This window comes from Papaver somniferum, unplaced genomic scaffold (genome assembly GCF_003573695.1).
Source record: "Papaver somniferum cultivar HN1 unplaced genomic scaffold, ASM357369v1 unplaced-scaffold_135, whole genome shotgun sequence".
Taxonomy (NCBI): domain Eukaryota; kingdom Viridiplantae; phylum Streptophyta; class Magnoliopsida; order Ranunculales; family Papaveraceae; genus Papaver; species Papaver somniferum.
This window is the reverse complement of record NW_020622713.1, coordinates 4,484,712-4,556,800: the sequence shown is the minus strand read 5'-3', so window position 1 is coordinate 4,556,800 and position 72,089 is coordinate 4,484,712. Positions and strand designations below refer to the sequence as shown.

At 36.7% G+C, this 72,089-nt stretch overlaps 3 protein-coding genes and 2 long non-coding RNA genes across 5 annotated transcripts; 2 read left to right on the top strand and 3 right to left on the bottom strand.

The window, feature by feature from the left end:
* Positions 1-15,558: 15,558 nt before the first annotated feature.
* On the top strand, positions 15,559-24,475 carry LOC113334017 (peroxidase 41-like). Its single transcript, XM_026580369.1, has 7 exons — positions 15,559-15,633; positions 19,366-19,558; positions 20,275-20,339; positions 20,786-20,807; positions 21,527-21,663; positions 23,518-23,712; positions 23,858-24,475. The coding sequence occupies exons 1-7, from the start codon at positions 15,559-15,561 to the stop codon at positions 24,419-24,421; spliced, it is 1,251 nt and encodes a 416-aa protein (XP_026436154.1). The 3' UTR covers positions 24,422-24,475.
* A 537-nt stretch (positions 24,476-25,012) lies between these two features.
* LOC113334201 lies at positions 25,013-33,200 on the bottom strand. The gene is made up of 3 exons (XR_003352634.1): positions 32,979-33,200; positions 26,233-26,394; positions 25,013-26,140 (listed from the first exon to the last, which is right to left on the bottom strand). It is a non-coding gene; the product is annotated as an uncharacterized LOC113334201 (long non-coding RNA).
* A 621-nt stretch (positions 33,201-33,821) lies between these two features.
* Positions 33,822-34,385, bottom strand: LOC113334016. Its single transcript, XM_026580368.1, has one exon. The coding sequence runs from the start codon at positions 34,383-34,385 to the stop codon at positions 33,822-33,824; it is 564 nt and encodes a 187-aa protein (XP_026436153.1).
* Positions 34,386-49,235: 14,850 nt separating this feature from the next.
* On the top strand, positions 49,236-53,006 carry LOC113334137 (mannose-1-phosphate guanyltransferase alpha-B-like). Its single transcript, XM_026580487.1, has 15 exons — positions 49,236-49,669; positions 49,758-49,855; positions 49,928-50,028; positions 50,120-50,198; positions 50,402-50,462; positions 50,564-50,610; positions 50,713-50,805; positions 50,931-51,021; positions 51,283-51,331; positions 51,508-51,624; positions 51,732-51,879; positions 52,025-52,117; positions 52,204-52,272; positions 52,544-52,586; positions 52,697-53,006. Exons 1-15 carry the CDS (start codon positions 49,612-49,614, stop codon positions 52,795-52,797), a joined length of 1,248 nt encoding a protein of 415 aa, XP_026436272.1. The 5' UTR covers positions 49,236-49,611; the 3' UTR covers positions 52,798-53,006.
* A 2,181-nt stretch (positions 53,007-55,187) lies between these two features.
* On the bottom strand, positions 55,188-56,105 carry LOC113333938. Its single transcript, XR_003352450.1, has 2 exons — positions 55,805-56,105; positions 55,188-55,525 (listed from the first exon to the last, which is right to left on the bottom strand). It is a non-coding gene; the product is annotated as an uncharacterized LOC113333938 (long non-coding RNA).
* Between the last annotated feature and the right edge of the window lie 15,984 nt (positions 56,106-72,089).

Sequence of the window (72,089 nt, the reverse complement as noted above, 5' to 3'; positions counted from 1 at the left end):
AAATGATTACCAATTATTCATGCGTAAATAGCTTCCTCACTGCCTTGGTTGTGGGAGAAATTAGCCTCTCATCATGTTGGAAACACACTCAAAAGTTGATTTCATTTATGCTCAAAGATGGGTTTACAAATGATAAAAAGGGAGAAATAATTCAAAACCGGGTTTGTAACAATTATATTTGTTACAAACCAGAGAATTACGCCCTCGGGTGTCACTGTAACAAATAAGATTGTTCCTCACAGTCGCTGAAACTGTAGCTCTTAAGACTGTCCTGTAACAGTCGCAATAACTGTAGCATAAACGACTGCTTGTGTGGGTCAATGTTCTTCGTGTTCTTCAGCATCAGCAGAAAAATGGCAGCTCTGTAACTTGATTTTTTCGACTTTCTGGTTCTCTAAAACTCTCCCAAACTATCCGTCCGCTTCTCTGCTACCCCAGGATGATATTTATACTCAACAAGCGAAGAAACTCCTGCGTAATAACTCACAGTAATCTCTCTTTATTCGGCAGTGAAGGGTAATATTCTCGGAATATTTTCTTTCCAAAAATCCTTCTCCTACACGTCTGCTGCTGTTGAATCTACCTTATTTAACTCTGACACGCTCCAAACTATTGCTCGAATCAACAAACATGCTCAGAAATCGTTCAGACTCATGCAATCCCGTGAAATAACTCTCCCATGCACGTACTGCCCTGTTTTGCTTCTCGCGGAATATCCAGACAAATTGGATCGAACCAAAGGCCCATACAAATCCTTTTAGGCTATATCACGTCCACCCATGAAGTTTCAGCGATTTAGTCTACCTCTAACCCATCCAAAATCCGATCGAGAAAACTGCCAGGAGTGAACTCTTCTTCCCGCCAAAAAATGAATTTGAAATGAAGAAGAAGGGTTGCCCCCTATCCGGTTCTGGGGTGCGGTTAGCAGCTGTCTAGAAATGGGGTTCCCCTTAGTAATTAGGTTACCCCTTATCCAAAGTGAGGGTCCGTATAGAAAATGTCCTCCTGGGGTGCTCCGAGCAACTTTTCGAGCCGAATTTTCCAATAATATTTATTTCCTAAAAATACATAAAAACACAATATTAGTACAAAAATCGAGTTCCAACAAAACAGACATTGAGGACAATTTAGACACAAAAATGTGTCTATCAAACCCAAACTTATTATTTGCTAGTCCTCGAGCAAAACCAATAAAAAAACAAAACCGAGTTAATCTCGAGAGGGTTTACCAGAGGTGTACCCACAAAACCATGACTTCTAATTGGTCACAAGTACCCAAAGAGCTATGAGGACATACAAATTCTCAACCTATCTCCAAGTAACTAGAATGCCAGAGAAATTAAAGGTGTCAGCTCTAAAGATGACTGAAGAAAAGGGAAGACACATCCGCAACACTGCTAGATAAAGAGATATCCGCTACACAGCTAGATAAACATTGTAAGATGCGTCCGCTGCTTTACAGCTGGATAATATTAGGAGAGAGATAAAGATGAGAGGGACATCTCCTACACAGCTGGACTAATTACGTGTGATGGGTTAAACCAGTATTAGAAAGATCTTGTGCCAGATTGAAAGCGGACTAACAAAGCAACCAAATGTATCTTTCTTCGACTCTCTCATAGTGCTCAGTAGAAACAACGTCTTCTTCGGGCTTCAACTGTTGATGATAAACTATCGAACCTCATAGAACCTTGACAATTAACTCTTCTCTTCGATTTCTTGCTTGACTTAAAAATTTCTACTTCCCTATGGCCTTATTAAATAGAGACATAATTAGAGACATATTTTTTCTCAAAATTTCTATCATTGAGGACTAATTAGTCACCATAAATAGAGACATAATTTTTCTCTAATGTCTCAAAAGGTTGTTATCCCTAGCATTCCAATTTCTATCTTTTCGGTGAGAAACAATATGTAAACTTAGCTAACCGGATACCATGTGACGCTAGAAGTTTCAAAACAGTATGTAAACTTAGCTAAATTTTTATTAAGTCTAAAATTCATTACTTTCACAAGTCTTAAAACAACCCTTTTATACTATCTACAACAACTTTGAAAATACATCAAATTTTTGGCGCCGCCGACGCGGACTTGTCTTTAGGCTAGAGTTTTTAGATATTTTTTTTAGGTTTTTATTTGTTTTTATTTTATTTGTTCTTCTTTACATTTTTGGTTTTTGTATTTTCCTTACAGATTTTGGAATTGGGAGCGAAAGAAAATTTTGCCAAAGCTTTGGTGAATACTTAAAGACTTGGAGTAAAAGACAAAGCGAAAGGAGCGAAAGAAGATTTTTTTTTTGTTTTTATTAAAAAAAAGAGAGAAAAAAAAAGAGAGAATTTTTTGTTTTATTATTATATTTTTTTTAGACTTTCCTTTCTTTTGTACTTTGGACTTGGACATTTGGACATTCTTTTATTTTTAAACCCTACGGAAGGGTAGTATTAAATATTAAACTGTTTGCAGAGAAGGACAGTGATTACGGTATCACCTCGGCCTCTCGGGTTCGTACACGACATTGGAGTTGTGGCCCGAGTCGACTTCAGGGGTTCATCCCCCGTCTGGAACGGGAGGTGAGTTTGTCGAAACACTCGCGAATCCCCTGTCAGCGAGTTACTGTATTCCTTCGTTTGCATATATGCTGAGGACTTGAAAACGGCTGCTTTAATTTCCTAGTAAAGGGCAAGGACTGGCCATACAAGATAAGGGTTCGGATTTCATCACCGTTCTCTTCTTTCCCGCCTTAGGAAAACAAAACCAAACGCGAACCTAAACCTAAAATTTGGAATAGAACGAGACCTATAGGGTAACGAGCTTAATAGGAAAGTCGTTCGAAAAATATTGGTTACTCTTTTGAGCATACTTCGAAGTTCTTGATGGTTTCTGTGAGTTGAATGCGTGACTGCGCCGCCTTGGAATGCGGTGAGGCCTTGGGTATCAAAGCTCTACGCAGCTTCCCTCGCCTCTATACAACTTACTTTGACTCGGATTGATTCCAGAGGGGTTTGCTCAAATTGTAACGAATTTCCATTCGAAGGATTATAAGATGGTCTAGAAACAATCTAAGTGGAGTCATCATGCTTTTTGTTTGCTAGAAGTCAGTAGGTTTGTTGTGGTGGAGTCAGCCTTGTTTGTGTTTGCATAGAACTTCCCTTCCTTTTAGGACTTTTCTTTTTCTTTTGTTTTTCTAGTGTATGCCCGAAAGGGCTTGGAAAAGAAATACTTTTGGCCGTTTGATTAGTGACGGGCCTAGAAGTTCTTCTTGTAAAAGCGGGGAGCTCGAAGACTCTTATTTTGAGAGCCCCGTTGTTGGAAACTTTAGTTTTGAGAATTTGTCTCTTCATGAGGAAGGTACCCCTAGTACTTCAGCGGTGCCAGCGATGGCAACTTTGAAAGATTACATGTTCCCAACTAGGACCAACCGAGCTTCGTGCATTAAATTGCCAGCCAGTACGGCTAATTTCGAGATAAAACCTAGTATTATTCAGATGATCCCTATGTTCTTAGGAAAAGATGATGAGAACCCTTATTTTCATATTAGGGACTTTGAGGAAATCTGTGGGACAGTTAGAATAAAAGACCTCACTGATGAAGTTTTGAAACTTAAGATGTTTCCCTTTTCCTTAAAAGATAAAGCCAAGACCTGGATGAACAACCTACCACCTGAGTCCATTGAAACATGACATGAACTTGTTGCTGCTTTCTATATAAATTCTACCCTAAGCATAAAACTGCAGCTGTTAGGCAGAAAATTAGTGCTAGTGTGCAGCAAGAGAGAGAGTCTCTTTATAGGTTTTTGGAGAGATTCAATGATCTCCTATCCCAGTGTCCTCACCATGGATTTGATAAGATGAAACTTTATGAGATTATTTATAATGGTTTAGACTATTCGACCAAAGCCATGGTCGAGTCTATGTGCGCTGGTGAGTTCACCAGTAAAAATGCTGATGATGCTTTTACCTTCTTAGGATCTATTGCTAAAAAATCCCAACAGTGGGAGTCTTTTGTTGAACCCCCTAAAAGAATCTTGGTCAATAGAAGTAGCACCAATGTGGTAGATACAAGCTTCGAGTCAGATGTTAAGTTTGTTGCTTTGTTTAGAAGGTTAAAAGCTTTGGAATTGAATCATCATAATTATAGGTCTCTTGTTAAACCTGATGATAGGATTAGAGCCGCTCAAGTCTCTAGTTGTGGAGTAGAGCCCAATATCTCATTTTGGGAAGGTCGTGTTAGTGAAGAACAAGCCCATGATGTCTATAACAATGCTAGGTTTGAGAACCATCAGAAGATTGACCCATACTCAGAAACCTACAACCCTGGTTGGAGAAACCATCCTAATTTTCTTGGTCTAAGGGCCAGAATCAAGGTCAGTCTAGTAATTCTCAGTCCCCCAGGTTTTGGTTACTAAGAACCTTCAGTCCCCAGTTTCAGAACCCTTCGGATAAAAAGATAGTTTAGAAGACTCTAGCTTTATTAACTCTAACAGATCAACCTAATGGTTGCTCAAGGATAGAAGAAAGTAAAAATAGGTTATGCTAACTCCCAAGCTATTTCGAGTTAAAAAACCAGGTTAGTCAGATAAATGAATCTTTGAGAAAAAGGTAAGTTTCCTAGTCAAACTCAACCCAATCCTAAAAAGAAGAAATCATCAATCATGTGAACTCTATTACAACCCTTAGGAGTGGAAAGAAAGTTGACAATAAGGTTGCCATGCCTGATAGTGAACATATGCAGTTCACCCTTCTGACCAGAAAATGAGGAGACTGATAGAGTCTCTGAGACCAATGAGGGTCCTTGAGCCCGCTTTGTTCCCAGAGCCCCTTCCCCACTGCTAGTTCCAACTAAGAGAGTCACTTTAATGATATATTGGAGGTTTTTAAGCAGGTTACTATCAACCTACCATTGTTGGATGCGATTAAGCAGATTCCCGCTTATGCTAAGTTTCTTAAGGACTTGTGTACACGAAAGCGTAAGCTTAGTGTCCAAAAGAAAGCCTTCCTAGCTAGTCACGTGAGTTCCATTATTCAGAATACCACTACTACCTAAGTATAAAGACCCAGGGTCCCCTACCATTTCTTGCACAATAGGTAAATACCGTGTTGAGAAAGCTTTGCTTGACTTAGGAGCCAGTGTGAATTTACTTCCATACCATGTGTACCTCAAGCTAGGACTTGGTGATATGAAACCTACCCAGATGACACTTCAGTTTGATAGGTCCGTTAAAATTCCTCGTGGTGTGATCGAGGATGTTCTTATTGAGGTCGACAAGTTTATTTATCCAGTGGATTTTGTTATCCTAGATACCCAACCTGTCCCTGACCCAGAGAACCAGATACCAGTGATTTTAGGTCGCCCATTTTTAGCAACATCCAATGCGATCATTAATTGTCGAACTGGTATTATGAACTTGTCTTTTGGTAATATGACTATTGAGCTGAACGTCTTTCATATTAGTAAGCTACCCTCTGAACTAGATGACTCGAGCATAGAAGAGGTAAACATGATAGGAACATTAGTCGAGGAGTCATTACCAAACACTTTGTTAGAAGATCCGTTAGAGAAATGCCTAGCTCACTTTGGGATTGATTTCGATGATGATAATGTGATTAATGAGGTGAATGCTTTGTTAGATTCAACCCCTTTGTTAGACACTAGTAACGGATGGAAACCTAAGTTCGAACCACTACCAGTTTCTAAGTCTACCCTAGTTCCTTCGTTAGAAGAGCCTCCTAAGTTGGACCTAAAACCATTGCCAGATACCCTGAAGTATGTGTTTTTAGGCCTGTCTGAAACTTTACCTGTGATTATTGCTTCCGACTTGGATAGTGATTAGGAAAGTATGCTAGTGACCGTCGTTCAAAACAACAAGGAAGCTTTAGGGTGGACCATAGAAGACATTAAGGGTATAAGTCCTACTGTTTGTATGCATCAGATCTATTTAGAGGAAGATACCAAACCTTCTAGGGAGATGCAACGAAGACTAAACCCTAATATGAAAGAAGTAGTTCGAACCGAGGTTCTTAAGCTGTTAGATGCAGGCATTATCTACCCAATTTCAGACAGTAAGTGGGTCAGCCCCGTTCAGGTTGTTCCCAATAAATCCGGTATTACTGTAGTCCAGAATGATAACAATGAGTTAATCCCGACCAGAATGACCACGGGTTGGCGTGTTTGTATTGACTATAGGAAATTGAACAAGGTCACTAGGAAGGACCACTTTCCCCTTCCCTTTATCGACCAAATGATAGAGAGATTAGCTGGACATAGTCATTACTGTTTTCTAGATGGATACTCAGGATACAATCATATCGTTATTGCCCCAGAAGACCAAGAAAAAACTACTTTTACCTGTCCCTTTGGTATCTTTGCGTATAGACGCATACCTTTCGGGCTATGTAACGCCCCTGCGACTTTTCAGCGTTGCATGATGAGCATATTTTCCGATATGGTAGAAAAGTTTTTAGAGGTCTTTATGGATGATTTTTCAGTGTTTGGTTCGTCTTTCGATGAGTGCTTGCATCATTTGTCATTAGTGTTGACTAGGTGTAAGGAAAAGAATCTAGTGCTTAATTGGGAGAAATGTCATTTCATGGTTCGATCAGGAATTGTCTTAGGGCATATCATATCTTCTAAGGGTATAGAGGTAGATAAAGCCAAAGTTGACCTTATCAAGACTTTACAGGTCCCAAAAACCGTAAGAGATATTAGGTCATTCTTAGGGCATGCAGGTTTTTATCGTCGATTCATTAATGATTTTAGCTTGATTTCTAGACCTCTTTGCAACTTGCTTGCAAAAGATGTTAAGTTTTTCTTTGATGATGCTTGTTTAGAGGCTTTTGAGAAGCTTAAGACTTTACTCACTACCGCCCCCATAGTCCAGGCACCTAACTGGAACTTACCCTTTGAGATCATGTGTGATGCTTCAGATTATGCTATTGGTGTTGTGCTAGGTCAGCGATGAAACAAATTACTTCATGTGATTTATTATGCTAGAAAAACTCTGAATGATGCCCAGTTGAACTATACCACTACCGAGAAGGAACTGTTAGCCATTGTGTTTGCCTTAGACAAGTTTAGACCCTATCTCTTAGGTTCTAAGATCGTCATATATACCGATCATGTTGCTTTGAAATATCTTTTGTCTAAGAAGGATACGAAACCTAGATTGATTAGGTGGATACTTTTGTTGCAAGAGTTTTCTCCAGACATTAGAGACAAAAAGGGTGCCGAAAATGTAGTAGCAGACCACTTGTATAGGCTAGTTGTTGATTCCCTTCCTATAAGGGATATTTTTCCTGATGAACAACTTTTCTTTGTTACCCAAGCACCTTGGTATGCGAATATAGTGAATTATCTTGTTACTGGTCGAATGCCCCAACATTGGGGTAAACAAGATCGTTCTAGGTTTTTAGCCGAGGTTAAGCACTTCTTTTGGGATGATCCTTATTTGTTTAAGTATTGTCCAGACTAGATTATTAGGAGATGTATACCTGAGAGTGACCAGTCCACTATTATTTTCTTTTGTCATGATCATGCTTGTGGAGGTCACTTTAGTGCTAAGAAGACTGCTGCTAAGATATTGCAGTGTGGATTTTATTGGCCTTCGTTGTTTAAAGACTCCCATAGTTACTGTGTTACTTGTGACCGTTGCCAGAAATTAGGAACCATTTCCCGTAGGAACATGATGCCTTGAACCCTATTTTAGTTGTTGAGGTCTTTGATGTGTGGGGTATTGACTTTATGAGTCTGTTTCTTAATTCTTTTGGTAACCTATACATCCTTGTCCCCGTAGACTATGTCTCTAAGTGGATTGAGGCGGTTGCGTGTAAAACCAATGACCATAGGGTTGTGATTGAGTTCTTGAAAAATAATATACTTACACGTTTTGGTACACCGCGATCTATAATTAGTGATGGAGGGTCGCACTTTTGTAATGGACCTTTTAGGCTTCTGATGAAGAAATATGGTATTACACATAAGTTAGCTACCCCGTATCATCCGCAGACTAGTGGTCAGGTAGAGGTTTCCAATAGGGAGATAAAACGTATATTAGAGAAAAAAGTTAATCCTAATCGGAAAGACTGGTCGTCTAGGCTTACTGATGCCTTATGGGCTTACCGTACTGCGTTTAAGACCTCCATTGGAATGTCGCCTTATCGGCTTGTGTATGAAAAGGCATGTCATTTACCTGTTGAGTTAGAACATAGAGCTTATTGGGCTTTTAAGAAACTAAATTTTTCACTTGACAAGGCAGGAGCCCATAGGAAACTCCATCTCAATGAGTTGGACGAGATTCGTATAGATGCTTACGATAATGCAAAGGAGTATAAGAACAAAAAGAAACTTGTGCATGATAGAAATATTTTACGGAAGTCATTTTCTCCAGGTCAAAAAGTTCTTCTGTATGATACCCGTTTACATCTTTTCCCTGGGAAGTTACGTTCTCGGTGGACGGGTCCTTTTATTGTTCGCACTGTCTTTCCTCATGGAGCTGTTGAAATGGAGACACCGGATGGTAGTAGTTCTTCGAAGGTTAACGGTTAGAGATTGAAACCCTTTTTAGAGCCCTTTCCTACAGGTGATGTTGAGGAGGTCCCTCTAGAGGACCCTGTTTACCCTTGATTAACCATCGAGGAAGTTGTATGTTGTATATTATTTTTTGATTTTCTTCACCCAGGTACTATATTTCCAACTTCTCCTCGTGTTATTTTACTTTTGGTATTGCTCTTTCATTAGAAACATTGAGGACAATGTTAGATTTAAGTTTGGGGGTGGGGAAGAACTTTTTAGTTGCACTTTTGAAACTTCTAGCGTCACATGGTTTCCGGTTAGCTAAGTTTACATACTGTTTCTCACCGAAAAGATAGATATTGGAATGCTAGGGATAACAACATTTTGAGACATTAGAGAAAAAGACATTGAGATCCTTGAAATTCAGGAGAGAACTTGTTCCTTTTAGAGGGTAACCGTGATGGACCTAACCATACATGATGGAAAGGCAAGTAGGTCAGGAAATGCCAGAAAGACAAAGAAACCTCACAATGTAGTCTTAGTTACTGGATTGTGACTCTCTCTCAGTATAAACTTATCATCATCAACAAGCGGAGCGACATCAAAATCTATGAAGAAAGTTGAAGACGTTTTAGGTTTAGAAGCAACAATCGAAAAGAATAATTCAAAAATCAAAGTTGAAGACTTAGTTACAAGAAGTTATAAGAGCAAATGATATAAGTTGTTGGAATTCATGATACCAAGACATAACAAGTTGCGAAGATCCAAGTTTTAAAGTCCTTCTCTCATGGCCATGAAATTTTTTGTCTTGTATGTTTCCAAAAATAAATAAATAATAATAATAATGATAATAATAAAAAAATGAAAAAAAAAATCATTACATTCTTTTTGTTCTATAATTAGTTTTTTTTTTTGGAAACATACAAGACAAAAAATTTCATGGCCATGAGAGAAAGACTTTAAAACTTGGATCTTCGCAACTTGTGATGTCTTGGTATCATGAATTCCAACAACTTATATCATTTGCTCTTATAAATTCTTGTAACTAAGTCTTCAACTTTGATTTTTGAATTATTCTTTTCGATTGTTGCTTCTAAACCTAAAACGTCTTCTACTTTCTTCATAGGATGTCGCTCCGCTTGTTGATGATGATAAGTTTCTACTGAGAGAGAGTCGCAATCCAGTAACTAAGACTACATTGTGAGGTTGCTTTGTCTTTCTGGCATTTCCTGACCTACTTGCCTTTCCATCATGTATGGTTAGGTCCATCACGGTTACCCTCTAAAAGGAACAAGTTCTTTCCTGAATTTCAAGGATCTCAATGTCTTTTTCTCTAATGTCTCAAAAGGTTGTTATCCCTAACATTCCAATTTCTATATTTTCGGTGAGAAACAGTATGTAAACTTAGCTAACCGGATACCATGTGACGCTAGAAGTTTCAAAAGTGCAACTAATTATAGAAGGGTTGTTGGTGACTCTCTGCAACTTCAATAAAAGTTTCAAAACAGCATGTAAACTTAGCTAAATTTTCAAAACTTAGAAGTTTCAAAACTTAATAAAAATTATGGTGACTCTCTGCAACTTCAATTTCTCGACTCTGTGGTACTCTATTTCTCTCCCAAACTATCTGTCCGCTTCTCTGCTACCCCAGGATGATATTTATACTCAACAGGCGAAGAAAATCCTGCGTAATAACTCACAGTAATCTCTCTTTATTCGGCAGTGAAGGGTAATATTCTCGTAATATTTTCTTTCCAAAAATCCTTCTCCTACACGTCTGCTGCTGTTGAATCTACCTTATTTACCTCTGACACGCTCCAAACTGTTGCTCGAATCAACAAACATGCTCAGAAATCGTTCAGACTCATGCAATCCCGTGAAATAACTTTCCCATGCACGTACTGCCCTGTTTTGCTTCTCGCGGAATATCCAGCCAAATTGAATCGAACCAAAGGCCCATACCAAGCCTTTTAGGCTATATCACGTCCACCCATGAAGTTTCAGCGATTTAGTCTACCTTTAACCCATCCAAAATCCGATCGAGAAAACTTCCAGGAGTGAACTCTTCTTCCCGCCAAAAAATGAATTTGAAATGAAGAAGAAGGGTTGCTCCCTATCCGGTTCTGGGGTGCGGTTAGCAGCTGCCTAGAAATGGGGTGCCCCTTAGTAATTAGGTTACCCCTTATCCAAAGTGAGGGTCTGTATGGCAAATGTCCTCCGGGGGTGCTCCGAGCAACTTTTCGAACCGAATTTTCCAGCAATATTTATTTCCTAAAAATACATAAAAACACAATATTAGTACAAAAATCGAGTTCCAACAAAACAGACATTGAGGACAATTCAGACACAAAAATGTGTCTATCATTGACACGTCTTGGTTTTAACCAACAAATGGTTCTGGTACTTTAAAACTTTAACTACCTATGTTTCACTCACCCAAATACCCCTGGTTCATCAATTTTACCGGTTTAGTAATTCTGTTTATTTTGGGTACATTAATTATATGCCCCTAGTTTTAATGACCAACAAATATACCCCTACTACATAATAAATATACTCCTTACCTTATCCACTTAAAGATAGATTACATTAACACCCTTTATTATATAACTAATTCTTATTTTATCACACAAAACATATTTTTTTATCAAAAAAAAAAATCTCATTTTACCACCGACACCCCATCACCAGTCTACCACTGTCACCAATCCACCGCCGCCGCCACCGCCACCAGTCCACCACCGTCGCCACCAATCTACCACCAGTCCACCACAACCATTGTCAATCCACCACCACCGCCCCCACCGCCACCACTCCGCTGCCACCACTCCGTCACCGCCACCAATCCACCACCGTCACCACTCCACCTCCACCACCACTTCGCCACTCCGTCGCCGCCATCACCGCCACCACTCCACCACCGGCACCGACACCACCACCACCGCCGCCAAATTTTGGTGTCAACAACTAAAGTTCCAAAATTAAAAGTTCAAAAATAACTTTACTAGTTTGTATTCAAGTTTTTGTGTATCAACAAAGGAAGTTGATCCCAATGAATGGAGTCAACAATCAAAGTTGATCCCAAAATCTGGTGTCAAGTGTCAACAACCAAAGTTGATAAACTTTCTTTGTTAAATAACTGAAAAATACTCCCAATTTTTTTGGGTCAACAATGGAAGTTGATCCCAGTGAATGGAGTCAACAACCAAAGTTGATCCCAAAAGCTAGTGTCAACAATCAAAGTTGATCAATTTCCTTTCTTGACACAATAAGTGAAAAAATACTCCAACTTTTTTGGGTCAAAAATAGAAGTTGATCCTAGTGAATGGATCAACAACAGTAGTTGATTCCATAAAAAATGGTGTCAACAACAGGAGTTGATCCATTTATTGGATCAACAACAATAGTTGATCCCACAACAATGGTCAACAGTAGGAGTTGAACCCATAAATAGTTGATATCATGCATTGTTGGTGATTTCAGTACCTCATATATACATAATCCCCAATGTAGTAGTACCCAAAATACACATAATCCCAATGTAGTAGTCCCCAAATCTGCTCCTGAAACTAAAATAGTTGCAAAATAAGCCACCACCAGCACCTTCACAACACACCACACCACCATCATCTCCAATACAAAATCATCATTACTCTTTTCTTCATAATTCCATATATATTCCCTGTAATTCCTATACATTCATGTAACCATTTTAATCACAATCCATTAGAAACATTAGAAGCTTTAAATTCGAACACACCCATTACTTCTCCGCAACAACAGGTTCATCATATCCAACATATCCTATTGATTCACACAACATAACCATCTCGAAATTCAATTGACCTCGCCTGCATCTCTGTGTATCAGTTTTGGTTGTGATTTGTTTTTCTAGTTCTACTTCAATCTTCAATCACTCACACCACAACAATACCCATCTCGCCTTATTATTTTTATTTCGATTCTGCCCAAAATCTTGAGCAATCACCCATCAGACGCACCTCCAATTCCTTCGAAAATCAATCATCCAAGGATGTAACAAGTGCAATCCAGTATCAATTTCTTCAACTGAATTTCATCTTCTTGAACTTAATCGCCCATTAAACCCATCATCTACACTGTCTCGGATCAATTTTATTTTTGAATCTCCCAGATCCCCTTTTCTTAATCGAATCGAATCACATCACCATCTTCAATGCCAACAGTGACCAACAATAATTCGCAGACTTTGCTCAAAACTTGATTTCAAAACCTAAAAAAATCAGATCTGGATTCCTTTGGATCTGATTTTAAAAATCAATTATACAATAAGAAGAAGGTTTCATATGTTACTGATACTTCTCAATTGTTGGCGGCGAATGTGGGAGTATTTGCAGAGGCGTTGATGATGAAGATTTTGGTGGTGGTGGTGGAGTGATGGAGATGGATGGTTCGCTGCTAATTATAAAAGAAGAAGAAGAACAAAAAGAACAAGAATAACAAGAAGAAGAAGAAGAAGAAGAAGGGGAAGTACGTAGGGATAGATATACAATGAAATGAATGTGGGGAGGATGAATCTGGGATTAATAATTCATTTTAGAACCGGAGGGGTATTATTATTGGTGTGAAGGGTAGTTGTGAAGGTCAGTCAAGAATAAGGGTAATTATATAATTATCACGTTTTTTATTAACTCCTTAACCTTCTTTTTCTCCATATTATCTTTTTTTACATTAAATCTATAACTAGCTTCGTATTCGGAAAATGGGTCATTTGTCCAAATATTTTTAAATCAAGCTTCAAATGGACGAGTAAAAAATAGTTTGGGTGAAATGGCCAAAAAAAATAGTAGTTTCATCCTAGCTTAAATTTAAAAAATAGCAAGGATGAAATTGGATCTGTGTAAATTAAAAATAAGAAAAAATATTTGAAAATGGGCACGATGAAACTGGTTACATCCTGCCTATTTTTACATTTTTGTCCATTTAAACAGTATCAAAATCTAACTGCCCATTTCATCCAGGAATTGTTGATTTTGGTCATTTTAACCAATTTTGTGCTTCGTATTATGGTTCGTTTTAGGATTAGTTTTTTCGAGGAAATGTACTCTAGTATCCCGTACGAACACTTGAGTTTGATTTAGTCATCATTTTTTTTAATTTATTTTTGTGCGTGGCCTTTATATCATTGAGGTGCTTCCTTTGCTTTTACTGTCCAAAGGGTTTCATATTACCGGCACTACATGAACATTATTTAATGCTAAGTGTTTTTCTTAAGTATCATCTAATGATTTAAAATGAAATTAACTTACGGAAAATTGGTCGTCTGTCCAAATATTTTTAAAACAAGGTTCAAATGGACGAATAAAAAATAGTTTGGGTGGAATGGACACAAAAAAAATAGCAAAGATGAAACTGGATTCATCCTGACTTAAACTTAAAAAATAGCAAGGATGAAACCGGATGCATCCTGATGTAAATTAAAAATAAGAAAAAATATTTGAAAATGGGTAGGATGAAACTGGTTACATCCCGGCTATTTTTATATTTTTGTCCATTTAAACAGTATCAAAATCTAACTGTCTTTTTCACCCAGGAATTTTTGATTTTGGTCTTTTTAACCAATTTTGTAATTAACTTATTAAAGAATGCTATTATTGGGGCGTCACATTCCATTAGAGGGGCGTCACCTTATAGGACAAAAACGGGTCACCCAGAAGTAATATCAAAAACCCCTTATCTCAAATAATTTTGTAATGACCGAATAACCCTTTAGTTAATTTTAATTTTATTTAATTTAATTAGATAATAATTAATTTCTACGGTTGGAATCGTCCAAACCTGGACGTAAAACCAATTTCTACGGTTGGAATCAATAAAAACCTGGACGTAAAATCAATTTCTACGGTTGGAATTAAAATGAACCTGGACGTAAAATTGAAATTTACGGCTAGGTTGACGAAAGGAAAATTTAATAAACTAAACCTAGACGTAAAATTGAAAATTACGGTTGGAATTCAACTAAACCTAGACGTAAAATTGAAAATTACGGTTGGAATTCAACTAAACCTGGACATAAAATCACTTCTATGGTTGGAATTAAAAGAAAACTTGACATAAAATCGGATTTTACGGTTGGAATTAAGAGAAACCTGGACGTAAAATGAGCTTCTACGGTTGGAAACTAATCCAAACCTGGATGTTAAACTACATGCAAATAAAATTTTACGGTTGGAATTAACACAAAATTGGTTAAAAAGACCAAAATCAACAATTCCTGGGTGAAATGGACAGAGATTTTGATACTGTTTAAATGGACAAAAATGTAAAAATAGGCAGGATGTAACCAGTTTCATCGTGCCCATTTTCAAATATTTTTTCTTATTTTTACTTTACACAGGATGTATCCAGTTTCATCCTTACTATTTTTAAAATTTAAGTTAGGATGAATCCAGTTTCATCCTTGCTATTTTTTTTTGGCAATTTCACCCAAACTATTTTTTACTCGTCCATTTGAACCGTGATTTAAAAATATTTAGACAAATGACCCATTTTCCGTGGAATTAATCCTAACCTGGACGTAAAATCACTTCTACGATTTTTAAGTTTTATTTTAATTAAAGAGTAAGCTAGACATTTTGTATATGTGTTAGGATATTCATAACTATTTTTTTGGACATTAAGAATCCAAATGAAGCCCCTCTATTGGAGTGTGACGCCCCAATAATAATCTTCTTATTAAAGGTAGTATTAGGTTGCCATGTGGAAGAGAGTGTGATGGAATTGTATAAGATTATGTTAATCGAAAATCTTCACAGCAGTATGTGGTGCTAATCAATGGTGCGTAAGCTCTATATCTCTCCATGAGATTCTTGTTCAAAGTAAGGACCAATCACCAGTGAATACTAGTTGAGAAGTATCAAGATTCATGCATGTATATAGACTAGAAGAAAAAACCGGCGTAAACAAAAATTGCGTAAGGATTACTGACCAAGGGTGTGTGTCTATGATGATATTACAGCTTACTAAAAAAAACGGTTTTAATCTAAAAAGCTGGTAAGATCGTGTAGAAATATGAGTTGCACTTTGGAAAGAGGAAAGGAAACGGTTGAGCTTTCTAGGGCAAAAGCAGAAGTTAGGTTATCAAGGGTATGTAGGGAGATAAGTAATAAGTAGTTACATGTTACTTTACCAAAACAGTTAGGTGGTTTTCAGTCTCGACGTGTGTCAACTAGTGAAAAGGGGCCACATACTTTGTGTACGTGGCCCGTCCACATCGTAACCGAGACGTCTCTGGAGCTTAATTACTGATAGCAGATATCATTATAGTATAGTAGTAAAATTGTTGGCTAATGATACCTGGTCACTGGATATACATGTTCTCTGAGTTCAACATCATATTCTTTATTGAATAAAAAAAAAGAAAAAAAATCCGATTAGGAAGTGGCGAGTACCTGGACCTAGTTCAAAATGAATTAGCCGGTTGGGCAACCATTTAGGCCGTTAACATGACATTTTTTTTAGGACTCTTTGTTTTTTTCAAGGCAATGGGGGTATCATTTTGCTTGGGGGTGTACCAACACCAAAAGCAAACATGTTTTTGTCCTATATGCATATTGATACATCCCCGAGTAAAACAACAGTCTTGGTTTTTTTTAATTATGTTCTAGACAAGCAACACGTACGCTACATGACAGAAATAAGAACAGTTCATATGGGATGAACAAACTATCAAGTTTGTTCATTTTGCTCCCACTAGGGACTCAACAAACTTGAAAAATGGATGTTCAAACAAACAAATTTGTTGGTTTGTTCATTGAGTTGGAGGATGTAGCGAGCGTTTGATGATAGGTCGGGCGATCTTCACTCCAGCGCAGGCGTTGGAGACAAAACCGCTGGCGCTTTTCTTTCATGCGCGCGCTCTTGATTAAAGCGCCAGAGCTTGTCCTTCCAGCGCCGCGTTTTTCGTAGAAGCGTCAACGGCTGAATCTGGACGGCCGAAAACTCTTGTGATCTAACGGCTATAATTTTTGAGTTATATAAATACTCCTCATTTCAACTCCAAATTCACACATTCTTCACTATCAAATCATCTACAAAAATGCCTCCCAGAGTTCGTGGTGTTAGATTCACTAAACAAGAGGATTTATCTATTTGTAGAGCCTTTGTTTTTCACACAGAAGATGTTGTCATGAGTAATGTAGCAGATTCGATGTTGACTTTCTGGGAGAAAGTTTACAGAATGTTCACCGCTGAAACTGGGAACATCCATGGGCGTGATTCTCATGGATTGTCGCATCGTTTTAGTGTAATTAGTATGAATGTATTGGAGTTCGTCGCCCAACTAATGGAGAATCATAAATAAGCTCAACGGTGAAGCATAACATGAAGTGTTGCCCATAACTCTAGCAATGTGGTCAGCATCTCACCACGGTCGTCCTTTCGACTTCCATGCTTGTTTCAACATTCTTAGGGTGCTCAACAGATACGATCCCTACATCGCCCTAGGAATTCCACCACCCGCCGAGAATTGACGCCTATGTAATAGTTGTTTTAATTTAATGTATTTCTTTTATTCTCATGTATGATGTGGTTGTTCAATGCAGTATGTTTTTATTTATGAAATTGATGGTGCAATGTTTAATCGAGGAAAAATTTAAATTACTTATGATATTGATGGTTTTACATAATCGTAATAACACAAAATAAACAACAAATTAAATAACATAATTCAAACGAGCGGTCTTATTAAAGTCGCGCGGTTTTACTGCAAAGGCCAACTCATATGGTAATTCAAACAGGCGCTTAAAGGAAAGTCGCGTGATTATACTACCAACACCAACGACAACATTTTAAACGACTCGATTTTCTTTCTCGACCTATAAATTCCATTCTTCCCATCTCCAAAATCACATCTTCTTCTTCTTCTTCTTCTTTTATAAAACCCTTAATATCTCTCACTCTGCAGAAATATCTGTTAGAAATCGTGGTCCCAAGTTTACTGAAGAAGAGGATATAACTATATGCAAATCATACTTTTTTCATAAGGTAATCACTGGTATGGGCTTTTAAGACGATTCTTTTTGGAAGAACGTTTTTTCAATTTTCGTCTCACTGACAAGAAACCCAGGAAACCGAGATGCTCGTCGATTGCGTGCTCGTTTTCAATCTATTAGGCTTGCAGTCCAGCCATTTGTTTCTCCGGTAATGGAAATTGATCGAGAAAAGTTCATCGGTGTAACTGAAGATGAAGTGATCCAAACAACTCTTGATAATTAGGAGGAAGCTCACGGCAAACCTTTTCGTTATGAAGCGTGTTTTAGAATTCTAAAAGATGGTCCATCTCAAGCACATTTGTACTGCACTCGAATTCCTCTCTCGGTCTTTACAATGGAAGGGGATGTTACTCTTGTTCGATGTTGGTTACATCGTTTGATTAGACCAATAAACAATGACTATTTCTGGGAAAGAGTATTGGGACATTTTGTAGCATCACGGACCGAAACCATAAGAAACAGTAAGAGCCTAAAACTAAGAATTGCATTCATCACTAAGGAAGTCAAACATTATACGGAAGTTTTGTGGATGGTTCATCTTAGCTATTCTGGATTATCCAACGAAAAACTGATGAGTATCTTACCTTTGTCCTCACTATCAACTGCATCATAAATATCTGAAATTGTTGTTATTTGTTTTACAGAAAACCATCGCTCAGACCAAGTTTACTGAAGAAAGCAGAAGAGAATTTAAGCATTTTGAATGTTATGAACTCTACAAAGAGAATGTCGCTGGATTTGATGTAGTTTGATGTTTTTGTTGTGGTTTATTAAAATGTGGTTTGATGTTATTTGCAAGTTTAAATTGTAATAAATTTCGCTTAATCTGAAGTGGAAATCTCTATTTTAAAATCTAAATATTTTCGTTCATTTATGCCAATTCTTTTACAAGATATAAACTTAGGCAATAATAAAATGTACTAAACAACTTCAATAAAAATCGAGTACAAGTTTTGGCCTCCTGTTTATCTTCATTTGACGTATCTTCCATTCAACGCGCTCTTTGACAGTTTCGCCTTTGTTTTTGAATTTTTTGTTGTTAACTTTCAAAACTGGAGCTCTTCTTTGCCTTTTAGCGGAACATTTTCTTGGAGCAACTTCAAAAACTTGCACTTCCCTCTTACAACTTTTAATCTTTTTAAAACTCCCACATATGTTAGAAACAACAACTTCAAGTTTTGCATCGCAAAAAAGTGTGATCGCCTTTTCAACCATTGAGAAATAGATTTTAGGGGAGAAAATTCAAGAGAAGTGAATTTTGTTGTGAGTGAATTGTTTGAAATTGATGGTAGTTCATAGAGGTAAAAGTGAATTTTGAATTTTTAAAAACTACCCGTTGGGTTTTTGCTACAAACGCCAGCGTCATACGTTTAAGCGCCACGTTGAAGCTTTGAGCTCCAGCGCTTGTCCTTCCAACGCAGGCGCTTTACCTACAAACACTGGAGTTTGTCTGTCATTCGCGCTCTAAGCCATCTAACGCCCATTCCTTTAGGCCCCTTCCTATGGGTGTGGCAAACATGATTGTTTTCCATTTAAGCACCCACTATGGAGGGGGAAAACTGGCCTGACTAAGTGCCAAATTTGCCACTTATCCAGGCCAGGTCAAGTTTCTACCGTATACTGTCCACCGTCAGCGGTGTAGGCTAGACCGCTCGTATCATCTCATCCAACGGTCATCATTTCATCTGCCTATAAATACAATATCAAATTTCATTTTAACTCACACCATTTCTTCAATCTCCATTCTTTCACTCCACAAATCCAATATGGCAGTTCGAGTTCGCACTCGCAAATTTAGCATATCTGAAGATGAATCCATTTGCAGGCATTTGTTTTTGTTATGCAAGATATGCCCGATGGTGGACAAAATCAACATCAAGAGGTTGTATGGAGTCGCATACTTCAGAGATTTCAAGAAGAAACATTAAACCTCAATAATCGAAATGCAGATGGATTGTGTCATCGCTTTAGAATAATCAACAAGGATGTGAAGTTGTGGGATGTTGTACTTGCTGAAGGTTATCGAAACCGACAAAATGGCTAAAACGCAAATGATGTGGAGAAAATGTGTCGGCTCGAATTGCGCAACAGAGTTGGTCAAAATTTTCACTTTAAGGGTTGTTATCTTATCTTGAGGGTGTTGCCTAAATGTGATCAGTTTAGAGTAAATGTTCGAATATGATGCATCTTTCGTTTGTATAATGCAACTATCATTTGTATAAAACTAGTGCATCTTTCATTAAAAGTTTAGAATTTTAATTTACATTAGTGCCTCTTTCATTCATCTAGATAATGACATAACTTACAATAAAGACTTTAAAAGTAAAAATTTGGGACAATGTTTTTCATCTTGTTTATCTTCTTCGTTTGACCAAACTTCCAATCAATGCGCTCATGAACGGAGTCTCCTTTGTTTATCTTCTTCTTTGTCTTCAAATTTTCCTTCTCTTGAACTTTTCTTGGTTTTCTCTTAGTTGGAGGTTTGATTCGGTTAATATCCAAAACTTGTATACTTCTTTGATTTTTACCTATTTCTTTAAAACCTTCACATATCTTATTAAGTGCGGATTCAAGCACCGCTCCAGAAAATCAAGTTGGGTAGCCAAGTAAAGTTGGGATTCAAACTTTGTCATTTTGAAAGATAATAAGATAGAAAGATGGAAATTTTTTGTGTAAAAAATTTGGTGTAAAAAATTTGGTGTAATTTTTGTATGAATTTTTGCCCTTTTAATAGTGGTGGAGAAAGAGCCGTTGGAGATTTCAAATCCACCGAATGGTGGAGACTACACCGCTACCAATGTAGACTCGACCTGTAGCGGTCTAGTCTCAACCGTTCGATGGAGACTCGACCGTTTACCTTTTCTCTCATAGTGACGCGGCCAGTTTGCCAGGCCACCTGGCATGGCATATGGAAGGTTTAGCCATTTATCATAGGAACCGGCCTTACCACACTAAAAAAACCAGTTTGGCCATTCACCTAACTCACCGAAAAGATGGATTTGTTCATTCCCATAGGAACCCCCCACAACCCAAAGCGAATGCAAATGAATTTGCTATTGTGAGTTTACTTTTACCTTGTTTCCATCGAGTGAAAGGAGAGAAGAAAATTGAAAGAACACAGAGAAAACGAGTGAAAATATTATTTGGTACCATTAATGGAAGAAGAAGAAGAAGAAGACAACTCAGTGACCCAATTGGTTTTTCCCCATCGAAGTTGAAAAATCGAGAGAAAAAGGCTTCAATAGAGACCATGGATCGTCAAAACGGGTAAGTTCTTCCAACCCACGCTTCATTTTTCACACCTATTTTTGGTTTATCGCAACATTGAAATTAGGGTTACTGAATAATTGATTTTAGGGCTTTGGGTTTGGTTTAATAACTACTTATTGAGTATTTGTGAATTTTGTCAACAAATTCAAAAGCCTTCACCTAGTCACTTACCAAAAATGCACACCCCCCACGTTAATTACAATGCCAACTGTTGTGAATTGGACTTGCACTCGTTGTTAGCAAAGAATGACTACTGTCTGTCGCAATCACTTAGCACTCTCTAATCAATCACTCCATATTTGTGAGTTTCTTCAACAAATTCAAAAGTTACATACTACAAATGGACTTGCATTCTGAGTGAGCAAAACTTAATGACTAATGGAAACCTTAATCAAACAATAGATAGATGGTTAAATGGTTCCAAACCCATTAATTTTTCTATCCATTTGTGTGCATATTCTCTGGCATTCTCTTTTTCTTTTTCAACTTAATTTTTATCATTTTTTAGATACACTCTTTTTTCCTTTCTTCCATTGGTTTCTTATGAACAAATGCTATAAATTGGATGACCTTATTGTGAAGATATACACAACCACTTGAGAAATATACACACAGAGAGAAATAATGGGTCGTCTAGTTATGATCATAGTGTTTTTTTTTGTTCAATATTTGTTCACTTTCATTTCTGAATTCTGCTTCTTCATCATCTCTTTCAGTTGGGTTTTATGATGAATCCTGTCCTCAAGTTGAGGATATTATATATGAAGAACTAGTGAAAAAGATTTCACCGATTCCTCGCAACATCACCATACCGGGTATTCTTAGGCTGTTCTTCCATGATTGCTATGTTCAGGTATAAATACATACATAGATTTCTCTATTTCTCTTTCACAACATTTCAGCTTCATGTTTATCAACTTTGTTTTCGAAACTCTATTATCCAAATTATGGATTTCTTGAGATGTTTTCGTTTTTTTTCTTGATCAACTTACTGTTTTTATTTCTTATTTCTGTCATCCACCCTAATTTTCTTTTTCTTTTTCCTTGTCTGTTGGTAGATGTGATTGTAGTGAATTCAGACTGCTGTAGTTGCGTTCATATTTTTTGAAGGTTCTTTTTAGCTTTGACATTATTTATTACAGAATTCTTCCGTAGTCTTTTTTACATCATTTGGCGAGTTTCCTGCATGGTTGATGTTATTATCCTTCTTGTTTCTTTTACTCTTCATGTTGCACTTCTTGTTGTTTTGGTTACACTCATGGTGTTTTTGTTGCAGTCTGGTTCGTCGTGTTACTTCATTTAAAACTATTCTAGTTCTCGTTGTTTTCTCAGTCTTTGTTGTAGTGGGTGTTCTCTCCTTACTGTTACTAGTGGTAATGTTTCTGCAGTTGTCCTACTTCATGTGGAATAAGAATTGAAATTTGGCATGGGTGTCGTTTTGTTCGTTGTTGTGATTTGCAAATTTGAATGTCTTTCTGCCGCTTTTGACATTATTGCACCTGGATGTTGCATTTCTAGTTATTTCTTCATTCTTCATTCAAAGATAATAAGCTCTTTTTTTTCTGAGATTCGTAGACCTATTTCTCTTTCACAACATTTCAGCTTCATGTTTATCAACTTTGTTTTCGGAACTCTATTATTATGATCAACTATGGCCAAATTATGAATCTCTTGAGATGTTTTCTTTTTCTGATTAACTTATTGTTTATTTCTTATTTCTGTCATCCACCTTAATTTTGTTTTTCTTTTCTCTTGGTTACTCTGTTGGTAGATGTGATTGTAGTGAATTCAGATTGTGGTAGTTGCTTTCATATTTTCTGAAGGTTCTTTTTAGCTTTTGCCATTGTTTTGTTACAGAATTCTCCGTTGTCTTTTTCACATCATTTGGCGAGTTTCCTGCACTGTTGATGTTATTATCCTTCTTGTTGATTTTACTCTTCATCTTGCACTTCTTGTTGTTTTGGTTACACTCATTGTGTTTTTGTTGCAGTCTGGTTCTTCTTGTTACTTCTTTTACAACTGTTCCAGAGTTTTCTCAGTCTTCATTGTAGTGGATGTTCTCCCCTTACTCTTACTAGTTTTCCTAATTCATGTGAGATGACAATTGAAATTTGGCATGTGTGTCGTTTTGTTCGTTGTTGTGATCTGCAAATTTGAATGTCTTTCTGCCACTTTTGACATTATTCCACCTGGATGTTGCATTTCTGGTTATTTTTCCAGAGATTAGTAGACCAATTTCTCATTTGGGCACATAATATATTCAGTCACATTATATGCCAGAAGTTATAATGTAGTTTGTTTTGAATATTATTGTTCTAATTAGTTCTTAATATACTGCAAAATTGTTGTAGGTTCCTTCTAGTGCAGTGAGTCTACTTGCATGTATAAGAGCTCCACTGAATTCCCCGAGACTGTAATTGAAATTCACCAAGAAATTTTCATGAACAAAAGAGATATGGTATTAATACCTAACATTATTAAAACCATATGGACTAACTAAAATAGTCCGTGGCAGTAGGGGAGCTCACAGGACTAAATATCTAATTTGAACTGAATCATGTTATATATGTTGATATCGATCCGTTTTGTGTTATATATGTTGATATCGATCCGTTTTGTGAACCGAGTTGAATGAACAATGGCTTCTTTTCAACCTATTCTGTCCAACTTGTAAAGGTGAAGCTAATCAGTACTTTTTTTTTTGTAGGGTTGTGATGGTTCTGTTTTGATCTTACCAACGGATGCCAATAATTCTGAGAGAAACACATCTATCAACCTTTCTTTAGCTGGAGATGCGTTTGACATTGTTGACAAGGCTAAGGCGGCGTTAGAAAAAGAATGTCCTGGTGTAGTCTCATGCTCGGATATCCTTGCTATCTTAGCACGTGATGTCGTACACTGGGTAAGTTATCTGCATCTTATAATGCTAATAAAAGAAAAACGTTGATTCAGTTTTATGTTGCAACTTTCCCAACATTATTTAAAGGCAAAATTGGCGTGGCAAAGATGTTAAAGGATTTGACGTGTGACTTCTTTGTTGTGAACAGTGGGAGGGTCCGCACTGGCAGGTTGAGAAAGGAAGAAAAGATGGACTCATCTCCAATGCAACTGAAGCTCAACTACTCATGCCAAAGTCTGACGAAAACATAACAACTCTCATCCGTGGATTCGAATCGATTGGACTATCAACTGCAGATCTCGTAACATTATCTGGAGCACACACCATAGGTTTCACACATTGTATAGAATTTGCTAGTCGTATCTTCCACAACGACACCACATTGAACTCTACAATAAGAGAAAAGGTAATTCTTAGCTGTCCGTTTCCGAAGATAGACAGAAATGTTGCTGAAGCACTTGATCAGAATTCCGAGTTTGTATTTGATAATAAGTTTTACAAGAGCTTGCGACAGGGGAAAGGTCTGCTCTTGACTGACCATGTATTGGCTTTTGGTGAAAATGATCTCTCTCGTAAATTAGTATATAGGTACTCCCAAGACCAAGAATTGTTCTTTCAGGAATTTGCGAAAGCCATGGTGAAATTGGGAAGAGTTGGTGTTAAGACTCGAAATGAGGGAGAAATTAGAAGAGATTGCAAGAAATTCAACTGATCAGGATTTTTATTGTATTGGAACAGATTGATCAATTACTATGTCATTGTGTAATTTACTGTTTGTTAGGAGCTGCATACATGTGAATTTCCCATCTATTGAATGTTTGCTTTTCAGCTTAATTCTTTTGCCAATACCATGAATGAAAGAGTTAGATTTTGAAGCATCTTAATAGAATTGAACACCTCTTCATCCGTCTTTGGACATTAGTATTCTTTTAAAATTGTCTTTGTACAGTATTAAAATGCAACTAAACCGCAAGTCTCAAGAGGAGGGTTCCATTGAGTCATAAGGCCAAGCTCGGTGGCGTAAGCTTGAGACCCAAGAGTGTAGGGGGCATCATGAAAGGTGGTTCAACTCTTGTTGGTTCGGCAAGAAAAAGAAAAGTTTCTGATTTAGTAGGGACAAATCCAGAATGCTAGAACAACATGCGGAGGGGAAAAAATATGAATCTTCAGTAATTAGTAATTTAATTTATTATTATTTTATTTTTTTTGAAAATAAGATATACTAGGGTCTTACCCGTGCGTTGCACGGGTTCAAGTTGATTGAACTATTGTTTGTGCGTTGCCCGGACACATATCGACTGTCCCAAATCTTTAAGTCCCATGTTCTTTTTTTACGATAATAATGCATGGAATGTCCAGTGCCATAAATTCTAATAGTGTCCACAATGCTTACAGGGTATATGTGCCTAGAAACAAATGTTGCAAAAACTCTTAATAATAAGATGGTGAAGATCGATATGCATGATATTTTGAATCTATTCCACTATTTGCCTTACCTAGAGTCTTATAGAGAATCATGACAAAGAAATAGTCGGTGGAACTGTTTTTATACTATTACAGTAGCCAAATCACAGAAGCCGTCAAAGAAGATATACCTTCCTTGCAAAAAGAATAATAAACATTAGTCCTCCCTACCAGTCTATCTATCCACATATATAAATACAATTCTAAGTTGAAGTTTTGAGGACAGCGTACCAGGTTTGCATCATTGAAGAACCGCTCTATATATCATGTCTTGGCATTTGTGTTACCAAATCAGATTTCTAGCGGCAGAAATGTTTTTGCTCAAAATGCGGAGGATGCTTATCATCGAGATCCAGAAAGTAGAGACGGCCCTCTACATTAAGACCAAGATCTGCCCACCATATTCATGTTTTTCATTTTGCTTGTTCTTATTCCAATTATATTTGTTCTTCGTTGTCAACCTCCTTGTTATCCATTAGCAATCAAGTACCAATTTTGTGCTTTTAGACTGACCATTTCTATTGAATCTATAGTAACTTTCCTTGATGATGTTGTGCTAATTTTGAGTGATATAGTGGGTTAGGCATATCATATTAGTGGAACGTGAGAAGCAGATGAATATTAGTTGATCAACGTGTGATGTTCCGAATAACCCCGTCTCGATGAGTGGATTCTTCCTTTGGACCTTCAAATAGCAACAACATAAACTGTAGCCTAGCAATAACATATAGCAACCCTTTTCCTCAGAATCTAATAAACAAATTTCTGAATTGTTAGCTTAAACTTGCGGTGAGGGGTTTCCCTGGAACCTCTACCGAGAACCTTCATATCGGTATCCCACTTTAAGAAGAGTTGATTCCTACAGGGATGGAAGTTTCTCTTCGGCATCAACGATGAAATTGTGAAGGGAATAATTTTCATCAAAGCAAATCAAGTTCTTAGGAACAACCATACATAGTTAATCACCCTGAGGCAGTCATAAGATGACATCCTATCAGTGAGAGTCTGAGAGAACTAAATGGTACTGTGCAAATTTGAACAATGGGGAATGCTACTTACATTATGGTAGAGCATGCAAATCCAAGGTGGTCACATCATTGATCTCCATGACATCAAGATTGTTCCACTTTTGAGAGATGCCGACCCGAGTAATCCAGGCCTTACCTTCCTCAATTACCGCTTTGGAGAGATAGAGCATATCTGGAAACCCATCCGAAGTACCTATATATGTGGACATAAAGCCATTAGTCAAACAGATGATAATATCGACTGACAGAAAATCCAATGATAAAAACAACACAGGTTTAGGAAAAAAAAATGAATCATTTGTTGGGTAAATTACTAATAATGTAACTGAGAAGAAGATACTTAGCTCAAAATAATGTTGCTGATGTTGCTGCACAGAAAATGTAGAGGCACGTAAACTACGCTGTCCTAAAGGCAATATCGCCTGCCACTCCTCTGAGATGCTACAGCAGTTGGCGAGTCACCTCCAGGATACAACTACAGTTAGTACCCCTCAATGTAGCATACAATGAGGGTACCCTTAGAGCTTGGCAGAACTTAAAACAGTAGAAGAGATGTTTACAGAAAAACAGAGGGAGAGTAGAAGAGATGTTTCTCTGTGGTGTGTCCAATGAGCTCAAGACTCCTCCCTTATATAGTGTTTAAGACGTTACAAACGAGAGAAAAAATGCATGCAACAAAACCATGCGTATGACAGAAATACTGGTAATGTTTGGTTGAAAACAGTGTTGCCTTTGTCAGGTTGGCTTCATGCGTATGACAGAAATACAGTGTTGCCTTTGTCAGGCTTAGAGCAGTGTGTTGTTAAGAAGCCAAGCCAAACACGTACGGACAAGAAATCCAAAACAAATATGTACAGACAAGAAAGCCAGGACAAAACATGTGCAGACAAAGAAGAAGATTCTTCTACATGTGTGTAAAACACGTACCAAAAGTTTTAGCAAAAAGATAGGATCTAATGAACCCACACCCGAACCCGAGCTCGACCGACCGGACGGACGGCGGCGGCGTGCGTGCTTCTGTGCGAAGCACCGCGCGTACGGGAAAGGAAACCTTGCCCTAGGGCCTTCCCTCCAAGCACAAAAGTCTAATGACCCAAGGGCCATGCCCTTGTAGCCAAATCTATGGTATTTATGTCTAAAACTCTTTAGATTTTAGTCAATGTGGGACTATTGTTTTATCTATTCAAATGAAAAAACAATTAATGGGCAATAGGTCTAGGGATCAATGGAAAAATTGGTATTTTTAAAGCGTTTTTTTTTCTAACAATCCCCCACATGAATGATAAAACAAATCGACGAAATCCGAGAAAACATAATACATCAATATTAGGCTAAGGTGTCCCAGAGATTGAACCTTAACTTAGTGAGAGGTTACCGGAACTGCTTGTTGTTACGGTGAACACAATGTCTTGAACCGCCAACAGTGAGTGCAATTCAGAAATAACAACCACACTTTGATGTCTCAAAGAAAAAGAAAGCTGTCAAGCTCTTGCCGTTGTGCCCGTTTTGGCTGTGGGCTAAATTCCGGACTTAATGAATGTCTCTAGAGAAAAAGCTCAAATTCTCATAGGAAGCGGCCCCACTTCCAACATCCACATAGGTGAGTCCATTAAGAGTGTCCTGCCACACTCCGCTTTAAGAAAAGTCATGGAACTCATTAAGATCTTGACAGATCATCCTAAAACATGCAGGCAGCACTATCATACGGTTACATCATAGGGAGGGACAAAGATAGTGCTCTCTTGACATCACCAAAAATTAGTTATCTCATTGAACCTTATTCTTGGAGCTCCATTCACAAGGTTGAGTGTCCTTCATGGCGATTTATTCTATGAGCTTAAGTCCCATCCCCTTCGATGTGGATCTAACTACCTCTCTAGATAACCCTTTCGTCAAAGGATCTGCAATATTCTCTTTAGACCTTACAAAGTCTATAGAGATGATACCAGTAGAGAGTAGTTGTTTCACTGTCTTGTGTCTTCTTTGAAGATGTATAGATTTTCCGTTGTATACACTATTCTTTGCGCATCCAATAGAAGCTTGACTGTCACAGTGGATTGCGATCGAAGACACAGGCTTGGGCCAGAGTGGAATTCCTCCCAGGAAACCTCGTATCCATTAAGCTTCCTCCCCAGCTTTCTCCAAGGCTATAAACTCAGACTCCATGGTGGATCGAGCAATACATGTCTGTTTGGAAGACTTCCATGACACAGACGCACCACCAAGTGTGAAGATGTACCCACTAGTGGATTTGCACTCATCTGAGTCTGATATCCAGTTAGCATCACAATACCCTTGTAGCACAGCAGGATACTTCCCAAAACTTAAGCAATAGTTTGAAGTTCCTCTCAGGTACCTTAGAACTCTGTAGAGAGCATTCCAGTGATCCTGCCCAGGGTTGCAAGTGTACCTGCTTAATCTACTCACAGTATAGGAAATATCAGGTCTTGTACAGTTCATTAAATACATAAGACTGCCAATAACACGAGAATACTCAAGTTGATAAATACCCTCACCCTTGTTCTTTTTCAATTTACAATTGGGATCATAAGGAGTAGTTGCAGGTTTAGCATTTTCATGATTAAATCTCTTAAGCACAGTTTCAACATAATGAGATTGACTAAGACTATATCCATCAGACATCTTTCTGATTTTCATCCCTAAGATTACATCAGCAGGGCCTAAGTCTTTCATGTCAAAGTTTTCGTTAAGCATGCTTTTAGTGGTATTAATACTATCAAGGTTACTACCTAATATGAGCATATCATCAACATACAAGCACACAATAACATGAGAATCATCCACAGATTTAATGTAAACACATTTATCAGATTCATTTACTTTGAAGCCATTAGATATCATTACATGTTTAAATTTTTCATGCCACTGTTTAGGTGCTTGTTTTAAACCATACAGAGATTTTTCAGTTTGCATACTTTATCTTCATAACCTTTCACAACAAAACCTTCAGGTTGGTCCATATAAATTTCTTCATTCAATTCACCATATAAAAAAGAAGTTTTAACATCCATCTGATGTATATGCAAATCATAAATAAAAGCAAGTGATTCTAGTGACCGGTGAATAGGTATCAAAGAAATCTAATCCTTCCTGTTGTCTGTACCCCTTAGCTACCAACCTAGCTTTGTGTTTTTCTATAGTTCCATATGTTCTAAGTTTCCTTTTGAAGACCCACTTGCAACCTATGGTTTTACTACCAGGAGGTAAGTCTACAAGGTCCCAAGTTTCATTTTGTTGAAGGGAATCCCACTCATTAATTGAAGCTTCTTCCCAGAAGGGAGCTTCCGGAGAGGTCAATGCTTCCTTATAAGTTTGGGGTTCAGTCTCTACCGTAAGAGTCACAAAATCTGGACCATAACTTTTCTCGGTTCTGACCCTCTTACTTCTTCTAGGTTCGGTTTCAGCATCTAGAGACGGGGGTTGACTAGTCGAATGAACATCTGAGAGATCATCGCGGACCCTTTTATGAGGTCCAGACCCTAAAGGGAAAATGTGTTCGAAAAACACTGCATCTCTGGATTCCATTATGGTGTTCTCACCAATTACCATGAACCTATAAGCACTAGTGTGCTCAGGATATCCTAGGAAAACACAATCTACAGTTTTAGGTCATATTTTCGTTTTCTTGGAACGAGGAGTGGCCACCTTGGCCAAACACCCCCACACTTTAAAGTATGCATAGGACGGTTGTCTTTCTTTCCATAACTCATATGGAGTTTTGTCGGATTTCTTAAATGGAACTCGGTTCAAGATATAGCAAGCAGAGAGAATTGCTTCCCCCCACAGGTTCGAAGGTAGCCCTGAACTAGCTAACATAGAGTTCACCATATCTATGAGTGTTCGGTTTTTCCTTTCAGCTACTCCATTCGACTCAGGTGAAGAAGGTGCAGTAGTTTCATGAATGATGCCATTAAGTTTGCATAATTCTCCTATAGGTATCACATACTCACCGCCTCGGTCCGACCTAAGAGTTTTAATAGTAACACCTCTTTGGTTTTCTACTTCAAGTTTATATAATTTGAAAGCTTCTAAGGCTTCATCTTTACTTCTAAGAAGATAAACCTGACAGTATCTTGAGTGATCATCTATAAAAGTGATGTACCATTTTTTCCCACCTCTAGTTGGTGTTGATTTTAAATCTCCCAAATCTGAGTGGATTAGTTCTAGGGGAGTTGTACTACGTTCAACCTTTTTGTTAAAGGGTTTTCTTGCATATTTAGATTCAACACAAATTTCACATTTATGACCTCTGTCAATGTTTATTTTAGGAATGCAGCCTAATTTAGCAAGTCTTTCAATAGATTTGAAATTAACATGTCCTACTCTATCATGCCAAACATGTGAGGAGTCACAAACATAAGCAGAAGAAGATGCATTATCATTCAAGTTCAAAGAAAGTACACTTAGCTTAATCATGTTATCAGTGACATATCCTTTTCCTACGAAATCACCACCCTTAGAGATTACAACCTTGTTAGACTCAGCTACAAATTTAAAACCTTTCCCAAGTAAGATGGTTTCTGAGATAAGATTCTTGCATATGTCCGGGACGTGATACACGTCATTCAATGCGAGAGTTTTTCCTGAAGTGAGCTTCAATTCAACCTTGCCTTTTCCTACCACTTTAGAGGTAGAAGAGTTTCCCATAAACAATTTCTCATCGTCTCCTACTTTGTTATAGGAGGAGAAAGCATTTCTGAACTTACAGACATGCCTAGTGGCTCCAGAATCAAGCCACCAGTCTCTCACATTGGTCACATTAAAGACAAGGTTGACTTCAGACACCATGCCAGTAAAATATCCAGAATCATCTACTACGTTTTCCTTATTTTTCTGTTTAGGATCAGTTTTGGTCTTTTTAGGTGCCCTACAATCTTTGGCCATATGACCAGTTTTCCCACAGTTATAGCAGTCGCCTTTGATGGTGTTTTTGGAGACACCACCCTTTGGCTTAAGATGGTTACCTTTGAAGTTACGTTGTTTGTTACGTTTACCATTTTTGCTGGATTCTCCGTGCCTTTTCTTTGACGCAGCATTATCGTCCAGGACATGAGCTTTGTTTGACATGTCTTTGCTCAGCATCAGGCTCTTGTCCTTGCAGCACAGAAGTTCCTCCACCTGGATCTTTTTCCCCAGATCCACCATGGTGATTTCACGATTCTTGTGTCGCAGCCTCCTCTTGTACTCGTTCCATGATGGTGGTAGCTTTTCAATCACTGCAGATACTTGTAGAGATTCATCAATATGCATGCCTTCAGCAAGAATTTCGTTGATGAGTAGCTGGAGTTCGACGAATTGTTCTACAACAGGCTTTTCATCAGTCATCTTATATTCCAGGAACCTAGCCACCAAGAACTTCTTGCTTCCAGTAGCCTCAGCAAGATATTTTTCTTCTAGGGCTTCCCATAAATCAAAAGCAGTAAAATTCTCTTTTGCATTATAAAAGTCGTACAAGGAGTCATCCAGACAGTTAAGAATATGGTTTTTGCACATGTAATTCTTCCTAGTCCACCTATCCAGTCTATCTTCATAACCACGGTCATGAAGCCTTCTTGAGGGTCTTTCTAAGGCAACTTCATCTAGCCTTTGGTCTTTTAAGAAGAATAACATTTTGGACTGCCATCGTTTAAAGTCTTTGCCACTAAACTTTGGGGGTTTGTCTACAGTACTCTTTCCCATGTTGTTACAAAATATAGTAAAGAGGATATTGCCTTTAGAATGTTGGGTAAATTATTAATAATGTAACTGAGAAGAAGATACTTAGCTCAAAATAATGTTGCTGATGTTGCTGCACAGAAAATGTAGAGGCACGTAAACTACGCTGTCCTAAAGGCAATATCGCCTGCCACTCCTCTGAGATGCTACAGCAGTTGGCGAGTCACCTCCAGGATACAACTACAGTTAGTACCCCTCAATGTAGCATACAATGAGGGTACCCTTAGAGCTTGGCAGAACTTAAAACAGTAGAAGAGATGTTTACAGAAAAACAGAGGGAGAGTAGAAGAGATGTTTCTCTTTGGTGTGTCCAATGAGCTCAAGACTCCTCCCTTATATAGTGTTTAAGACGTTACAAACGAGAGGAAAAATGCATGCAACAAAACCATGCGTATGACAGAAATACTGGTAATGTTTGGTTGAAAACAGTGTTGCCTTTGTCAGGTTGGCTTCATGCGTATGACAGAAATACAGTGTTGCCATTGTCAGGCTTAGATCAGTGTGTTGTTAAGAAGCCAAGCCAAACACGTACGGACAAGAAAGCCAAAACAAATATGTACAGACAAGAAAGCCAGGACAAAACATGTGCAGACAAAGAAGAAGATTCTTCTACATGTGTGTAAAACACGTACCAAAAGTTTTAGCAAAAAGATAGGATCTAATGAACCCACACCCACACCCACACCCGAACCCGAGCCCGACCCGACCGGACGGACGACGGCGGCGTGCGTGCTTCTGTGCGAAGCACCGCGCGTACGGGAAAGGTAACCTTGCCCTAGTCTAGGCCTTCCCTCCAAGCACAAAAGTCTAATGACCCAAGGGCCATGCCCTTGTAGCCAAATCTATGGTATTTATGTCTAAAACTCTTTAGATTTTAGTCAATGTGGGACTATTGTTTTATCTATTCAAATGAAAAAACAATTAATGGGCAATAGGTCTAGGGATCAATGAAAAAATTGGTATTTTTAAAGCGTTTTTTTCTAACATCATTTACTTAACCTAAACCTAAAAATTTGCAGAATTTCACGTAAAAATACAAACCGTGCCCGTTTACTTATCATATTGCTCCAATTAATGTGTCTAATTAGCTGCGAAATTTGATCACCAAGTTTGCTCTTCTCGCTTGACATCTCTAGCTAGTTTAAAATGCAAAATTCATCTTCATGCTTTTCCAGCTGGTTTCTCTTCTATAAATGATGACAATTGGTCATCAATTGAAGTATTTCAACCACTCCCAGCAATTGCTGTAACATCAACATTCTCATACAAAGATACTTTTCAAATGGACAAAAATATAAAAATAGCCAGGATGTAACCAGTTTCATCCTACCCATTTTCAAATATTTTTTCTTATTTTTTACTTATATCAGGATGCATCCAGTTTCATCCTTGCTATTTTTTAAGTTTAAGCCGCGATGAATCCAGTTTCATCCTTGCTATTTTTTTTGTCCATTTCACCCATACTAATTTTTACTTTTCCATTTGAATCATGTTTTAAATTTTTTTGGACAAATGACCCATTTTCCGAATTATATATACAATTACCAAGCATAAAGTTAATCCCTTGATTCAGACCCGTTTGGAATCAACTTGGTAATAGTTGTTCTGCCGGTGACTGAATCTGCAGAATTAACAGTATATGTAACAACTACAAGAGAGTTTTGATTATTACAAGCTTGTTGTGCTTTGACAGAGTCATAAGAAATTGAAGGAAATAAAACGTAGGTACATAATTAACCAACATGTCGTTGAGTGCTCCTTTCTCCCTTTCTTTGCTAGCAAGTCTGCAACCTTGTTGGCTCGTCTGTCGACATGTTTAAAACCCAAAAAAAAAACTAGTTTAGCTGATGCTGATTTAACTTCTTCCAAAATAAGAATACTTTACTATTGAAATGAAACAGATTTCCCCTGCAGATAGTTGATAGTGAATTCATTGTCTCCCTCTATGACCAGATTTTGTAGATTATTCTGATGAGCCCATCTGGTAGTTTGCAGAAGAGCTAGAGCTTCTGCCTCTTTTGCTGTTGAAGCTCTGAAGACTCCCATTGCTGCTCCTTTGCCTGTTCCTAACCAGTTTCGAAGCACACAACCAAAACCTGCATCAGTGTATTTAGAAACCCAAGAGGCATCACAGTTTAATTTTAAACTATCTTTTGCAGGAAAGTTCCATAACTTATTATGTACTGTCTTTATTCTAGGTTGTGTTGTGTCAATGTCAAGATTTTGTGGATGCCAATATGCAAAATTCCTTGAGATATCTACAACTAGTTGTTCAGATGTTCTTTCTTGTTTTTCAAAAACACGCAAACATCTTTCCTTCCATATGAACCAACATTTAGTTGCAGCTAGAGCCATAGATATAGAGTTTATGTCACCTGTCAACCATTCATTGTATTTATCTAAGAAGGAAGTATTATTAGAGAGAGATTTTACTCCCTGTGATGCCATTGGTGGTAAATTCCAGACTGCTTGAGCATAAGAACAATCAAAGAACAGGTGATAAGTTGATTCAATGGCCTATTTAAAATAAATTGGAGTTTCCACATCGAGAATTGAGCCTAATTTCTCTCTTGTTGGTAGAGTGTTTTGCAAGCACTTCTAAGTGAAAAGCTTTATTCTTTGGGAGGTATCCATTCTCCAAAGACCCTTTCAAAATCTTTTAGTATTAGTGGAAACTGATCCCATAGGATTAAGCAATTTAGCACATAGAGATTTGACAGAGAATTCACCATTCCTGGTGAGCATCCATCTCAGTTTATCTTTTTTCAGTTTTCCAGTGTTGTTTGTGTAAAGATTGATATTTAATATTTCAGAAACTAAAGAAATGTCGAAAAAAGATTGTAACAATGATTCATTCCACTTCTTTGTGTCATGATTGATTAAATCAGACACAAGTGTTATATTGAAAAATCTGGTAATTGAATAAGCCAGAGGTTGGTCCCTAGTTGGTATCCATTTTCGTCCCAAAGGTTGATAGAAAATCCATCTCATACTTCCCATAAGTTGTATTTCTTAATATGTTCTATTCCCTGCAGGTGCATTTCCATATCCAAGAAGCCGATGACTTCTTCTTAGAATGTAAAGCTCCTATTGTTAAGGGACAAAATAATTTAATTAATTTAGTGCAGCCAGCCAGCCACTTTGGCGATTTAGCCTTTACTTGGTTCAACAAAAACTTTTAAGAGCAAGTTTTATGGTGGAATCCAAACCATGGAAGGGTTCGTGGAATCCATCTGAACGCCAATAAGAATAGCGCTAAAAAAACACCATTAAGAATTGCGTTTTTTTTATCCGTAGATTTAAAATGAGTTGTTGAAATCTAATGGCTGAGAAAAAAGCTCCATTCTTAATAGCGTTTTTTTAGCTCCATTCTTAATTGCGTTTTTTTAGCTCCATTAAGAATAGCGTTTCTATTATTCCACCATTACACTTGCGCTTCCATCCACAGTTCCAAGTGCTGAGGTGGCGTGGAAGATGGATGGATTCCACCATAAGACTTGCTCTAATAATAGACCAGTTTGTAATGATATGCATTGCTAACATGTAAGAGAGGTGTAGTATCACTACGATGCATCATGATCTACGATCGTTGGATCATGTGGAGGGAACAATATTGAATTAATGTGACTTTGACCTTTACAGTCAAAGTGCATCTGGTAACAAATGCACCACATCTGTCGGATATTATGATCGGTAGCCGTTAAAGTTTCTTTGTAGGCATGACTGTGGCAGGATCTGAAGTAAAGTGAGTGTGAGCCATTTTGAAATTGAAAACCGTCCGCGAGTTATAATCGCAAAGGTGTCACTATTCATCCACAAAAAACCCATCAAAACAAAAATAACACAAAAAACCCATTAAAACAAAAGTAACACAAAAACCCCAAAGAATTTGATGAAACCAATTCTGGTTTCATCATAAAATTTTATGAAACAACATAGAATTTGATGAAACCAATTTTGAAATTTGGGTTTTTTGTATCAATTTTGTTTAAGATGGAGTTTTAATGGATCCCAACATTTGAATGGGATTTTTGTACCACAAGTTTGGTCTCCTTGGGTTTTTATGACTAGTTTTGAATTGAAAATGGCTTAATCGGTATCATTTTTGTACTTCACTAATAAAAAGAAGCCTATTATAGGAACCCAACCAAATGATTTTGAGGGCTCACAAAATGATGAATTTAGGTCATGAAATAATAATCTCCAAAACCCCCTATCATACTATTTTTATTAATGACTAGAATATCCTAAATTAATTATTGTTAAAAGTTAGATTAATTAAACTAAATTAGATTAATGATTTGACATATAATTAGCATTTGAAAATTGAAAAAAAAAAACAAAAAACAAAAAAACATCATGATCATAAAGGAAAATATGATAATCATGATCATCATAACTAAGCAGCATCTACGATTTGAAAATCAAACCGTAAGCAGCATCTACGGTATGAAAATCAAACCGTAAGTATAGTATAGGTGGAAAATCAAACCGTAAACTTAAATGCGGTGGGAAGTCCAAACCGTAGCCAAATTTAGGGTTATTTACGGTTGGGAACAAGGACCTACGGTGGGGAAAACTGGATTTGAATTTTACCTGGCAATTTAATCTACGGTTTGGAAGTATAAATTTTCCAATCGTAAATAAATCTACGATTTGGATAGTAAGAACTCCAAACCGTAGAAATGGGCTAACAATTTCACCTACGTTTGGAAATATTATATTTCCAAACCGTAGATTTGGTTTACGGTCGGGACTGGAGTTCATATTTTCCAAACCATAGAGTTGATGTACGACAGGGAAATGTTGATTTACGGTAATATGTTGTTCTGAAATTAATATTTATAATGGAAAAAGCGGGTTTTTTTAAACTTATGTCCAAATTAATAATTTGACCATATCTAGCGTATTCATCAGCATGATGAAGAAGAAGAAAAAAGGGGAAAGAGATGAAGAAGAGAAAATAAATTAGATTTAGGATTTTGTTTTGGTTTTTATTTAGATTTAGGTTAATGATTGAAGGATATTTTTGATTTTTTGTTATAAATTAGGTCATCCCTTATTCTCATTTAAGACATTTAAATCCATAGGAGCCCTCAAAACCATTGGGTTGGATCCCCTATAATAGGCTTCATAAAAAATGCAACGTCCTTAACTTTTCTATTTGCGTCATTTTATAATGAGGAGAATATCCCAAGCATTTAACTTTATATTATTTATATAAAATATTAAAAAAATATCATTAATATGCCATGAGATTCTTGTTTCGTTGGCCATCAAAACTCAAATAATATGGAGTTTGTGATTTTTCGAACTTCAGCATATTATGTTAGCTCAATTATTATTAGGTTCATGATTGTTGAAACCTTTTGAATCTAATCATGTATGTGTCTGGCCAATGCGTATCGGACTTACGAATCGTACCACACTTCGAATCATGCATTAAAAAATGAAAAAAAAAACGTAGGAGTTGATGTTTGTAGGACGTCTGACTAGGGTCGAGTGAGACGTGGATCCAAATTTAGACGTTGAAGCGAATTTAAATCTCAGAGTCAACGAAAAACAAATGAGCATAAGTTTACATAAAATTGGTTAAAAAGACCAAAATCAATAATTCCTAGGTGAAAAGAACATTTAGATTTTGATACTGTTTAAATGGACAAAAATATAAAAATAACAAGGATGTAAACAGTTTCATCCTACCCATTTTCAATTTTTTTTTTTAATTTATATCAGGATGCATTCAGTTTCATTCTTGCTATTTTTTAAGTTTAAGTCAGGATGAATCCAGTTTCTTGTTAATAGACTAGCTATAATTAAAAAGGACATTTCTTGTGTTACAAATAAGGGTCATTTGAGTATGTATTGGGCTGGCTAAAAAAGGTAACTTGGAAGCTTATATAAGAGTGAATATTAGTAGCCATTCGTGAGGAGAATTATCTTACATTTAATCCACTATTTTATCGATTAGAGTTACATCTTCTTATGTAATCACTTACACTTTATTACTGTAATACCCGTGGATGGATGTAGGTTTCATTAACAACCGAACCATGCAGAATTCCTCAGTGCTATATTTACTTATCTTGCTTTATTTACATTATATGATTCTCTCTTAAAAAAAATTGGTAAGTGCATGGGCTACTTTCTAAGCTGATTTTCCAATAGACAAGTTTGCATTTTAAGATCATCTTATCATTAACCTAATAAATCTAAGTATATTATTTTGATATGCTATGGATTATGTGCAATGTATCTTAAGATCATTGTATATTATTAGCCTGAGGAATCTAATGATTCTTTTATAAATTTAGAAAATCAAATAGAGTAGGTAGTCAACAAAAAAAGTGACAAAAAATAGAGAGAAAATCCAAAGGATACAAAATGAGCTTGTTGCTTTGAGTAATAACATCACAATTAACAAATTGAAGTCTTCAAAAAAGTACGCCTGCCTTGCCTAGTTAAAAGGAATACAATTAGTAAAAACGATGAGTTGATTAGTAGATCTTTTCTTATTGCTACGAACAGGATTATTTCTTTCTTTGCAAAGATTTCACGAAAAAACTTAAAAATAAATTACTCCAAATTTTTTAATAAAAAATAAAAATCCAAATCTTCTTCATTATTTTCTTACTTAGAAAAACTAACCACAAACTTTCGGGCAATGTAAAAATAAATGTTGGTTTATCTGATGCTTAGCCTCACAAAACTGGTAAATAGTGGAGCTAATCTTTCCCATCCTAACCGAAAGTCTAATGCTAATGCATCCTGGTAACATAGGTCCAAAATAAAAATGAAACTTCCAATGAACCAACCTTAGCTAACAACAAAATAATGCTAAGCTCGTCTGTATGTGTAATTAGTCCATCAAATTCATTCGTCTGTATGTGTAACTAGTCCATCAAATTCATTTTTGTTTAAAACTTTGTATAATAAGGTAATGTAACCTTTAATACATTCAAAATTTTCTTTTCTTGATAAAACACCATTTTAAGACTTTCTTAACTTTTCTTTTGGAGAAAGTATATAATTAGCACTTCAATCTTTTATAATATGCTTCAAAAAATAATCTTTTATGATATATTTGACTTAATTAAACAAGATTAACTATTGTAAATATTCAAACTCATAAAAAATACCATCCGGAAAACAAACAACTATTCGTATGCAATATATATAACATAAAAAATCATATCATAGAAAAACTAATGGGCAAAAGATGTATCTATTATCGTGTTTTAACAGATAAAGATACATTTTTACAATTAAGTTGGTGTTAATGCAATAATGAATATGTCAAGAAATATGGATTTTTATTACCTATTTTATGTAATATACTTATATATACATAGTAATAGCCATAGCAAAACTTATATCTAGCATAGAATACTGTAATATTTATATGCAAAAAAAAAAAAAAAAGATCATCCCATAACTTTGCAAACAAAATAGTTTAACATTTTCCTTCCAACTGAGCATGAATTACAGGTTGAAGATGAAGAGAATACACAATTGGACATTATTAATTACATTCCAGGTAAGAATATTAACATAGCGTCAGAGATAAAAGGACAGCATTATAACTGGCTTATATTGTGAATGGATAATCGTAAGGAAGGCGAAAATAATTTTTACAAAGTAATTGTTGTAGAATGAGTACGAAGAAGGCTCGAGGGAAAAAGAAAGATAGATCAGAGATGGAGCAGGAGGGGATATGAGATGAGATATTATATAGGAATTTTTTGGGGCAAAGCTAAGCCCTAGGGGTTTTTTTCTATCTGCGGTAAAAATTTATTAAAACTAACATAGTTTGCTATAGCATTTACAGCAATCTTATTACTGTAATTTAAAATTTTTTTTGGTTAATCATCAGTGGTCACAATGGTTAATCATGTGACTGTAATTCAAGCACGCTGGTGAAACCTCAGATCACGTTGGTGGGTGAACCCTTAACATTTTTTGTCTTCTTTTAAACTTGTCATGCTTAGATTTTATGCAGAGAAACTGATAGAAGTCCTGACTTTTTCTTTCTTATTATGAAAGTTATTTAATATCTTACAATTGATATTAAAAGTAAGGTCATACTAGTTGGATTAACATCCCATTAATAATTTCTAAAAAAAACAGGTAAAATCTCGGCTAGATCTAACAATTGGTATTAAAGGTCGGGGTCCATAATCTCATGGTTTTCGTATCAATTTCATATCACTTGCTCATTTCTCTCGATTATTTTTCTCGGAGATGTAGCAACAATCTTGTTTTTCCCCTTTATGTTTGAACAATTTTATATGTTTTCTTATATTATTAATCTCATTCTGATCAACTTGTTTTGGTTGATATATTAATTTCTCATCAAGTAATGAAATGAATACAATGGTGTTTTAAAACCATACCTGAGTTCTCTATTGCTGAGAAACCTCCTCTACATAAGTTAGCTCCATATACTAGTTCAATTCAAGGATTGACGGATATTCAAATACATAATATACATATTAATGGGATTTCCTAAGCTTGGATATGGGGTAGTTATAGTGGCCATATTGGAGAAATATTTGAAAAACACTTATTTACTTTTTTAATGACAATAATGTTATATCATCACTTCTCTCTTGACAATATTTGACCAGTGACTCGCAATAATAAATGCTTTGAAATCTTATCACAATAGATATATGTCGGGCAATTTATAGACACATTTTTGTGACTAATTTGTCCTCAATGTTCTATATTGTTAGTACTCGATTTCGTACTTATTATGGTGTTTTATGTTTTTGTAGATATTTTTGGAAAAATAAGCTCTTGCGGCGAAATTGGCTCGAAAAGTGGTGTTTTACACCCCATGGTGAAGTACTAAAGGCACCCCCGAAATGTGTTAAAGGCACCCCAGAAATGCGCTGAAGGAATCACAGAAAATTACTATTTACGCCCATAAATACTATTCGCACCCTAGGACAAGTGCTAAAGGGACACCCGTACAGGATTAGGGGGAGGACATCTTCTTCCCAAAATTCAAAAATGAAAAAAAATGGCGGGAAAAATGGCAGCAACAATGGCAGAGTTTTCGATCGATTCTTGAAGGAGTTTTGGGTAGACTAAAGGGCTGAAACTTAGTGGGTAGACGTGATATGTCATAACAAAGCTGGTATGGGTGTTTGGTTCGATCGAATTTGGCTGAAAAATCCGTGAGAAGAAAACAGGGCAGCACGTACACGGAAGAAGATATTCACGGGATTACAGCGAGTTAGATGTGTGTTGCTCGTGTTTGGAAGAACCTAACCACTATTTGGAGTGTGAAGAAGTTAAATATGGCAATATGGAAGCTTCAGAACGCGTGAAAATCAATATCAGTGATAAAATGAAAAGAAAATAGCCCGAGTAAATGAAGATTATTTGGAGTTAATGGAGGAGATTCAATGTCGCAATCACGTATAAATATGTTCACAAGGTATCATAGAAGGGGGATGGAGAGTTGGGGGGAGAAAGAGAACACAACAAAGACGAAAAATCAGAGTTTCAGAAACCTCCATTGTTGCTGCTGCACCAAGAACACGAAGAACATAAGACCCACACTGAGCAGTCTTATTTTGCTACAAATTTTGCGACACAACGGCGACAATCTTATTTTTCTACAGTTATTGCGACACAGCAACAACAGTCTTAGAGCAACAGTATCAGTGACACATACTGTGAGTCGTTCTGGTTTGTAACAAATATAATTGTTACAAACCCGGTTTTAATTGTTGTTCCTCCCTTTTCATCCTTGTAAGCACCTTTTTGAGCAATGAAAAATTCCTTTGAGTGTGTTTTCACCATGAGAAGCTAAACCCCACCACCGGGACAACGGAGGAAGCAACTTTTCGTGATTGTGGTAAATGAATTAATTCTTTTATTGACTTTTTGCATAGATTTAATTTCTTTATGATTTCTATTAATTACTTGTTATTTTGTTAGATGCCGCATGCTTAGTTTTAATTACTTCATATGCGTCATGCTTTTAACTTACAAATAATATTTTACGAAATCTATTTTTGTCAAAGAACTAGAATCATAACTTCTTTTGTTTGAGCTTTATTGTCTAGAAGTAATGAGTGAACCACAACAATATGAAAAGTAATGAAATCCCGAGTCCCGGTCTCTCTTCATCTTGTGACAAATTTTGTATATATATTTTTCCTTATTTTCTTTATTAAGTCTTAAAACAAATTCTCAACAAATCTGAGTGAACGAATCATCTTACTACAACTCAATTGAAAAACACACCAATTTTTGGCGCCGCCGACGCGGATTTGTTTATAGATTTGTTTTTAGGTTTTATTTTATTTATTCTTTTTTACGCGTTTTGGTACTTTTATTTGCTTTCATATTTGGAGTTAAGCTAAAGGAAAAGAGAAGTGCTGAAAAGAAAGGCGAAGCCCAAAAAGGAAAGAAAAGAGAAATCTAAAAGGAGTGAAGAAGAAGATTTTATAAATAATTTTTATTTTATTTTTTTAGAAACTGTAATTAAGTTTTTTATTTTTGTAAAGTTTTATTTTTGGACATTTTTATTTTTGGACATTGGACATTTTTATTTATTTATTTTTAAAACCCTACGGAAGGGTAGTTTTGAATATAAACTGTGTGCAGAGAAGGACGACGATTACGATATCGTCTCGGCCCCTCGGGTTCGTACAGTGACATGGGAGTCGGTGGCCCGAGTCGACTTCAACGGTTCATCCCCCGTCTGGAACGGGAGGTAAGAATTCTAAACACCCGCGAATGATTTTTTATGCCTATATGTTGAGGACATGAAATCGGATTTAATTTTCTAGTAAAGGGCAAGGCCTGGCCAAATCAAGATAAGGACTCGGATTTCATCACCGTTTCCTTCTTGCCCACCTTAGGAACACGTAACCTACGCGAACCTAAGCCTAAAATTTTGACTAGAACGAGACCGATAGGGTAACGAGCTTTATAGGAAAGTCATTCGAAAAATATTGGTTACTCTTTTAAGCATACTTCGAAGTTCATGATGGTTTCTGTGAGTTGAATGCGTGACTGCGCCGCCTTGTAATGCGGTGAGGCCTTGGTTATCAAAGCTCTACGCAGCCTCCCTCGCCTCTATTCAACTTACTTTGACTCGGATTGATTCCAGAGGGGTTTGCTCAAATTGTAACGAATTCCCTTTCGAAGGATTAGAAGCTGGTCTAGAAACAATCTAAGTGGAGCCATCATGCTTTTTGTTTGCTAGATAAAATAGGCTTGTTGTGGTCGAGTCAGCCTTCTTTGTGTTTGTTTAGAATTCCCTTGCAGTTAGGATGTCAAACTGGTATTATAATAACCAATACAATGAGTATCCGACTGAGCAGCTTAGACATTATCCTTTTTATGACCATAGTGTGAATACTGATTGGGAACGCGAAACCTTTGAAGGTTATGGTCCATACCATTTTGAGCCCAATTACTATCCACATACCCACAAGTCATACGAGCAAAACAATCCTTCTATTTCTCTAGAAGAGTCTCTCAAGAGTTTCAATGAGTCAGCACGGAAGTTATTTATGAAAGATACTTATAATATTCTTCTCCCAGAAGAGTCCGTAGAGCGGTCAACTAAGTTATCTCTAGAAGAGACCCTCAAGCAATTTACTGAGAATACAAATAGGATTATGGAAAAACTTGCTCAAGATAGTCTTAATTTCCAGTGTAGTTTTCCCAATACCACCCTCGAAAATAAGGATAGTTTTTATTCACATAATCAAGATGACGAGGTTAGAATTGGTAACACTACTTGTTTTGATAAGGTTCGATCATTTTCATGTTATTATAGTGATGATTATGATGAGGATAGTATTGATGAAGAACATGAAATATGTAGGCATAATGATCAGGAATTTGTTACTTCGGTTGAGCTTTATAATGATCGTGTTATTTCTAGTACAAATACAAATAATTTTAATAATTATTCACCTATTCAAAAGGATGTGGATTTGACTAGAGATACCACCGTTTTAGACGATGTAGTTCATGATCCTTTCGCTGCAGTATGTTGGATAATCCAGTATTTGATGTGCCTATCAGTGAATCAGAGGAGGTAACTATGATTAAAACCTTAGTTGATGAGCCTTTATATGAAACTCTCTCTGATAATCCTTTATATGATTGTGATGATGGTTTAGAGGAAAGAGTTTACCCTGAGAATATTGTTTTAGAATCTAGCGATTTAGAAACACTAGTCTTAGAAGATGATAAACTCGTAGGGATGAGTGAGGATGAACCAGACTTAGAAGAAGCAATTGACCATTTTCAGGAATCTGATGACCTAGAAATTAGGGAAGTTGTGACTAGTCTTTCTAGAGACACATAAAACTCTAAGTTTTGGGGTGATTGTCATTCTCCGTGTGCTTTAACTCTTAGAAAGTACTCTCCTGTAGGACTTGACATTTGTGCCTCAACCATCTTACAAGATTATCTTCATACACGTTTTCCCGAACCTAATGATGTCCAGAAAGAAGCTCAGTTGTTAGAAACCCATCCTCTGGTTGATGTGGTTAATCCAGTCTATGATACCAAGATTGACTTTGTTTTCCCACCAAAAACTTTTCTTCCAATTGTGGGAACTTTTGATTTTAAGATGTGTCGGTTATTAAGTTTTGAGACTAAACCTAATCACTTTAGGATATTAGGGTCTTCACATTTTCTTAAGGAAGACCACCTCTTTCATTGTGGTCAGCTGTGTGAGTCAAATCTAATTGACTTAGAGGATCTCCAATTATTCAGGTTGTTGTTATGTGCTTCTAAGTTCTTAGTTGAGTTTTTCCAGACTCTAATACCTGAACCGGACCTTAGCTTTGAGGAAATCCAACCGATGAAAACCTGTTATCTAGACCCAGTTATAGAACCTGAACCTGAGCCACAACTAGATGTAGTTGTCTTAAACAAGGGTATGTTCGGTATCTTTTTGGTCTGTTGCAGTTTCCTCTTCTTGTGGGTAATACTTTTTGATCCAGATGACCCACAGTTATTCCGACTACTTTTATATGATTCTATGAGGTGACTAATTCCTTCCGATGTCTGGCTGAAGACTTTAAACTTATCACTTCTTGGGAGGTAACCCAATATTCTTGCGACACGGTAATATCTTTCCTTCTCTTTTGCTTCAAGTGGTAACATTTTCTCCTTGTTCATGCTTTTAAATTTATCTTTAGAACATTGAGGACAATGGTAGATTTAAGTTTGGGGGTATGGGAGAAACATTTTAGTCGCATTTTTGAAACTTCTAGCGTCACATAGTACCCGGTTAGCTAAGTTTACATACTGTTTCTCACTGAAAAGATAGAAATTGGAATGCTAGAGATAACAACCTATTGAGACATTAGAGAAAAAGACATTGAGATCCTCGAAATTCAGGAGAGAACTTGTTCCTTTTAGAGGGTAACCGTGATGGACCTAACCATCCATGATGGAAAGGCGAGTAGTTCAGGAGGAAATGCCATAAAAACAAAGCAACCTCACAATGTAGTCTTAGTTACAGGATTATTACGACTCTCTTTCAGTAGAAACTTATCATCATCAACAAGCGGAGCGACATCAAAATATATGAAGAAAGTTGAAGACGTTTAAGGTTTAGAAGTAACAATAGAAAAGAATATTTCAAAAATCAAAGTTGAAGACTTAGTTACAAAAAGTTATAAGAACAAATGATATAAGTTGTTGAAGTTCATGATACCAAGACATCACAAGTTGCGAAGATCCAAGTTCTAAAGTCCTTCTCTCATGGACATTTAAATTTTTGTCTTGTTATTTTTGTCCACGAAAAAAAAAATGAAAAAATGAAAAAAAAATCATCGTTAAGTTTTGTTCAATAAGGACATAGGGAAGTAGAAATCTATAAAGAAGTTTCAATCAAGAAATTAAGGAGAAAAGTTTATTGTCAAGGTTCTACGAGGTTCGATATTTTATCATCAACAGTTGAAGCCGAAGAAGACGTTGTTTCTACTGAGCACTATGAGAGAGTCGAAGAGAGATGCATTTTGGTTGCTTTGTTAGTCCGCTTTCAATCTGGCACAAGATCTTTCTAGCGCTGGTTTAACTCATCACACGTAATTAGTCCAGCTGTGTAGCAGATGTCCCTCTCATCTTTATCTCTCTCCTAATCTTATCCAGCTGTAAATCAGCTGACGCATCTTACAATGTTTATCTAGCTGTGTAGCGGATATCTCTTTATCTAGCAGTGTTGCGGATGTGTCTCCCCTTTTCTTTAGTCAGCTTTAGAGCTGGCACCTTTAATTTCTCTGGCATTCTAGTTACTTGGAGATAGGTTGAGAATATGTATGTCCTCATAGCTCTTTGGATACGTGTGACCAATTAGAAGTCAAGGTTTTGTAGGTACACCTCTGGTAAACCCTCTCGAGAATAACTCGATTTTATTTTCTAGATTAATTTTACTCGAGGACTAGCAAATAATAAGTTTGGGGGTATTTGATAGACACATTTTTGTGACTAATTTTTCCTCAATGTTCTGTATTGTTAGTACTCGATTTCGTACTTATTATGGTGTTTTATGTTTTTGTAGATGTTTTTGGAAAAATAAGCTCTTGCAGCGAAATTGGCTCGAAAAGTGGTGTTTTACACCCCATGGTGAAGTACTAAAGGCACCCCTGAAATGTGTTAAACGCACCCCAGAAATGCGCTGAAGGAATCACAGAAAAATTACTATTTACGCCCAAAAATACTATTCGCACCCCAGGACAAGTTCTAAAGGGACACCCGTACAGGATTAGGGGGAGGACATCTTCTTCCCAAAATTCAAAAATGAAAAAAAAGGCGGGAAAAATGGCAGCAACAATGGCAGAGTTTTCGATCGATTCTTGAAGGAGTTCTGGGTAGACTAAAGGGCTGAAACTTAGTGGGTAGACGTGATATGTCATAACAAAGCTGGTATGGGTGTTTGGTTCGATCGAATTTGGCTGAAAAATCTGTGAGAAGAAAACAGGGCAGCACGTACACGGAAGAAGATATTCACGGGATTACAGCGAGTTAGACGTGTGTTGCTCGTGTTTGGAAGAACCTAACCACTATTCGGAGTGTGAAGAAGTTAAATATGGCAATATGGAAGCTTCAGAACGCGTGAAAATCAATATCAGTGATAAAATGAAAAGAAAATAGCCCGAGTAAATGAAGATTATTTGGAGTTAATGGAGGAGATTCAATGTCGCAATCACGTATAAATATGTTCACAAGGTATCATAGAAGGGGGATGGAGAGTTGGGGGGAGAAAGAGAACACAACAGAGACGAAAAATCAGAGTTTCAGAAACCTCCATTGCTGCTGCTGCACCAAGAACACGAAGAACATAAGACCCACACTGAGCAGTCTTATTTTGCTACAAATTTTGCGACACAGCGGCGGCAGTCTTATTTTGCTACAGTTATTGCGACACAACAGCAGCAGTCTTGGAGCAACAGTATCAGTGACACATACTGTGGGTCGTTCTGGTTTGTAACAAATATAATTGTTACAAACCCGGTTTTAATTGTTGTTCCTCCCTTTTCATCCTTGTAAGCACCTTTTTGAGCAATGAAAAATTACTTTGAGTGTGTTTTCACCATGAGAAGCTAAACCCCACCACCGGGACAACGGAGGAAGCAACTTTTCGTGATTGTGGTAAATGAATTAATTCTTTTATTGACTTTTTGCATAGATTTAATTGCTTTATGATTTCTATTAGTTACTTGTTATTTTGTTAGATGCCGCATGCTTAGTTTTAATTACTTCAGATGCGTCATGCTTTTAACTTACAAATAATATTTTACGAAATCTATTTTTGGCAAAGAACTAGAGTCACCACTTCTTTTGTTTGAGCTTTATTGTCTAGAAGTAATGAGTGAACCACAACAATATGAAAAGTAATGAAATCCCGAGTCCCGGTCTCTTTTCATCTTGTGACAAATTTTGTATATATATTTTTTCTTATTTTCTTTATTAAGTCTTAAAACAAATTCTCAACAAATCTGAGTGAACGAATCATCTTACTACAACTCAATTGAATAATACATCAGCAATTTGGATAAAAAACACACACGTGTTATAGGGAAAGTCGAAATATGCTCGGCAAGTGATAAAAGAAAGGGAAAATTAAGAAAGTGACCAACTTTTGAACCCCTAAGTAATAAACCGAGCATTTTTTGAGCCCTTATATAAATTGGATTTTCCACCCACCAAAACGGTCAACCACATTGATTTAGTCATTTATCTCCGTCAAAATTACCAGATATCCTTTGTAACTCTAGGTATTTCTTCACTTTGTCGAAACAAACCCTATTCCAAAAAAATTACTTCTCTCAAACATGGGAGAGCTGCAGAAGGAGACATTGTTGGTGAGAAATCAGTCAGAAGATTTTTTTAGTTTTGAGAAATCAGAGGAGAAGACCAATATTACCATGTTTAGAAGATTTGTGAAGTTTCGGGAAGATATTAAAAATCATTGGAGGAAAGTTGCAGAGAGTTCTTCCATCTTCTTTTTTAATTGAGTGGTCTTGATTTCTGATAGAGTTTTGAAGTTTGGATTGCTTGAGTTTATATTATTGTTTGAATGGATCGATCTGCCACCATCAAAACCTCTTTGTCTCAATTGTTCCTACTCTCTCAATTATTTTTAATCTCTTGTAAGTAGGTAGTTGTATTTTTTTTGACGATCTTAATACATCTGTAATTAAATTGAGGCAACGGGCTGATGTTAAATCATCTTATACATGCTTTTTTTTAAACTTAATTTCATGAATTAGGGTTTCCGAATGTTAAAAACTAGTTTAAGGCTAACCCGTATAATCATTAATGGTCCAAGGTAAAAACCATGGCATAATGTATAGAATCAAGATATGGATCAAGCAAAAGCTTGAACACGAAGCTGAATCAAGTCCTCTGCGCCCAACCGTTTGGCACAGACAACTTTCATTATTTTGCCCAAGATTACCATGCACAAAGAATCTGAACCATAGGTTTGGCGCAAAGAATTTTCACTATTATGCCCAATAATCAGGTGCAAAGAATCTGAACCATCAGATTAACATACTAGTTGGTAATCCATTTCTTGCATCAAATCAACAAATGCGACAAATCCTTGGACGCAAACAAGTTGAACCAACGTAAACCATGAAACTTATTATCCTGCTACAGCCACCGTGGACTGTGTCCCACGGATTTTACATCAAGACGTAATTCGTGGGACCCCACCGAATGCGCAGTTTACACGTGACAATGCAGCAGTATTCGAGACTCCAGAGAAAAGTTTGAGTAGGAAGTTCTTTTTGAGTCGCTTTATCACATCGAGGCGACTGTGTCATCCATCTTTCGTTCTTTTATCTTCTCCATCTCTCCTCATCATCATCTGCTATTATTATTATTACTAGAGAATCCCATGATTTCATCAGCAGAGAATATCCGCCATTCTTAGATCTTAAATCATCAACAACCTCTCTTTCCCCTCGCTTTCTCATTATTTTGTCATCACTCTCTCAATCACTGCACGACAAACCTTGAATTATCTGACAAAATCCAAAATAATCTCTGAAATTTATTTGTATAATAAAGAGTGAAGAGCCACACTCTGCAAGTGAAGTACCCCCTACCAATAACTCTCAATTTCTTAAGAGATCCAATCTCCAAATTTTGATTTCTTGATCTGAGAAAAAAAACAATGGGGAGTTCTGATGAGAAAGTTGTCGCTGTGATTATGGTTGGTGGTCCAACTAAAGGTATCAATTTCTTCTATCCATTACAGAATTCAGAATTTCATTCACTGAATATGTTGAGTTGATGGTTCATCATCCAATTTCATTGTAGGAACACGGTTTAGACCGCTGTCGTTGAATGTTCCGAAACCGTTGTTTCCACTGGCTGGTCAGCCAATGGTTCATCATCCAATTTCAGCTTGCAAAAGAGTAAGTCAGATTTCAATTGTAGAACTAGAGATGTCATCTCAGAGGAAATTTAACTGGAGTTTTGTTTTTTAGATCCCAAATTTGGTGCAAATTTATTTGATTGGATTTTATGAAGAAAGAGAATTCACACTCTATGTATCTTCCATCTCTAATGAGCTCAAAATTCCAGTCAGGTAATTTCAAACACACACAGCTTTTAGGTATGATTAACTCTGAGTATAAAACAGTGTTTAAACATTTGGATCTTATTGGTTATTGGTGTAGATACTTGAGAGAAGACAAGCCACATGGTTCAGCTGGTGGTATTTACAACTTTAGAGATCAGATAATGGACGACAGCCCGGTTTGAATCTTCAACTCTTTTCTGATTTCTATTTTATATATTGAGATTAAAATCTGGCTGGCTACATGAGTTTAGATAGATCATTTTTTTAGTACTTTTGTCTGGCTGCAATAGTTTTGGATTGCCAGAAAAACTTTGCTGTTTTGATTGGATCTGTTTCAGCAATTATTTATTTGTTTTGGTTGTTGTTTTTGTTGTGGCAGTCTCATATCTTTCTATTGAATTGTGATGTTTGCTCTAGTTTTCCATTGCCTGAAATGCTCGGTAAGTTTTGCTATCATTATTCACAGCTTAATAGTTCCTTGGATTTTCTTTCTTTTCTTTTTCTTCGTAAGCTCATCTTAAAGCTCGATCTAAATTTGCAGATGCTCATAAGAGTTATGGTGGGATAGGAACAATTTTAGTAAGCAAGGTGATAAATGCAGGCATGAGCTGTTTCGTTTCGGCAAATGAGTTTCAAACATTTTATAATTTTTTAGGATACTCATGATGCTTTCAACTTTTCCTTTTGCAGGTTTCAGCTGAATCAGCGAGTGAGTTTGGTGAATTGGTGGCTGATCCAACAACCAATGAACTTCTGCACTACACGGAGAAACCCGAGACTTTTGTATGTATAAGCCCGTAAAATTAGCTAAATTTGTAGAATATAATATTGTTCAGAGGTTCAAGTGGTTGGTTCTGTTTTCTTCGTTCTCCACATAATATCGTTTCATTGCTTTGTGTGTTATTCAGGTGAGTGATCGGATTAATTGTGGTGTGTACATATTTACCCCTGATATCTTTAAGGCTATCCAGGATGTTTCATCAAACCGAAGAGATAGGGGTGGGTAACCGCAGTTTCTTGTCAAGTCTTGTGTTGAGGATTAGATCTTACAGTTGATATGTAGGCTTGGACAACACAAGCATCTTAAGTTATATGGTTCACATATATATCTTTGACAGAACAAGTGGAGTTATTCCTAGTTTCTACTTAACAATATTTGAAAAGATGTACTCATTTGTTGCAGAATCAATGTGCATCAGTATCATGTTCCGAACAACATACAATAACCTGGTCTTACTCTCTCGTTTTTCATATTTACAGCTAATCTTCGACGTGTGTCCAGCTTTGAGGCCCTTCAGTCTGCAACAAAGTAAGACTTTTTTCTGCTTCTAAACTTTATAAGCATATTAATTTTCATGTACATAGTACCTTTCTTGTTTTGTTTTGTAATGGTGTACTTTTTTAAAATGCCATTTATTACCTTTTAAGAAAACTTTACTTACTCTGGAGCTCTGGAATGACTAACGAGTTATATTGCTTCTACAGATCATTCCCTACTGATTTTGTAAGACTGGATCAAGATATCCTATCACCTCTTGCCGGGAAGAAGCAACTTTATACTTACGAAACACTAGATTTCTGGGAACAGATCAAAACCCCTGGGTAGACCAATCTGCATTGACTTTCTTTTATTGCTTACATGTTTCCTATATAGTTTTGAGTATACTTGTTAACATAGAATGACCAGTAAGATTTGTGTTTAATTTCAGAATGTCTTTGAAATGTTCCGCTCTGTATCTTGCCCAATTCCGCCACACCTCTCCTCATCTTTTGGCAACTGGGGATGGCACAAAAAGTGCTACCATCAGTGGTGATGTGTATATCCACCCATCAGCAAAAGTACATCCAACTGCAAAGGTTAGGACTCAATTTGACCCCCTTTCTGGATATGTACATGGCATCATCGTTTATCTGTTAGAGTTGAAGAACATTTACATATTCTTAATATGGACACACTCATGTTCGTATATTTTGATAATAACAAGCCGATTTGTCAGCACAGATTGGTCCCAATGCATCAATTTCTGCAAATGCTCGGATAGGACCTGGTGTAAGGTTAATCAACTGCATCATCCTAGATGATGTTGAGATAAAGGTATGGACTTGACTCAAAGGATGTAAAAACTACATGTAACATGTTTCTTTAAGTCTGACATTGCTGTCATTATTATCTACTTACAGGAAAATGCAATTGTCATAAATTCCATTGTTGGTTGGAAGTCTTCAATTGGGAGGTGGTCGCGAGTCCAGGCAAGTCTCTCTTTTTTCTATGTTTTCATCTCTAGCAATAAATTGGGGGAAAACCCTGCTTATTAGTCGTTGCTTCACACTTTCTATCTCCTGACTCCTGAAGTTAAGCGAGCCAAACCGAAATGAACATACCTGCTTAGAGTATATAAACACTCGAATTTAATAATTGTATACTACGCTTTGTGAATGACCCTATGAATTATCTTCTTTTTTTTTTAATTTATTGCTTGGATTTTTTACCAATAAAAACACTTTTCATCACCTGTTTCAGTCTGTTGGAGACTACAATGCAAAACTTGGGATTACCATCCTCGGTATGTTATTCTGTTATAATTTAATTTCTGTGTGTTGCCTGTTTTCTTATTTCCCTTGAAGGAGAGATCCCAATCACTGAACTTCTAACAAATTATTTTTTTCAATGCAGGAGAAGCTGTGAATGTAGAAGACGAAGTCGTGGTCATTAACAGTATTATTCTTCCAAATAAAACTCTCAATGTCAGTGTGCAGGAGGAGATCATTCTATAAGTACCAAGAATACGCCGCTTTACTCTTAGATTGCAAGTTTTTCTTTTTTTCTTTTGCAGTTCACCTGTTCCATTATTTGTTTCTGTTGTATCATAATTTAAGATACATATTGGACTTCAGACAATGGCATAAGTTCTACCCCATCTTTGAGGGGCTTCTTACTGTGTGAAAAAAAAATAGTAAAAATAAATCGAGGCATGTCTTTTTCAGTGGTTTTACTTGCCAAGCAACAATAGTGTCAGACAGCAACTTGCCAGGCCACAACACGGACCGTGAGTTATGACCCCAAAAGTGTCATTATCTATATACAAAAACTCCAATAAAACAAATTATGCACAAAAAACTGTCTACAATACCCTTAGGCCAAGCACTGTGGTTGGCCTCATCCCTTCCCTATCCATCGTTTGTAGGCATAAATCCCAAAACGCAAGGTCTCCTATATCCCTACAAACATATCTCTTCCCTTCCCTACGAAGTGTATCACATCTGATAAGGTTTGTAGGGAAGGGAAAAAAATCACGTTTTTAACGGGAATTGAGTTTCCCTATTTGGTTTTTTTAGTTTTACCCTAAAACTCTCTTTTCACTCTTTTTTTTACTAAAACTCTTTTACTATCTATAATATCTATTTTTTACCTATTATATCTCTTTTTTTTTTATTCTAAATTATCTTTTTTTACCTGAACTAATATATTCCAACGAAAAAGGGAAATTTTTTTACGGAAACTCAGTTTCCGTTTGGCACTATCCATACGGAAATTGAGTTTCTGTCACATGTAGGGAAGGGACGGAAGAACACCATAGTGGAGCTGCCTTATGACATGTATCCCTTCCCTACAAATGAGGAATAGGAAAGGGATGAGGCCAACCATAGCGCTTGGCCTTATAAGTTATATTATGCCCAACAAACCTGAAAGAAAAAACATGTTTCCTCTTCCGCTCTTTTTCTTTGGTTTCACCACCACCAATCAACATGTATTCTCCACCACCAGCAACAATACAACCACCAAGTAGCAGCACTACCAACGTCACCACCACCAGTAGCAGCACAACCACCAACTTGCAGCACCACCAACCACCACCAGCAACGAGTACCACTAATCACCACCACTAGCAATTAGAACAAACACCAACTACCACTAGCACCACCACCAATGAGCACCTCCAACCAGCACCGCCACTAACCACCACCACTACCAACGAACTATCAACTACCAGGTCCACCACCACCACCAATGAACTACCCCCACCAATACTATCGACACCACCAGTACCCAACACCATTCACCATTACAAACCAGCACTACCACCAACTAGCAACAACACCAACAATATTGGTTGCAACAATAAAAATTAGGTATAAAAATGATGAAACTAACATAAAATTTGTAAATTTGATGAAACCAAAACCGGTTTCATCATTTTTATGACATTTCACCGACACAAAAATCGGTTTTCAACGTTGTTTAGTTTTGTAAACTTTGATGAAACCAAATTGGGTTTCATCGTTTTTCTGACATTTCACCAACACAAAACCCTAGTTTTGAAGCAATGATGGTGTATCATTTTTCTGATGATGATTTGCGACGATGATGATCTGGAGGTGTTGGTGATGTTTGTAGAGAGGATAAAATGAGGAGGAGAAGATGTTGTTAGTGGCGGATATGGACATATAATTTGGTTTCATCATTTTTCTGTCATTTCACCAACACAAACGTTGATTTTGACGATGATGATACATGTCAGAAGGAAGTGTTGGTGGTGGTTTTATAGGATTGAAACAGGAGGCAGAGGTGTTGTTAATGACGGATCTGGAAGTGGTGGTGGTGGTTGTAGATGATAGAAGAAGAAGAAGAAGAAGAAGACGAAGGTGTTGTTGGTTGCATGTTTGGAGGTGCTGGTGGTGGTTGTCGTGGATAAAAGGAGGAGGTAGAGGTGTTGTTGATGGCGATCTCCAAACATGGCAATAGGTTTGGTGGTGGTATAGGAGAAAGAAAAGAAGATGTTGGTTGGAAAAGTGGAAGCTTATGTGTTTCTGGTGGTAGATATGGGTATGGTAATGGGTTGGATTGTGGCGTGGGATTAGGAAGAGCTGCCGGTGTGGTGGTGGGGGACGATAAGAAAAAGGATGTTGTTGAAGTAGAAGAAGAAGCTAAGAAGAAAGATAAGAAAGTGTAGGTATGACTTTTAAGAAATTACTAAAAACTAAATTTAAACACTATAAATAAAAATGGGATTTTTGTGCCATTTTATGTTCAAATGGTATGTATTTGTAAAAAATAATATTGCTGGAGTTTTTGTACCTTAAATTTGCTCACCTTGGTGTTTTATCACTAGTTGTGAAAGAATTTGTTTTGTGCACGCTATTTAAAAGAATGTGCACAAGGTTGGTCTCAAATGTTTGCTATATATATAATAAAAGCTAAAATACTCTAGAGATTAGTAGTTAATATATCATACAACTCTAGATGAAGGAGACAATTATGGGAACTGGGTAAAAACTACATAGCAAACCAAACTCTAAGAATTAGTCGTTAACATCTACCATGACGGATGCGACAATGGAAACAATGAAATACTTGAGGAAACCTGAACACAACCATGGAATAATAGATCTTTATTCCTCTCTGACTTGTCCTCAAGCTGTTCCTGTTGATACTTCTTCTTTCCCATGCCTTAATCCTGGATTTCTACCAAAGACCCTTTTTATTCTGCTTCTTTATCTCGTTCTGTAGATGAATCATAATAGAAACCAAATCAGATGCGAGTTTGACACTTCACTATCCAGAAAGATACATGCAAAACAACGCTCTAAACTTTATTTAAATTTAAATTGATTTTGATGAGAGCTACAAAAATGTTATCTACAAACTGGAAGAGGCAATTAAACAAAGTGCATGAAACCTATGCGAGAATTTTCCTTTCCTGGAAACATCTAAATTATGGACATGCCAGCAAAAACTGCATCCAACCACCAACAAAATGATAGATAACCATAAATTTCTTACCAGACCCATGTCGCACCTTAACCCTGGCTTTCTACTCAACACAGTTGTAATCAACCCCAGAACCATCTTATTATGCTTCATTTGTAACTCACTTTGTCGATAAATTATAACAGAAACCAAATTAGACACGAGGTTGGCACTCCACTATCCTGAAATCTATATATAAAACGCCTTAAACAGTACACAAATTTAAATTGAATTCGACGAGAGTTACAGAAAATTTATCTACAAACTGGAAGGGGCGATAAAAATAAGTGCATGAAACTTATGCGAGAATCTGCCCTTCTTGGAAACATCTAAATTCTGGATATGCCAGCAAAAGCTACATCCAACCACCAACAAAATGATAGATAACCATAAAGTTCTTTCCAGAACCTTCCTACGCAACCCAGAGTCCCAACCAAAAGGCATCGGTTCGGAAAAGATCACTGCATTAGTGTTGTTCACGCGTTCCTTGCGCATGCACCAGATCAATCTTGACCTTCTCATATGAGGTCAAACTTTTTCTCAGGTCCTCTGCTGCTATCATGTTCTCATGTATCACCAATAAATGTGCTTTAAAATCTCGGCACCGTCTAGCTTCTTTTGCATCTGAAAAATAAACATAAGAAGTAAGATACGACCCGTTATAATTGAAAACAGTTCATCTCCCAATCAACATTAAGGAGACGACCTCCTCCATTGATTCCATGATTTTACATACATTATTGCTAGGTTCCAGGACTGCAATTGGTTGGTTGGGGATGTGAGGAACCTCAGTTTTTCTCCACTCCCTCGATTTTGCAGCTTGCACAGTAACAATACTGACACAACAAAAAAAGATTGATACAAGTGTGTATAGAATTAGGACATTTAGTTAATGAAAAGGATCCTGACAACTCTGTCAAAAATCACTCATGCTTACAGAAAATACACTAAGCTTAATCATGTTTTCAGTGACATAACCCTTTCCTACAAATACACCACTTTTAGAGATTACAAGTTGATAGACACATTTTTGTGTCTAACTAGTCTCAACTCTATATATTGTTCGTGCCCATTTTTATACTTATTATGGTGTTCTATGTGTGTATAAGTATTTTCGGGAAAGAAATATTTTTGGGAAAATCGACTAAAAAAATTACTAAATGCACCCAAATAATTACTAAAGGCATCCTAGGGTAACTGCTGAAGGATCCCCTAGCAGATAGGGGGACTCCACTTTCCTCCTTAGAAATTGGTGGGAAATTTAGTTTCCTGCAAATTTAGTTTCAAATTTTCAGTTTCTAGCGATATTCTCTGGCAGTGATTTTGACGAGTTTCGGAGAGATTCAATCGTAGATTTCTATTGATTTGGGCCTGATTGGGCTAAACAGGGTTGGTATAAGCTTTGAATTCAGTTAGATTTGGATGGACAATCGTATTTGAAGAAAACATGGGACCACACTCACCGGAGGATATATTCACAGAATTACGTAAGTTGCAGAGAGTTTTACACGTGTATGTAAAACTTTATATACCATTTGAAGCGCGAAGGACAAAAATAAGGAGATTTGGAAGCTGCAGAACACATGGAGAAGATTAAAAAGGGAATTATTCTCGTAACTTTGCCGAGTGTAAAGAAGGATTATTTGCAGGTATTACTGAGATTTTACGGTGCTGCGAGGTATATAAAGGGGTCTGGGATACCATAGAAGAGATACAAAAAGTTGGGAGAGAATATAAAGCGAGAAATCAAGAATTGCAGAAATTTTGCTGATGCTGTAGAGAAGAAGAACTTGAAGAACATTGAGTTGTTGAAGATAGTCGTTAATAAATCGTGGCCTATTAACGGTCGTTAAGTTTACAGTCTTATTCTTATGCGACAATTTGTTTTTATATTTTTTTGTAACAGTGAGTTCGCAACGAATATAAATGTAGCAAATTTATGGTTTTAATCATTTTCTCTTTCATCTTTGTAAACCGTTTTTGAGCATGAATCAATATTTTGAGAGAGTTTACGCCATGATGACCTAATTCCCACGTAACAAAGGCAATAAAGGAAGCTATTTACGCATGATTGATGGGTAGCTATTCTATTTTCTCTAGTGTTAATTTATAATTCACTTAATCAGTTCTTTGGAAGAGTGTTAAGTTGTTTGCATAATTTTCCTAATTACTTGTGATTCAGTTTGATAGGTTATACTTTGTTTAATCAATCGATAATTTATGCTTAGTCAATACAATTAATATTTGAGAATATGCTTGATTATCTGTGGATTAAGAAGTAAAAGGACTTAGAAGGTAACTAAGGTTTTGAAATATTTGCAACATCATTCAATCATGTGTAATAGTGGAATCTCGTGTCTTGGTTGTTAATCAATTTTGAGTTATGTATTTCTTTGTTTTTAGTTTTAAAAATTTAGTTTAAAATTCAAATCTTTACAAGTCTGAGAATCGAATCCTTATTACCGCTTTCTATATCATATCACAAGTTTATTAGACTCAGCAAATAATTTAAAACCTTTCCCAAGTAAGATGGTCTCAGAGATAAGATTCTTGCATATGTCCGGGTTTACCACAGTTATAGCAGTTACCTTTGATGGTGTTTTTAGAGACACCACCCTTAAGTTTAAGATGGTTACCTCTAGAGTTATGCGTTTGTTATGTTTGTTAACATTTTTTTTATTGGATTCAAATTTTCCATCATGTCCTTTATTTGGAGTAGCATTATCATATAAGATATGAGCTTTATTTGAAATGTCTTTGCTCAATAAAAGGTTTTTGTCCTTGCAGCATAGTAGTTCTTACACTTGAATCTTTTTTCCCAGCTCTATCATGATGATTTCACGAGTCTTATGTCGCAATATCCCTTTGTACTCATTCCACGAAGGTGGAAGTCTTTCAATAACTGCAGATACTTGGAAAGCTTCATCAATAATCATGACTTCTGTAGAAATTTTATTGATGATTAATTGAATTTCCATGGATTGATCATCCACAAGTTTTCCATCATTCATTTTGTATTCAAGGAACCTAGCCACCAAGAACTTCTTGCTTCCAGCATCCTCAGCAAGATAGTGAAATTCTCATAATATCAAAAGCAGTGAAATTCTTTGTTGCATTATAAAAATTATGTAGTGAATCATCCGATTGGAGATCATACTTTTGCTTACGTTTTTGGAAAATATACTGATGTGCTGGAAGGTAACTGTGATGCAAAATACACCAGTGGGTACATCTTCACACTTGGAGGTGCATTTGTCTCACAAAAGTATTCCAAAGACTTGTATAACTCAATCCATTATGGTGTCAGAGTTTATGGCCTTGGAAAAGGATGGAGCAGAAGTTGAATGGCTAAGTGTTTTCTTAGAGGGTATTCCACTTTGGCCCAAGCCCGTGTCGTTAATCGTGATCCGTTGTGATAGTCAAGCTGTTATTCGATGTACAAAGAACATCGTGGAAAGTATAGATATATTCAAAGAAGGCACCAGACAGCGAAACAACTACTTTCTAGTAGTATTATCTCTCTTGATTTCGTAAGGTCCAAAGATAATATTGTAGACCCTTTGGCGAAAGGATTATCTAGAGAGGTAGTTAAATCTACATCGAATGGGATGAAACTTAATCTCATAAAATAAATCACCATGAAGGACACTCAACCTTGTGATTGGAAATCCCAAGATATAGGTTCAATGAGAGAACAAATTTATGGTAATAAAAGCGACAAGCATTATCAAGAGATTTTATCTTTGTTCCTCCCTATGGTATAATTGTGTGATAGTGCCACCTTCATGAGAAAATATGATTTGTTATGGTCTTAATAGGTTCCATAGTTTTGTTTATAGCAAGGATTTTTTGGACATTAGAATCCTTTAGGTTGAGAAACATAGACATCTTCCTTGAGGCTCCCATTTAAGAATGCGGATTTCACGTCTATTTGATATAACTTAATCTTGAGAAAACAAACATGAGCTAATAGCAAGCATATTGACTCAAGACGTGCAACAAGAGCGAAAGTTTCATCAAAGTCCATTCTTTCAGTCTTTGAGTAGCATGAGCGAAAAGTCTTGTTTTATTTTGAACCACCTTTCTAAATTCATCTGACTTGTTCTTAAATATCCACTTGGTACCAATAATATTTACAATACTTGGACAAGGAACAAGATTCTACTTCTTGTCGCTTGAATTGATTAAGCTCATCATGCATAATACTAAGCCAGGAAGGATCATTCAAGGCTTCATCAATATTTTTAGGATCATCTTGAGACATGTAACATGTAAAGTTGCATAGGTTTTGAAGCTGACCACATGTCTTAGCAGTTGAGTCTGTACCACCAATGATATTGTTGATATAATGATACCTATGAACCCACAAATTACGATAAGGATTACATTTGATAGGGACACCCTTGTTTGCAAACCGTAGAGCTTGTTCACGAGTTAGGGTGATACGGTTCGTAAACCGGTTTCGTTAACATTACTACACTACCGAACTCAGTTGACCACGATTTGTGAACCGGGTTCGCCAACTGCTATCCAATTTATTCAACTTATAATTCTTTGTTCATTAAGGTTAGCCAACCAGGTCCGTGAATTGTTTTCAACTGAACTTGCATTTTGCAAAATGGTTCGCAACCTTCCTGTATTTCGGTATCTCAGATATCTATTGTTTGCGAACAGGTTCGCTAACCTACCCTAAGTAAAAATATCAGTAAGTTCATATTTCTCTCTTAGAATATTTGAAACATTCCCAAGTGATATAGTCATTTGTATGGGATTTTTTCAATTGATCCACAAATTAATTCATCGAACTAATATTGTTAAGTACCTTTGAGCATCTAATCACTAGATTATATTTCGAGATCTTTCACAAGACAAGCTTGGCTCGATACATCTTCTTTGTAATTCTAGTGTAAGTCATACGACATAGTCTCAATAGATAGAACGATAGTATAATGACTAAAATAGAATGGTTCAGTCCTCACATACCTGATATAGAAGTTCTCCAAATGTCTTCGTCGCTCTTCAGTCTTCAAGGGTGATCTCTGATACTTAACTACAATTATAACCTATCCGAAACTTGACTTAGTATACTGGAAATCAATATATAGTTTTGATCGCGTAACATTGACAACAAGCTTGAGATAGAAAAACTTATGGTTCAACCAAGCAATGCTCTAGCACCTTAGGATAACTTGTCAATGTCTATATTATTTTTTTTTAGAGGAGTAGCATGCGATATTGTATTTAGTTAATTATCTCATACGTGCCTATAATATCCCTTGCTATAATTATTGATGTTGCATCTGAAACATCCATCAAGCGTTCGTTTGAGCTAAATATTATTTTCACTTATTTACAATTGTTGTTACCAGAACCAACACAAAAATAATAGAATGCTTGCATCCTCTAAATGAGCTAAGTGTCAACATGCAAAACAAATAAATATGACTAGATTATGCTATAGAGCGCATTAGTATGAATGGCTCATACGCCTGTACGGTGTTTGGAGAGACATGAGTTTTATGGAGCTCGATAAAAGTCAGGTAGGTCTCATTGATATAGGATCATGGATGAATAATTTGAAGGCGATCGTTGTTGTGAATTTTAAGTCTTTTATACATTTATCTTATAGGATTATCGAATTTGACTTATACGTAACACAATTCTTTAGCAGATATATTCGTTACAATGTAATTTTTTTTGCATCACAATTATGGTCTTTTGTACCTTATTCGTGTATTTGCAAATTCATCAAGATTTTTCATTTACTTACAAGCTTATATAGTTCTTTTTAATACCACTCTGTGTAAACAATTCAAAAAAAGTATGTTTTCTAAGAATTCAAATATTGTGTCAAAAATCAAAAGTTGTACCGGATACATATCCATACATACAACGGAAAATGGGTCATTTGTCCAAATATTTTTAAATCACGATTCAAATGGACAAGTAAAAATAGTTTGGGTGAAATGGCAAAAAAAAATAGTAAGGATGAAACTGGTTTCATCCTTGCTTAAATTTAAAAAATACCAAGGATGAAATTGGATACATCCTGTGTAAATTAAAAATAAGAAAAAATATTTGAAAATGGGCACGATGAAACTGGTTACATCCTGCCTATTTTTACATTTTTGTCCATTTAAACAGTATCAAAATCTAACTGTCAATTTCACCCAGGAATCGTTGATTTTAGTCTTTTTAACCAATTTTATGTACATACAATCACTCGATTTATAAATAATCCACTCTATAATATACGATTTATCCTATAATTTAACCACAGTACACTGTCTTAATTAGGACATATTGATTTGGGGTTTTGTTCTCACCATTTGGGGTAGAGCTGGCAATTAAGCCCAAAACCCGCGGGTTCACCCGGACCGGCCCGTACAAACCCGAACCCGGCTCAGCTCATTCCTAAACAAGTCGGGTTAGGGTTGAGAAAATATCGGCCCGTGCATAAACGGGTAAACCCGGCCCGTCCCGTGTATCCGCGGGTAAAACCCGAAACCCGTAATTCCTATTCATATGACTGACACGTGCCCCTCCCATCTATACGTGTCTCACTCTCACTGTCTCCTCTCCTATCCCTAGGTATAAAAAGAAAAAACCCTAAAAATATCTAATTTTTTCTTTTCTTCTTCTGTTCTTTCCTCCCTCTGCAGCGGCAGTTCTTCAGTTCTCTTCTCTTCTCATGATATTTCATCTTCTTGTTCGATATTTACAATTAACGACAACAACAGTGGTTAGCGACTAGCAGTAAGTAACTAAATTCGGTGATTTTGATGTTTGAATCTTTTGAGATGATCACTGATTTAGGTTTTAAATTTTAATTGGGTTATCTGATTTTGATGAGAAATTGAGAATCATGATTCATGAGATACAACTTGGTTTATTGACTTATTGTATGTTTGTTGTTCAGAATCCTGATTCTGGTTTTGGTTCTTATTTGGACAACTTGGAATCCCCTTCAAAGGACTGTGTGGAAGTGGAACTGGAGATCAGTCAGGTAGTGCGGAACACCGAGGTTATCGCAGCAAACAACACGACTATACCAGCGTAAGTGTCCACAGACTCCACACATCTACCTTTTTTTTTTCTTTTTTGGAGTGTTGTATACTTGTATTACTTGGTGGAAGATGATGAATGAAATTTACATATGATTTCTCTTTGTACATTATATATATCATATTACAAAATCTATAAATATCTCATAGTAGAAATGAAGGGTTTTTGTATTTTTTCTTTTGCATTTTGCTTTTGAAATACTGAGCTAGTAGTTAGTAGTTAGTGCAGGAATTATGATGAATGACAAGCTGCATAACATTACGAAAAAGGAATTATGATGAATGACAAGCTGCATAACATTAATTTATGATGAATGACAAGCTAAGAATTGAGTTTATACTTTATATGGAATGGAATTTGGAACTGTGTAATTGTGTATGGTTCTTTTAAATCTTGTGATTCAGGTTTATTTTGATCTATCGTGTTTTGGACATTCTTGATTCGTTGAAAATGAAATTAGAGTTAGCCTGGTTGTGTATAATTTAGATTGAGCTGATGTTAAGACAGCATGTGCTGTTGACATGTTGTTGTGAAGTTGAAAATTGAAAGTTTTTCAAATGTTACATTTTAACTGATTTCAAATGTTTTGACTTGCTTTCTTTAATTGAGATATAAGAGGGTGAGGGGTTTGTGAAAGTAAATGCTTGTTCCTTATGATCACCAATCACCATTAGGCATAATGCATGTAACTTATTGTAGTCTGCTTCTTTTATTTCCTACAAGTAAGTAAAGTAATGTACTGATTTTTGAGTCTTTGAGTCTTTGATGACCTATTCTTTGTGGATTCATATTCTAGGATGTCAAGTGTACAATTACAAGAACAAGATCATATTAATGATGTTATGAGTAGCGATGATGATGATGTTGAGATGGTAGATTCTGTGAATGTCTCTACAGCTGTTGGTTGTGCTTGTGCACCTAAACATGTTTCAACTGAAAAGAAATCTAGACTTAGATCTGATGTTTGGGATTTTTTTAATCTCGTAAAAAATAAAGATGGAAAAAAGTATGGAGTGTGTAAGGCTTGTAATGCATCATATAAATATGATAATCAAAAAGGTGGAACCTCGTCTATGAGAAGGCATGTCTGCCCTGAGCGTCAGTCTAAAGACATAGGGCAGATGATCTTATCTGCAAAGAGTGGCCAGCTGTCTTCTCGCGTACGCAAAGTTGATCAGATGAAATTTTGGGATCTCGTGTCAGCATTACTCATTGCAAGAAATGTCCCATTTTCGTTGGTGGAGTGGAAAGAATTTAGGGATATATGTGCTTATCTAAGTGCTGATGATGCTAAACCAATATCAAGGAACACTGGGAAAGCTGATGTTGTCAAAAAACATAAAACACGAAAAGAAGGTATTCGGAACATATTGAAACTTGCTCCAGGTACGATCCAGATTCCAGAATTTGCTGATTTTTTGTTTTATACTTTTATGTATAAGGTACTGAGTAATTGATTATGATAATATTTGCTGATGTGTATGACTTATTCTTACAGGTAGGATGTGTCTAACATCAGACATGTGGACTTCTGTTACGACTACAGGGTATATAACCTTAACTGTGCACTTTCTTGATCAAAATTGGGAGTTAAAGAAGTATCTTCTGAATTTTTGTGAACTTCCACCACCTCATACAGGTGAAGCACTCGAGTCTTGAGATCTTTTATTTTATGTGCATGTGATATTTATATTTTACTTGAGTCTTGTGATCTTCCACCACCTCATACATGTGAATTACTTTATTGGGAGTTTAACTTTTACCTTTCCAGGTGAAAACCTTTCTGCAAAGCTATTTGCAATGATAGAAGATTGGGGAATTGAAGACAAAGTATCCAACATCACCTTGGATAATGCAGCAAATAACAGAGCTTGTGCTAGAATTATGCAGAGTAGACTTGTTGCAAAGAAGATCTTGCTTAACAAGGGACAATACTTTCATGTTCGTTGTTGTGCTCACATCTTATCTCTTATTGTTAAAGATGGACTTGTGAAGATTGATCCATCTGTGATCAAGATAAGAAAGTCGGTGAAGTCCCTTAAAAAGTCCCAAGTAAGAAAACAAAAATTCTTGGACATTGTTGATGCTTTAGGAATGTCTGGAATAGGAAGGGGTATTCGCCAAGACGTTAAAACTAGGTGGGTTTCCGCTTTTCTTTTGTTATACAGTTAGATAATTGTATTAATGTTTATAATATACTCACTGAATGTTGTTTTATATTACAGGTGGAATTCAACCTATCTCATGTTAGACAGTTGTCTTGCGTATAGAGCTGTTTTCTCTCATTTAAAGGAGGTGGATCCAGATTATAAACATTGTCCAACGGATGAAGAATGGGAGCAAATTGAAGTTGTCAAAAAGTTTCTCAAGACGTTTTATGATCTCACAACATTATTTTCTGGTAGTAAGTATCCTACTTCCAATCTATATTTTGAAGGAGTCTGTCAAGTTCAGGTGTTACTAAAAAAAGAAAGCACAAATGAAATTTAATTCATTAGAGACATGGTAAAAGAGATGCAACAAAAATTTGACAGTTATTGGACAAACTTGAGTCCTATATTGGCTATGGCACTTGTGTTAGATCCTAGATGTAAACTGCAGTATCTAACCTTTGCTTACTCCAAGTTGTATCCTGATGTAAGAGAACTAGAAAGTAAAGTTGAAGCTGTGCGTGAAAATATGAAAAAACTTTATAACGAGTATTACACCTTTTCAAGAGCTTCTGGAACTGGAACTGGAACTGGAACTCAGAATGTGGATATTCAAACTGGTGGGAATTCTGCCCATCAAGGAAGTGAGTGGTTCCAGGTAATTTTAAAGCTTATTTATGGAATCTGGTCTTGTATTGTTTTGTGTTTTTGAATCTGTATTGTTCTTCCTTGTACTCATTTCTAACTTCTTGCTTGTTTCATGCAGGAATATGCTGCAGCACAGGAAAATAGTGGTGATCTGCAATCTGACTTGTCAGAGTTAGATCTATATCTTAGTGAGAAACATGGATTTCAACGAAATGTCTCATTCGACATCCTAATGTACTGGAAAGGCCACGAACAACGATTTCCGGTACTTTCAAGAATGGCAGGGGATATCTTGTCAATTCCTATTTCAACCGTCGCTTCAGAATCTGCATTTAGCATTGGTGGTAGGGTAATTGATCGATTTCGTAGTTCTTTATTACCTGAAAATGCTGAGGCGGTGATAACAACTCGTGATTGGGACCATGGAGTTGGTAAGTGTGCCTAAGTAGCGCCGCGTTAGTCAGTAGTATTTCATTTAGTTGAATGTCTAAATTTCAGATATAACTTTGATTGTTTTTAATCCATGTAGGAAAAGAAGATTGGGATGAGGACAATGGGATTATTGGAGAAGATGTATTAGGATTTGAACTTGGTGCAGTGGAGGATGAAGCTGTGGAGGATGGCGAAGTAAGTTCTTATGCGTCTAATTAGTATGCGTACTTCTTCAATATAAAGCAGGGTAAATATGCAAATTTCATGTTTTTGATTTGAATCTTTTCTTTTGTTTGATTTGTTTTTGCTTGAAGTGACAGATTCATATTGAATAGTTGGAGCAACTCAAAGATAGACATGGAAAATGAGAAATTGAGAATGTTTTTTTGGACAGAAAGTTATCACAGTCTCTCCAATTTGTATAGGAAAGAGATTGGAGATGTTCTTTTTTGGACAGTTATCACTTTTTTTGATTGACCACAATATATATTTTGTGCAGGAAGTGGTTATTAATATCTTTATTGTTGGAAAGTCACAAAGTACAAACAATGGTATTACTACGGTCTTGAAGGGTGTTTTTCTTTGTTGAAGATATCATGAACTAATGATTAGTGTACTATTGTACTGTGTTCCTTTTAAAGTACAGAACTACAAAACTAATGTGGTTAAGTTACTTAAGTATTTCAATTTTCTTGATCTTAAATTTTGGTGCCACAATTCTGTTGAAGTGTTGATAAGTTGATTGAATTGAATCTAAATATCAAATGAATTAGAGATTATTGTTAGGTTGCAGAGAAGGATCTTTAGATGGCCTGAATATGGCCGGAAATATACCAGATATCGGAGGAAACTCTGTCAAATTGGTTTCTGGTGAGTTGACTCAGTCACACAGTTGAGTAACCAGAACGGGCTAAGTAACCCGCAAACCCGCAAGCTTAACCCGTTACGGGCGCGGGTTGAAGAATTGACCACCCGTTACAAAAACTGACCCGCGGGTTTTAACCCGTATTAACCCGAACCCGTGTAACCCGTAACGGGCAAGCCCCGACCCGCCCGTTTGCCAGCTCTAATTTGGGGTTTTCATCCAACGTACATATACAACCACACACTCACTAATTTTTTATTCACTTAATTTGAATCCTAATTTTTTGTTTCTCAATTTGAATCCTAATTCTTGTTGATTCTTGTTGCACTGAATCTTTTAAATATTAAAACGACACTGATTCACACAGTACAACTCAATACAAAAATATTAATGGACAAAAGAATAGAAATAACATATTAAAATGTAAAAAAAAAAAGATAAATACTACAACCCGGTAAAATATTTATATATGTTATCGAAGAAAATTACTGCTCGAAATCATCTTACCTTAATAAAGTACAAAAAGAAACACATGCATGATTAGCATGAAAAAATTTATAAACAAATCAAAAAACCAAACTAGATTTTTTTGAAATTATGATGTACCCCACTTGATGACGCTTTTGTAATACTGGAGGATACGAACCATATCGTGATTTTAATAAAGTGCCACACTTCCAATTTGCAGTTCAAGAAAATACCACCGTTTTTTCCAGAGTTTATTAAATGCCACATATTTGACCTTTTCCATCCAAAAAAACAGTTGTCATCAGTTAATGCATAGGTGGCAGTTATCCAGCTTAGTAAAAGACATATACACTCTCAAATTCATAGTGTACCCGTCTATAACCAATTCAATCACCGTTGCGTTGTTCTGTTGCCATGAACCATCATGAGAACGACGAGACTCCATACCAATTTCTCTGTTTTTGTTACTTTCTACCGCTGAATGCTCTGTTTTTGAGTTTGTTTGAGTAATTTACAGCCGATTATCTATATATCTTCTCCTAGAAAATTTTATCGCGAGTCGTGACATTTGATAGAGTCAGGCAGGTGACAGTGCCACGATCAGCTTAATTGGAAGCCATCCCTATTAGGCTAGTAACCCCTTTTCTAACAATGTGACAACTGAACCGAATAGCATGTATGACTCTCATTCCTTCTATTGATTCAGATAAGTACAGTCCTAAAAGTTTATAAACCCAGTAAACCAACTTAAGAGAAATTAATCCAGGACCTGGTACACAACCTTAATGGGGCGTTGAAAAGCAAAATTAACATGGACAAAATGATACCCTTAGCGGGTAAAACAAACTGAAAAACCCAAATCATTGATCATTAAACGGTAGCTGCGATACAATGTCAAACATCAATTCTGCAGTGCCTCCTCTCTGGTAGTAGTGGTGGACCGGTGGTGTTGCTTCATTGGCAACAATTGCAGGTCTTTGCAAACCCAAAAATCCTATAAGAAAAATTATCGCCACTGTAGTTCACAAAACCAAATCCACTAGAATTCCCCTTGTAAAAAGCTTCACATACATCGCAGAAGGCTATATCTGAAAGACTTGGCACCACCTACCAAGCAGAATCCACAGCCAGCGCCGGAGCCGAACTAACACCCCTGTGTGTAAAATGTAGCATTAGAATAAGATCCATTTTGATTTTCATCATCTTATATATATGTATATGGTAAAAAATACATCATTACAAGGGAAAATAATTGCAGCAGTGCTGCCAAATTCCTGGCAAGACATGCTAGAGCCATCAAAATGAACAGAGCAGAAGCTCTACCTTGGTTGGCGTAGAATTGCTGGGGCTCCGTGAATAGAGGAAGCTTGCACGGCTGAGTCTTAGCTAGTATGGCCTCAATTTATGAAAGTGATGTACGAGCATGTTTCTTTGAAATTGATGTACCGCCATCAACCAACTTTTCCCTAGCCTTCTCTGGCTCTTTGATGTCAACCACTATCCTGGCTTCTTTTAGGGAACTCGCAGTTCTGATACGCTTCTCCTCAACTAACACAGCCTCAATCTCTGGCTCCGTCGATGTAACTCTGCCGGCCACACTAATGCTTTGCTGATCAGACATAAATGTATCATCCCCAACAACCCTGTGCAGCCATACCGTAAACATACATCCATTATGTATGTTCCTTTTATGAGATTCATCATTATAAATTGTAATCTGGAAAAACTGAAATGGGGTATACCTGTAATTGTAATTGGTGCCCATAACTGGTGCCTCCGGTTTGTTGATGATTCTCGCCTCCGTGTATTCATCTAGTAGAAGATCTTCTTCTTCGTCTGAAAATAGCCAAGGAAGATTTTTTATATAGTACGGTCACAAGATGTTATTCCTCAACAAGATGACACCAAAGAGACAGAACTAACTTATAAACAAGTTTTAAAACCTGTCGCACGATTACATCAAAACCCCCGATTCAATTCCTTGGTTGCTGTTTGAAGAAGTCCTGTATAGGAACGGTAGGCATCCACCATCTGCCACACTTGTAAATCCCAATTCAAAAAATTGAAATCGACCATTGCTTCAAATTGAATCGGGATTTAAACATGAATCGACCCACCAATCACAACAGCTCAATTCATGTTTTTTCTGTGGATACAACTCAATTCTTCAAATTAATACTCAAACCATTGCTTCAAATTGAAATCGACCCACCAATCGGGATTCAAATCAAAGACATCCTAAGTTATCTTTTCTCCACAGAAAAAACCCTAGCTCTTCGATTTATCTTCAAAATGGTTTCAGAACATTAATTAAACTTCAACCCATTTGTTCTACATCTGACAGCAACCCTAACTTCAGAACTCCTATGTTCGATCTACAGCAGCAACTCCATCCTCTTCATCCCGTGCTCAAACAATCACAACAGCATCACCGACAATCAACTCTTAACGTTTCTCTTAAGTTTCTGATATCATAATCACAAAATCTTCTCACGGAAACACGAGAAGAGAAGAACAGGGGGAAAAGGAAGAAGAAAGAACTAACGGGGAAAGATGGTGAACCCATGACTAGTATAATAGGGTTTTTAAGGGTAAATATGTAAATCGTGACAGATTATTTTGACCGAGTCAGCGAAAAAGACCAAGTGTGTGGGTCCTGACGGAAAAACTAACGGTTGTGGCATTTAATAAATTCTGAAAAAAAAACGGTGGCATTTTCTTGAATCGGGATTTGCAAGTGTGGCAGATTGTTAAAAATCCCTTACAATTTCTTCAAGTTAATAGAACCCCATGTTTTGCATCAAAAATCAGGTTGAATTTCATCATGTCTCGTTTGTGCGAACAATCCTAATAATCCTTCCCAATCTAATCCACCTCTAACACATGCATGAATTATACTATCATAAGTTAAAATTCTGGTCGAAATAAAGTGAAACCTTATACTAACCGTAAGCGTTAATTAAAGCAGTGAATGAAACCACTACTTGAAACTCCATGAGATGGCATTTCATCAAATACCTCTCTGCGCATTTAATACACATGAATAGCTATTCATTCAACCAGAATCCAGATTACATAAAGACTGGAAATGAAAATGATTAAACTAGCTAATAAATTTTTTGTGCTTCTGATCATGTAAAACATCAACTTCTTTTTCCATCTTACAAGGTCAGGTCTCTAAAAAAAAATCACAGGAGAAATCGTTATGCCAATGGCTTGTTGTTGTTGGTGGTGATGGTGATGATGATGCTATTGAACCACCACCTGTCTCGGCCATGATTTTGTTGTTGCCGTCGGCGGTAACCAGGAGTGAGGAAACTGTTTTTATTTGATTTTATTTTTAGGGTTTGGTTTCTTTCAGCCTTACTGTACTGCTTATAAGGTGTTAGAGAGATCGGCCTGTTTATTGTAATACACAAGAAAAGGCAAATATTGTTAAGAAAAATAGTGATGTTCACAAGAAGGTGAAGATACTAGTAAAAAGGAAAATACAAAAATCCCCCAGTTGGGACTAGTTGTTACATAATGGCAGCATGCCGATTCCTAATACCTAAACCGATGGAAAGTCCATCAAAACTTGTAAGCTTATCAGCCACATACCAATTGAAAAGCAATGTCTTCACAACATCTATTAATCTGTTTATTGTTCTGCACTTACCCTTGAATGTTTTCCTATTTCGTTCCATCCATACGGTCCACCAAATTGTGAAAGAAATTTTTTAGCTCTCATCTTTTTTCTTTTCCATTCTCAAATAAAATCTTTAACAGAGTTTGGGAAAACTAAACGAACTCCATAACATGCTAAAAAGTAGTTCCATATGAGTTCAACCTTCTCGCGATGCTGAAAGATATGAGCATTGGATTCAGGTGATTTTTTGCATAAGATGCAACCATTAATCACAATGGTATTTTTCAGTTTATTAATAGTTTGAGCTGCATCTCACTCCCTTAAAATCCTAAGCTCCTTAGGCTCCACGTTGAACGGTGATCGTCACCCTCTCATAAAATTGCTTCGTTTCACTTTTCCTCAAAGGAGAGAAAAACAAGGTGTTTTTCGGACCGCGAGTTATAATCCCAAAGGTGTCACTATCCATACACAAAAACTTCAACAAAACAAATTGTTCACAAAAACCCCATTTAATATAATTGGTCTATATTACCCTCTTAGTCTAAATCACCCCAACAAAAACAAAAATCAACCCCACTTTAATTCTTATTATATTGTCACCACCAACAAGCAACGCCACCTTCTACCACCGCCACCGTCGCCGCCGCCACCACCTCCGACCGCCGCCGCCACCTCCGACCACCACTGACGTCGCCACCGCCTCCGACCACCACCGCCGCCGCCACCGACCACCACCACCTCCGACCGCCGCCACCGACCACCACCGCCACCGCCGCCACCGATCACCACCACTACTGACCAAAATTTAGATGAAACCGATTTTGGTTTCATCATAAATCCGATGAAATCGATTTTGTTTCATCATAAAATAAGATGAGATCCTAATTGGTTTCATCAGAATTCAACTACAAGAAAAATTCAACAAGGATCTTATGTTGCAGTTGTCTTGGATATAGCAACATCACAACAACACAGATCCACGCTCTATGCTACAACACATATTATCAACTGCCAGCACCACCATTGTCGACCACCGCCGACCACTACCGACTAAAACCAGCA

Excerpts from the sequence above, each read along its gene's own strand:
- LOC113334137 (XM_026580487.1), top strand. The coding sequence starts at position 49,612 with ATGGGGAGTTCTGATGAGAAAGTTGTCGCTGTGATTATGGTTGGTGGT. Across the intron at positions 51,022-51,282 it reads ATCAAACCGAAGAGATAGGG|CTAATCTTCGACGTGTGTCC; the intron begins GTGGGTAACCGC and ends TCATATTTACAG. Across the intron at positions 52,118-52,203 it reads TAGATGATGTTGAGATAAAG|GAAAATGCAATTGTCATAAA; the intron begins GTATGGACTTGA and ends ATCTACTTACAG.
- LOC113334016 (XM_026580368.1), bottom strand. The coding sequence starts at position 34,385 with ATGGCATCACAGGGAGTAAAATCTCTCTCTAATAATACTTCCTTCTTA.
- LOC113334017 (XM_026580369.1), top strand. The coding sequence starts at position 15,559 with ATGAGTTGCACTTTGGAAAGAGGAAAGGAAACGGTTGAGCTTTCTAGG. Across the intron at positions 20,808-21,526 it reads ACCATGGATCGTCAAAACGG|TTGGGTTTTATGATGAATCC; the intron begins GTAAGTTCTTCC and ends CATCTCTTTCAG. Across the intron at positions 23,713-23,857 it reads CACGTGATGTCGTACACTGG|TGGGAGGGTCCGCACTGGCA; the intron begins GTAAGTTATCTG and ends TGTTGTGAACAG.